The 70,850-nt window shown below is 32.9% G+C and overlaps 6 protein-coding genes across 11 annotated transcripts; 2 read left to right on the top strand and 4 right to left on the bottom strand.

The window, feature by feature from the left end:
* Nucleotides 1-8,736: 8,736 nt before the first annotated feature.
* Nucleotides 8,737-10,859, bottom strand: LOC18105741 (glycine-rich RNA-binding protein 3, mitochondrial). The gene is made up of 5 exons (XM_006374337.3): nucleotides 10,693-10,859; nucleotides 10,075-10,218; nucleotides 9,914-9,982; nucleotides 9,608-9,714; nucleotides 8,737-9,337 (listed from the first exon to the last, which is right to left on the bottom strand). The coding sequence occupies exons 2-5, from the start codon at nucleotides 10,208-10,210 to the stop codon at nucleotides 8,924-8,926; spliced, it is 726 nt and encodes a 241-aa protein (XP_006374399.3). The 5' UTR covers nucleotides 10,211-10,218; nucleotides 10,693-10,859; the 3' UTR covers nucleotides 8,737-8,923.
* Nucleotides 10,860-14,219: 3,360 nt separating this feature from the next.
* On the bottom strand, nucleotides 14,220-17,678 carry LOC18105740 (replication protein A 70 kDa DNA-binding subunit B). The gene is made up of 12 exons (XM_024586277.2): nucleotides 17,433-17,678; nucleotides 17,196-17,342; nucleotides 16,860-17,087; nucleotides 16,574-16,751; nucleotides 16,214-16,484; nucleotides 16,018-16,120; nucleotides 15,814-15,938; nucleotides 15,609-15,687; nucleotides 15,383-15,527; nucleotides 14,964-15,124; nucleotides 14,757-14,877; nucleotides 14,220-14,656 (listed from the first exon to the last, which is right to left on the bottom strand). Exons 1-12 carry the CDS (start codon nucleotides 17,570-17,572, stop codon nucleotides 14,459-14,461), a joined length of 1,896 nt encoding a protein of 631 aa, XP_024442045.2. The 5' UTR covers nucleotides 17,573-17,678; the 3' UTR covers nucleotides 14,220-14,458.
* Nucleotides 17,679-25,947: 8,269 nt separating this feature from the next.
* On the bottom strand, nucleotides 25,948-27,754 carry LOC18105739 (uncharacterized). Of its 2 annotated transcripts, none has more exons than XM_006374334.3 (3): nucleotides 27,632-27,754; nucleotides 26,616-27,486; nucleotides 25,948-26,376 (listed from the first exon to the last, which is right to left on the bottom strand). In XM_006374334.3, the coding sequence occupies exons 2-3, from the start codon at nucleotides 27,470-27,472 to the stop codon at nucleotides 26,160-26,162; spliced, it is 1,074 nt and encodes a 357-aa protein (XP_006374396.1). In that variant the 5' UTR covers nucleotides 27,473-27,486; nucleotides 27,632-27,754; the 3' UTR covers nucleotides 25,948-26,159. The 2 variants fall into 2 exon arrangements, with proteins under 2 accessions (XP_006374396.1, XP_024441741.1); XM_024585973.2 differs by having other exon boundaries at nucleotides 25,948-26,339.
* Nucleotides 27,755-42,546: 14,792 nt separating this feature from the next.
* Nucleotides 42,547-47,664, bottom strand: LOC18105738 (mediator of RNA polymerase II transcription subunit 17). 4 transcript variants are annotated; one of them, XM_052447654.1, is made up of 9 exons: nucleotides 47,479-47,664; nucleotides 47,085-47,328; nucleotides 46,553-46,772; nucleotides 45,821-45,934; nucleotides 45,490-45,575; nucleotides 44,910-45,294; nucleotides 44,368-44,832; nucleotides 43,961-44,281; nucleotides 42,547-43,227 (listed from the first exon to the last, which is right to left on the bottom strand). In XM_052447654.1, exons 2-9 carry the CDS (start codon nucleotides 47,171-47,173, stop codon nucleotides 42,904-42,906), a joined length of 2,004 nt encoding a protein of 667 aa, XP_052303614.1. In that variant the 5' UTR covers nucleotides 47,174-47,328; nucleotides 47,479-47,664; the 3' UTR covers nucleotides 42,547-42,903. The 4 variants fall into 4 exon arrangements, with proteins under 4 accessions (XP_052303614.1, XP_052303615.1, XP_052303613.1 ...); XM_052447655.1 differs by having other exon boundaries at nucleotides 47,085-47,389; nucleotides 47,483-47,664; XM_052447653.1 differs by having other exon boundaries at nucleotides 47,483-47,664.
* A 3,414-nt stretch (nucleotides 47,665-51,078) lies between these two features.
* LOC18105737 (chaperone protein ClpB1) lies at nucleotides 51,079-55,076 on the top strand. Its single transcript, XM_024586645.2, has 7 exons — nucleotides 51,079-51,227; nucleotides 51,457-52,671; nucleotides 52,837-53,018; nucleotides 53,114-53,739; nucleotides 53,827-54,106; nucleotides 54,223-54,420; nucleotides 54,505-55,076. Exons 2-7 carry the CDS (start codon nucleotides 51,519-51,521, stop codon nucleotides 54,808-54,810), a joined length of 2,745 nt encoding a protein of 914 aa, XP_024442413.2. The 5' UTR covers nucleotides 51,079-51,227; nucleotides 51,457-51,518; the 3' UTR covers nucleotides 54,811-55,076.
* LOC18105736 (chaperone protein ClpB1) lies at nucleotides 51,079-61,438 on the top strand. 2 transcript variants are annotated; one of them, XM_052447283.1, is made up of 7 exons: nucleotides 51,079-51,227; nucleotides 57,818-59,032; nucleotides 59,198-59,379; nucleotides 59,475-60,100; nucleotides 60,188-60,467; nucleotides 60,584-60,781; nucleotides 60,866-61,438. In XM_052447283.1, exons 2-7 carry the CDS (start codon nucleotides 57,880-57,882, stop codon nucleotides 61,169-61,171), a joined length of 2,745 nt encoding a protein of 914 aa, XP_052303243.1. In that variant the 5' UTR covers nucleotides 51,079-51,227; nucleotides 57,818-57,879; the 3' UTR covers nucleotides 61,172-61,438. The 2 variants fall into 2 exon arrangements, with proteins under 2 accessions (XP_052303243.1, XP_024442416.2); XM_024586648.2 differs by lacking the exon at nucleotides 51,079-51,227 and adding an exon at nucleotides 57,392-57,579.
* The last annotated feature ends 9,412 nt before the right edge of the window (nucleotides 61,439-70,850 follow it).

Below are 70,850 nucleotides of genomic sequence, written 5' to 3'. Positions count from 1 at the left end.
ATTTTTTAAAAAAAAAACTACACATGATGCTGGGTTTTCTTAAGCACTACAAGCACCTAAAACAAGATTAAGCTTGTATGTACACACGGGGCTTGTAGCTCAGTGGCCTTGGCAGGCTTTGCCCTGCCTAAGTGCCCTGGTTCGAGCTCTCGTGTGTACCCAGCACTTGAGGGTCTAGCTGCTGTGGTCCATCGTGGACTTGTTCCGCCCCCCCTCCCGGGTTCGACCCTCTATGTGCACGTCTGTCACCCCCGCGGTGCCTTACCTGCTCCTGGGCTTGCAGGATGTCCAGTGGGCCGTGGGGAATAGTCGTGGTGCGCGTAAGCTGGCCCGGACACCCCACGTGAATCAAAAAAAAAAAAAAAGATTAAGCTTGTATGTTGCTCATATGATGACCACTGGAAGCTTACATGGTCGTTAACTTCAGGGCCCGTGGGATTAATCGAGGTGCGCGCAAGCTGGCCCAGACACCCACGTTAAATTAAAAAATAAAATATTAAACTCGTATAAACCAACCGATAATGAAGCTCTGTCAAGTAGGTGGCAATACCTACTAAGTGGCAATACCTACTAAGAGATCTTAGTTTCAACAAGTAACAGGATTGCCCATCAAAACAATATAGTACAAGAGTTGAAATAAAGAAAATAGTAAAACAAAAAATTTCAATAAAAAAAGAATAAGTAATGCTTGCACGTGCTAGTCTAAGTATTGGTAATCAAACATTTGTTGTGTAATATTTTCTCCAATAAAACAAATTTTACGATGTCGGCTAGATAATGTAAAAGAAAATAGAGGAATAGTGAGATATATTATAGTGATAAACTAGATCGGTGATCATGTTACACTACGGGTTAAATTATTATTATTTTTTAATGTAAAATAATATTTAAGTGTTGCAAATGTTTTTTTAATAAAAATAAATAAATCATGTAGGGATTAATTCGATATGATTCAATCAACTTGACGGGTCAAAAACAATTCAAACGACCACTAAAAAAATAGTTTGACTAAAAATAAGATAAAAATTTTTAAAAACAAATATTGAGACAAACATATTGAATTGCCCTAGGTCTACTTGGGTTAATTTGCCAAATTCATGACATAGGATATGAGACTATGATAATCTTATATAAAACAAATTAAAATAAATTATGAAACTCAATTCACAATCAACCTAATATCAAATGATGAAATTAAAAAGAAATCAATTAAAAATATTATAAAAAAATTACTTGAATTAATTTGTCAAATCTACGATCTTAGTCATGAGACCAATATAACCCTATAAAAATAAATTATAAAATTATAAAACTTAATTTCTAATTAACTCAATGTTGAAAGATGAAACTGGAAAAATCAATTAAAAAAAGAACACAAAAAATAATCCGAGTCAACCCGAGTTAACATGCTAAACCCATGATTTGGATCATGATATTAGGATAACCTCATAGAAATCAAACCTAAAAATAACCTAGTTCAACTCAGGTTACCCTGTCAAACATGTGACTCGAGTCATGAGATTAAGATAAACCCTTATAGAGTATTCAAGACAAATTATGAAGTTCAATTTTCAATCAACTCAATGTTGAAGGATGAAATTGAGAAAAATCAATTAAAAGGGGATAAAAAATGAATCGAGTCAACTCGAGTTAACCAGCCAAATTCATTGCCTGAGTCAAGGTTGTTAAAAACGCATTTTTGACACGGCACGGAAAATGCAAAATAAACTCAGATCGTAAAAACGGATCGTAAAATCGTAATCGTAAGAATTTTAAAATATATTAAAAAAATAAAAATTCATGCTTCAAATAATCAATAATAACAGAAAATCAACAAAAATAACCTACTATCCATTCTTGATGATTAATTTCAGTAAATGCAAGCTTAATTGGTTGTCTGAACAAGGCTCCCCTGCTAGAGTAGAAAAGGCTCCCAAAAAAACTAAAGCAAAAGAAATTGGCAAGTTCTCAAAATGCTTTCTACTTATACCGCTGCAGCAGGTTAGTGAATGTTCTGCTTAACACATCAAGATAAAACACGATCCATCTAAGCAAGTTCAGTGAAGTTGAAAAAACTAAACAGAGAGAAACATGATTATATACTTACCGAGTTGGAAGATTTACAGGACCACGAAAATGCTTGCCAGCATTAGAGTATCTCCGTTTCTCATCATGAGCTACATCCCTCCCCACACCAAAGTCAAATCCATAACCAATCTCACATCCAGCACCCAATCCAATGCCAAATTGTAAACCAGGAATACCAGGACCAAACCCAACACCTGAATAATTGACCTTTTAAAACCTTAGTAAAACACAATATGATGATAATGATCATCATCATCACATATAAGATAAAAAGCAACACAAGTTGCAGCCATCAAATATAAATATTAAATGCAGTCAAATAGCTCAACTAAGACTCAAAAAAGAAAAAAAAAGGTTGATTGAGGGAATTGAAGTTTACTAAAGTAATTCTTTGTACAATTGATTTCCAACTTTAAAATCAAACAAACACAAGCCGTTTTGAAATCCTTCCAAAAACATCAAAAGAAGAGAACAAAAGCATTACTTTGCAACAAGAAAAATGGCTGACAAGTTTTATCTATTTCAAACATAACCAGCAAAAACCAAGACATCAAAGTCAGCTAGCAATGAAAGAAGGCTAAACACTTTCCTCATTCTAAAACGAGCAAAGAGAAAAACATAATAATCGTACCTTAGAGGAAATAAAGGACTGCAAAGGACTGCAAGGCAAATCATAGATTGCCTTAAGATATAAGACTGTATGTGGCAAGTTGCAGAGGATTACATGGCAACTGATTTCTTAATCTGACTGGCGATTTGGGGAAAGGGACTGGCGATTTGGGGAAGGGAAAAGGGGAAAGGAGAAGGGTGGAGTGTCGGGCGGGGGAATGGGGACTCATGGGGGAAAGGGGAGTGCGGCTGTTTTAATTTTAATGCAAAATCATGAAATCGGTCCGGCTTGAGCGATTTTAACGAGTCAGACCGATTTTACACGAGTTTGACCGATTTTACTGGTTTTCGAGTTTTTAACCCGATTTAACACGTTTTTGTATTTTGACTCGTAAAATCGTACGATTTTACGAGTCAAAACTCGTTTTTAATAACCTTGGCCTGAGTTATAAAATCAAGATAACCCCATAAAAAGTCAATCGAAGCAAATTATAATGCCTAATTTTCAATCAACCTGATGTTAAAGGATGAAATTAAAAAAAATAGATGAAAATGATTAAAAAAAATTAACTTGAGTCGACTCAGGTTACCCTGCCAAACATGTAACTCGGGTCATTAAACTAGAATAACCCCATATAAAATAAGTTGACATAAATTATAAACCACAATTCTAAATTAATCCATTGTTGAATAGTGAAATTGAAAAAAAAAATCTATCTAAATAAAGAACACAATAAAACCACTTAAGTCAACTCAGGTTAACCCACAAAACTCGTGATCCAAGTCGTGAAACCGAGATAACCTAATAAAAAATAAATTAAAATAAATCATGAAGTCTAATTCTTAATCAATCTGATGTTGAATAGTGAAATTAAAAAAAAATGCCCATTAAAAAAAAAGAGGGGAACTGAGTCAATCAGGTTAATATGTTGAACTTGCAACACGAGTCACGAGACTAGATAACCACATAGAAAGCAAATCACAACAAATAAAATAAATCAATCTCTAATAAACCAAATGGTGAACCAAAAGCACAAAGAAAAAACTATTGTAGTAAATAGTATTTTGTGAGGTGGTGTGTAGTAAAAACACCCCCTCTTAATTTTTACTAAATAGATAGTGTTGCGGGGCGACGTCAAATAGCACGCTAAGCCTCCTGAGAGGTATCAGGAAAAGAAATGATTTTGAGTATAATCATAAAATTATGATTATAAAATTCAAGAGTCGCCACCTAGTATTAAGGTTATTAGGAAACCTATGGTCTGCGAGAATCCGGGTAACAGACTGGTTCTGCAAGGGAAAGACGCATCACCCCTAGTGCACCCTACTTAAGGTAAGTTGTATTATTATTTTATTGTTATTCTAAGTCAAGTTTCTTTTTGTTAGTCTCGTCTAAGGTTCAAGGTAAATCTCTCTTCGTGAGGAAGTTTTTACATTATCAGGTTAAATCCTAATTATTCTAAAATCAAAATTTTAGCATCGAATTTATTTTGCATTTTGTATCTTTAATACCTGAGGGTGTACTCTACTATATAATTTTACATCCTGAATATTGAAGTCTACAGGTAAACTCTAACACTTTAAATATAAAGTGAACAAAATGATTGGTGAATGATTTTTTATATTTTAGTCAAACCCTAACGGATAATCATAAACTAGTTACGATATCCATCTTTGCATTTTCAAAACATGAGAAAGAAGTATTTTTGTTATTTTTATAAAAAGTATACTTAGAAACCTTTTAGGATTTGACTGTATGCATGAAAATCAAATATTTTTGTTTTTTTAAAGAGGAAATTAATTCAATTTTTTTTTAATTTTCAAAAAATTTTAAGAAAAGTTTCAGAGAAAACTAGGTATTTTAATACCGGATATGTATCTTACAGTGCAAATATACAACCTAATATTATGCAAAATTATTGGAAAAACATGCGAGAAAATCACAAATATTTTGAAATGAGCCTTGAAAATTTTTTGGAATTTTTTTGTTTTTTATTTAATATTATATAATTCTATATTATTATTAAATTAGGCTAGGCCGAAACATGTTCAGCCCGACCCAGTCAGGTTGGGCCGACATATGGACCAACATACCCTTTTTCTTATGTTTTTTCTTTTTGTGTGTTGGAATAGGTCTAGCCCCGGCTTGCATGGTTGCTGGCCCGGCCCAACAACCATCAGCAACCATCTTAATTAATTTAACCTCTACATGTAAAACAAATTCACGTTTTGTATACAGTGGTTATGGTTGCAGCAAAAAGGAAGGAAGGGATCACCTCATGTCAGGAAGTCTGGATGGTGGGCTGGGAGGCCAACGTGAGGCTAGTGGTGGCGTTGATAAAGGAATTTGTGGTTCATGTTGGCTGTGAGAGGAAGAAGGATAAGTTGGCATGGTGGTTCCTATTGTCGGCGAGGGGATGGATTTAAGGAGGTTATGTGGTAGTTGTTCATGGTGATTTCGGGGTTGTGGTGGCTAAAGAGGCGGTGGAGAGAGAGAAAAAAGAGAGAGAATTGACGGCGAAGAGAATAAAATATTGAGGGGAGGCTAGTTTTTTTTTTCAACTTTGCACTCGATTGTTTTCTCCTTAAGGCTATGAAATTCACCCGAATTTATAAGGTGTGGAAGATGAACATTTTGTCTTTAATGGTGTCAAATTGTGACCCTTGAGTCAACCCTGAAGGATCTCAACCGTTGGCTCAAAATGGTCATCGTGAACTGTTAAAGTTGCTGCAGAAGAGCTGGATGGGTTAGCCACTTTGGGGCAGTGCCACGGTCGTTGTGGCGTCAATCAGCCAACAAGAACTACGCTAGGGTGTAGTCAGATATCATGTCATTGTTTGCGTGCAAGTTTTATCAAATTTAGTGGAGAGATAAAGCATTAGATGCCTTAGAAAGAAGACCACTCGAGCAGCTTTTCTAGCAAAATGAAGAAGATGAATAGTCACTACATGACGCATTGTGTGGTCCTTTTTTTTTTACTGTTTTTCAAAACAGCGTCGTTTTAGGGATTTCAGATTTTAATTTAGGAATCTGGCCAAAGTTCAATTTGTTCCTCCATCTTTTAATTTCTTTCAATTGTATCCCTAATTGACCATAAACTTTTAATTTTATATAATTTTTCCCCTGCCAAACTTCAATGTCAACCCTAAATTTCAACACCTTTTTTCATTTTGATCCTTGATCTTGAATTTATACAATTTGACCCTCAATTGACTATTTAACTTTTAATTTTCTTCAATTTCACCCTTGATTTCAATAAATTGAGTCCCCATTATTCGACGCTTTTTGCAAAATGTTTCTTGGTTGCAAATACTTCAATTCAACTCTTAATTGGCCCCAAAACTTTGATCTTCTTGCAATTATACTCCTAACTTGAATCAATTAACTTGGTAAAAATTAAATTTGGTCTCTCAAATTTTAATTTTCTCAATTAAACTCAAATTGAGCTCCCAAACTTAATTTTTCACCAATTAAACCTTTAATAAAATTAATTTGACATATTTAAAGTATAATTAAGTCCTTACACCTAATTAAATTATTTAATTTGAACCATGATTAAATCAAATTGACCTAATAAAAATCTAATTATGTTCTTAGACTTATTTTTATGCGGATTCATCCAATAATCATGTAATTTGACCTTAAATTTACATTATCTGTCTAGTTTTGGATAAAATAATGTATAATTAAGAATGAATAATGTATAATTAAGCTCCCGATTTCATCCATCCAAAATTGCAGCTTTTTTTTTCTACATGTAAAATCTTCTAAGCTAGCTTTTGTCTACATATTAGTCTTTATTTATTTTTTTATTTTAAAAAAATAAAATTAAAAATTAACCCAGAAATTAATTATAACAGATAGCACGATTGCAAGTGCATTGCTACGTTTCCTGAGGCTCTGATTGGGCGAATATATTTGTGAAACATACGGCAAGAAAAACATATGCATACAAAAGCAAAGATAGAACTCCAGCAAATTGGAGTGAAAAGTAAAGGCAATTTATTTTAATATTTATCAAGAGAAACAAGTAAATGCAATGCGAAACAGCAACAGTGACAGTGATTCAGCTGCAGCAGCAGCAGTGAAGAAACATTACAAATACCAAGCCAATCTAGACCTAAAAGCTCTACGCTAACAAAAGAGGCGAGTGTCGAAGGGTGCTGGAAAGTTAAAGGAGATACATCGGCTGCGATTGGCAGGAAGTTTCTCCTTGAAATTGCAGATAGCAATCAGAAGCCCAGCTCCCCCCGAAATGCATTTGAAGTTGAAGAGCTACGATGGTTGAATTTTGGTTAAAAGTTGTACAGAAAAGTAGAGAAGAGTAGGAAGCAGTCGATAAACTGAAGAAAATCAACTCTCACCAGTGGGGATCTAACAGTAAAAAAAAAAAAAAACTAGAGACAATGGGCATCGATATAAAAGTAGGGTGGCTTTGAGTTACGCGTTGGGAAAGCATGCGGTTAAAAGAAAACAGCCTGCTGTAAAAATGAGAAACCCATAAAAGTGGTAAGAAAAGTGCCAGACACCAAAAGTCTGAAAAATTACAGAGAAGGCAACAAGGCAATGCCGAAGGCAGCAATGCCGAAGCCTGACACATCAATTCCAAGGAGAGAAAAACACAACAGAAGTATAGATCAAAGCAAGGGGGGGATTGTCTAAGGCAAATGAAGGCAAGCAACAATAAAGGCTAGTGAAATAAGAGTGATAATTTGCATGTATTGTCATTTAAATGGAATTTTAAGCATCAAGTGCCACCAAAAAGCACAGCAAGACAGCTAAGGTGGACTGAAATTCAAAAACTATGCTTGCGCGATTAAAAGGCTGTTGTTGTTTTAAGCACTACAACATTCATATCAAACACCAAGGAACCAAATAAGAAAAGCTAGCAGCCCTGCACAAACCAAGAAATATCCGTGGGAAAGCAGCTTGGTTCAAAGGGCCATTGGCTTGGTTAATGGAAGAAGGTAGGATCAAACATGAAACATGCATAAAAGAAAGCAAAACATAGCTGAAGAAAACCAGCTCCATCTGAAGAAATACGATCTGAAAATGATATAGCAAGCCTCAGGAAAAAACTTTAAAAAAATATAAGAAGAAGCAGCGCGAACCAATCAAATTTAGGAACGACAAAGCGAAAGCAACAACATGCAAGGGCTGAACAGCCCAGCCAGGTTGATACAGACAACATAAGCCCTTAAACCCTCTCAAAATTATTTTAGCTTTTACAAAACTGAGATTTTATATGTAATTATATGTGAAGTAGAATACAAAAAAACAAAAACTATATGGCAATTCACAAACCAAACAATTTTTGTACGGTTAAACAATTAACAAAAACTACCATAGTACCAAACACTACCAGACCTAAAATGTGTTCCATGCTCTCCATAATTTTAGGCTCCATACCACAATTTTAGGCTCCATTTTTTTAGCTCAATATACTATGATTTATATTTTCTTCTAATCACATTAATATATATATATATATGTATGTATGTATGTATATGTATATGTATATGTATATATATTATCAGCACATATAATAGTTTTATATAAATCCTACTGAAAACTCTTTCTGGAAACATTAATTAAAAAAAACTACATTTGATAACTTTTCTTAAACCGTGTTTAGCATTTTAATAGTTTTTATAGCTATAGTTCAAAAAAAGTAAGTTCGAGAAATCATTTTGAGATGGTTTTTTTAAAATAAATTTAAAAAGTTATATTTGGCTAATACTACTCTAGGATGGATTTTACATACAAAATAAATAAAAATCAAGTTATTTAGTTTTTTCAAAAAAAAAAATTAAAAACGTTATGTACAAGACCTTAGTTTTTTTTTTTTTTTTTGTGGTTATTCTCTATGATTAGAAAAAAAAGCGATATCTTTCAAGCAAAACCTACTCTAATATTAGTTTTACCCATCCCTCTGAAAAACCAGTAGCAAACAGAACCAACTTGAAGCAGACATAATTTTTCAGTCACCACTCACCAATACTGCTTATGAAGTTGCCAAATAATGATGAACAGCCGGAGAGAGAAACTGAAATTATTTTCTAATCAATTCTGTTTCTTAAAGAAAATACTTCAAAGTGATGCTCTTCACATATAACCAAGTCCGAAATAAGTGATATAACAAAGTTCAAAGAAGGGTAGGGAAGAGGAAAAAAAAATTTACTTTAATAAGCAACTTCAACAGCTTCCTCCAGAAACAGCATTATATCATACCCTTTTGGCAAAATCACCAGCATCATCATCTTCCTTGGAGTTTTTGTCCAACGCATCATCTAGGTTCAAACCATCACCACTACTCTCATTGGCACCAAACTGATTGCCGCCACCATAACCCAATCCAGCATTTCCATCATATCCACCATCAACACTGGTGTTGGTATAGCCATCGCTTCTGCCACCACCAGCAGCAGCACCATAATTCCCAGCACCACCGTCATAAGTGCTTTGACCAGCATAATTAGAGCCATATCCTCCACCAGTGCCGTATCCTCCACCGCCGCCGCCGTATCCTCCACCGCCGCCGCCGTATCCTCCACCACCATAGTTGCCATAATTATTGTTAAAGGTACGCTGAGGCCTTTCAGTTGCATAATTCACCCTAACACGGCGACCATGAAGATCCTGTGAGAAGCAAAATTCAAAACAAAATGATATGAACACTAAGATGAGGGGGATAGGTGATACAAGAGAAGAATGTAAGCTCTCTCAACTAAGTTAAATGACAGGGTGAGAGGCATTGAGAATTTGATGATCAGAGAAAAATTACAATGTAAGAGATTCTGCACTTCTCTCAGTTGAAAATTAATTTAGAGGAAATGCTAAACTAGTTCTGCACTTCTCATCTCCACTTCCAGCCACAGAAAAAAGACAAACAATAAAGTAGCAAATTACCTGTCCATCCATGGCCTGGATGGCACTAGAGGCCTCCTCACTGGAGGTGTAAGTAACGAATCCAAATCCTCTAGATCTGCCAGTATCACGATCCATAATGATTCTTGCTGCAACAAAAATAAAACAAATCAGCAATAAACCTAAACTGAAATTTGAAATGCCAGCACACATGTGAGGAAGGAAACCAAGGAAATAAACACACTAGCACAAACTGCACAGACACGGGTACACACACCCACAGGCAGACACCACATAATTTTTTCCTCTAAAACTGGGAAAAGTAATTTGGCAAACCAAATTACATACCTTCAACAACATTGCCATATTTATCAAAGGCCTCTTTCAGACCGTTGTCATCTGTCTGGAAAGAAATACCTGCAATGAGATGTGATAGGTTTCAGCACCAGCCATTAAACAGCAGGTCACCAAAACAAGAAGTGAAAAAAATAATAAAAGAAAAGAAGCACCTCCAATGAAAATTTTTGAGGATGACATGCATCTTAATGCTTGATAGATGGATGGTCTTGATGCAGAGATCTCAGAAGTGATCTGCCTATTAGCAGTCTGCCGTAACATATTTCCCAATTTAGTAAGAAACGCCATCGTACAACCTAAGTGAAACAAAACCTTAGTCAGGAACCAAAATAAACTAACCCCGTGAAATAATGAGAACAGGAGCTTTACATATGTTGTGAATGATTGATTGCCCAGCAAGAAGCGACAAAGCAAAATCAGCCAGAGATTTTTTTAAATAAAAAAAAATCAGTAAAAAATCAGTTGCTTCAGAAGTACTTAATTTGAACCAGAGAAACCTAGGTCCAGTAACAGCAATACGAACAAAACAATTTCAGTCTCGGTCTCTCCTTCAATCCTGATTAAGACCGCAGAGAAAAGGAAAAGACGAAGAAGATCCAATACATCTAAACATGAAAAGATAAAACTCATAAAGTTACAATCGTCTCTTTTCTTTTCTCATTCACACTTAACACAAATCAAATCAAAAGACGAGGTTAACAGCATACTTCAGTCTCAATCAATCAGAAACAAGTCCGATCACAGTAAGAAAACAAATAACTAGGGATTACCTTCTTATGTGTGGCTTCACTCCCTCTGGTTTTTGAAGGATTCGACTAAAACCCTATATTGGGAAGTGGGGTTTATGTAGGTAAATGTTGGAGGGTTATATTAAGTGAGAGAAGAGATCTTCACCGTTGGATTAGAAGCGTGACGGTAAGGCTCCGGATTCAGGCTTTCCACGTGTTCCTCTACGAGTGGGTTGTATTTTCTTATATGTTACAGGCCACTTAGCTTTGACTGAAGATTTCTATTTTTCAGGGTCGGAGATGCAAAATATCGTTACTATGTTAATCGATTATACATGCCCTTTCAAGTTAAAATTGGTCTAACAATCTAGGTGGTGGTACAATAATAAAAATTTAAGATCAAGAGGTTTATTTTTTTTATAGTTTTAGATTCGAGCTCTGTGGTTGCTCATATGATAGCCACTAGAGGCTTACATGGTCGTTAATTTCAGGACCCGTAGGAATTAGTCGAGGTGCACGCAAGCTGGCCCGGACACCCACGTTAAACTAAAAAAAAAAAAAATTGGTGTTCGACCGACTATGTTAATCGATTATACATGCCCTTTCAAGTTAAAATTGGTGTTCGACCGAAGGTGCTTCATGCTGCTGCATTATTATTATTTTTTAAAAAATATTAATTTGAAAAGTATTAAAATAATATTTTTTTTATTTTTTAAATTTATTTTTGACATCAATACGTCAAATAATTCAAAAACACCAAAAAAATCATTTGAAATTTTTTTTTCAAATTTTAATGAAAAACATGTTGAAACTCATTCTCAAACACCCCAAATATAACTTACAATCTTGTGTTTATCCAAGTAATAATTAATTAAAAAACTAAAACTCGTGGACTAAATATTGTTGAGCCGACATTGTTTACACACTTACAAAACATTGTGGATATAGATATACTTTGCATTTTTCAATAATTCATTTTGGTCCTCGAAGTTTTATTTTAGGTTTAATCCTAATTGAAGATCAATTACTTTTGATTTCTTAGGCAATAGTGTAATTAAAATGAGAGGGATCGTAATGAAAAAAAGCATCAAACATGGATGATATGCCAAAAAATATTTTAAAAATACACTTAGATCCTCGAATTTTAAAAATAATATAAATTAGACAATTTAGGTTCCTTTAGAATTCAAGAAAATTAGTTTTGGTACAAAAGTTTATTTATAGTATTTTTCAGTCTGGTTAGAGAAAGGAGAGAGGGGTTACTGGATTTCAACAATAAGAGAAAAGATCGTCGTTCAAACCATTTTCGACTACCAAAATGGATTTTTTGTTTCCACAGGTCCCATGAGACGAGAAGGGCTTGATGGTGATTGTTTAAAACCTCAATATTTTCTAAAAAAAAGGTATAAGCCAAGGAAGATAAATCTAACATGATTTGATTTCATGTTTTTGGATCCTTTTTTGGGTATTTTGAGTTGAAGTATTGGTTCATGGATATTCCAAGAGTGTTGGAGAGATGTTTTTGGAATGAAATGACTTAAAATTAGGTTTTTTGGACACAAAAAAACACTGCCTTAATTTTCCAACCACTATTGGATGACCTAAATTTGAGCTCACAAATAACACGTCATCTGTTTTGGCAAGCGACGTGCCACCTGTGTATTTTTATTTCTAGTGGTTTAAAAAATAGTTGTTTGACTAAAGTTGATCATCCTCGTTTTGATAATGTTTTTGGTTTTAGAAAAGCTTTATTTCTCTAGTCAGATTAGATTTTCATGTCTCACTTATCTCTATTTGTATTTTATTTTTTATTTTTTAAAAATAAATTGGAAAAGTATATAAATGGAAAAAAATATAAGTTAAAAAAATAAAAATTTAACATATTGTTTTTGTCTGTACCTAAATGGAGTTATTCTTTAGTTCTTCGAAATTTCTCTAAGTTTATATTATGTTGGCCTTGATCCAAGCATGTTGTAGCCATGGCATGGTATTTGGCTTCTTGCTACATTCAATTGTTTATTTGATTTCCATGAATTAAAAGAGTTTTCAAAAGGATACAATATCATATGATGAGTAGGACAACTTGTTCATTCTGATAATAGGCTTCAAATGTTGCTCACCATCTCTAAGGAGTGAGCTTCAAATGTTGCTCGATGGGGAATTTATCAAGTTATGCTCCCATAAGTCATACATCTTATAGAATATAAAGTGCATGCTTTTTTTTAGATTTAGAGATACAATGTTTTAGCATGAGACTTCAATTCCCAGAAAATATTTCAAATTACCAAAATCTTTGATACGGAATTGTTTAAGAAAGTAATCCTTGAAAAGTTCCATGTCTCTCACGAGCATATCATCAATGTGTACATGTAATGTAGTAAAAAAACAAAAAAACTTGGCTTGAACTTTGGTTGAAAGAGAATAATCTTTTTTGGTTGCTGAAAACTGGCCTTTTGGATAGCTTGACGAATTGAGAAAACTAATTACGTGAGGTTTGTTATAATCCATACAAAGATTTATTGAGCTAACATCGTCGTAAAGTCACGAAGGAGGATCCATAGACACCTTTTCATCTATGTCGTCATGAAAAAAGGCATTTTGTACACACGAGAGGCAATAGAGAGCAGTAATCTGGGCTGTGGGGGAGAAGATCTCTTGATTGTCGGTGCCCTTAACTTGAGTATTTCTCTTGGTAACAAGGCAAGCTTTGCAGCGCTCTATAGTGCCATTAGCATCGTTCTTGGTTTTGGAAACCCATTTGCAGCATTCTATGGGCTTGTGGTTATGATGCAAATGGGTTTCTGCTTGAATATATAGTGTGATCTTGGTCTTTCTGCTTGTTATTTATCTCCATCCTGCCACAAAAACAAGAAGGCAAAGCATTATAAGATGCGAGTTCATGCCGCAACCCTTTGAGGCTTGTATGATAGTTGGAAACCGTTGTTAAGCCTTGCGCTTGGGAAGCAATCGCCTTTTGGATTTGGAAAAGCCATGGGGCATTGTCTTGTGAGAATCGGTCATTAAAATCTTTTATCATCCTAGATCTAGAGTTTTCTCAGCGGTTTTGATCCCTCGATGGAAGGATCTTTGTTTATGTTCATCAGTTGGATTTTTTGAAGATTTTTTCAAAGATCCATGACGAGGAAGTACAAATCTTCATATCCAAGTAGAATCCATCCATAGAGGTGGAGTTACCAAATCTTGTTGCTGGAAAAAAAAAACATGTTGGCATATGATGATGTCTTTGTTTTGATCTTTCAATCGAGAAAAGCCTGAAAAACTAGGTGGAGGCCCGATGAAATACAAGGGACGAGATTCTATTTGGAGAATCAGCATGCATTGGTTGATATATCAAGTGTTGTTTTTTCCATGCAAATAGACTTGATATACATGTGTGTTGTGCATTTGTTCCGGCTGTGCTCTCAAAAGAGATTTTTTTCTGCCATGGAATCCAACAAATTCGCTAGATGTTTGCTCTTTCGATGTTGTTGGATTATGGAGGATAGAGAGAGAGAGAGAAAGAAATTGACGAGAGAAGGGGAAGATAGGGGAAACGTAAAATAAAAGAGTTGCAGAGGAAAGGAGTTATCGCATCACTGTGATACAAAAAATGAAAAATCAGTTGAGAGAGAGTGAGTTGAACCGATCACCTAGATGCATATATTACAGGCATTAGTTTTAGGAACTAGCAACACGTCTAACTAAATATACCCTCTTTCCCATACAGAAATAAATCTTAAAGAGTTGCATAATATTGCCCAAAACACCACTTCTGTGAACAAATCAAACCAAGCCACATCCATCCATCCTATTGAGAACCTTTCATCTTTGAAATCTCTTCAAGCAAAAATCTGGACTCAGCAGCAAAATCAACTGGAGCAACAGCCCTAACTGTCATCCTTTGCCTCTTCTCGTTATTGTACTCGTTCTGGGAGACACTGATTCTCAAAAGATGAGGATTCCAAGTGGCTTCTTTCAATCTTTGTTGGTAGGTGTTCTCTTCTATCTGAAAATGTCAGCAAATGAAAGGAGTTGGGCACTAATTCTCATTTCTTTCCTATTTTAACAGTCAATTACATAATGTTTTGTTCTACTTTGGCAGTTACCTGTGATTTGAGTAGGTCAAGTTCATCAGCAGAGCAACCAATGATCTTTTCAGCTTCTTCATTGAATGCAGAAACCCAACCTTCACCACTCCCATCAGAAACTTTTACCACCATAATGTACCTGAAAGACGAAACAGAATAGATGTGAAACAACAAGTTAACTTTCATTTTAGGCACAACTATTTTTCCCTTGTCCCTGCCCCTCACCTTAAGCTGCACTCTGCATCATTCTTCTGGCATCCTTCACACCAATATCCACCCCCCAGAGCATCAGTCACTTTCTTATTGCATGTCTTGCAAGCCCGATACCACATTGTCTGGTCAGGTTTGATGAAGCTTATATATGCTCTAATGCTGAAAAATGCAGGCTGCACAAGAGACAATTGATTAATCATATCAACCAATTGAAATCATCTAAAAGTAGCTATGCAATGAATCAAACACAAATGCTCCCTATACAACATGTCGTGAAAGAAAGGTAACAGAAATTTCAACCCTATTGCACTAGTTCTTAGCTAACAGAATTGGCAGTCCTTTCTATATCAAATGCTTCTCCAACATATATACTCAGGAGCTGATCTTACTACATACCATAGTATTTTACATAACGCTAATGATTTATATACCTTGTCCTCCCCCAAGGATGGGTTGCTTGTTATATGAGATAGAGATACTCGATCAGAGTACATGGACCTTGCCCCACTCTTGGTCGAAGGGCTCAAACCAGAGCCAACAGAGGCCATTGAAGTCTCTTTACCTTCAGAATCATACCTACCAAAAAGTAGAGCTTTATAATCAGTAATGAAAACAAAACTATCAAAACCAATCACTTGCTTGAAGAGAAAAGCTTACCAGTTTCTCAGCTTCTCTGATTCAGCAATAACTGGGTTGACTTGCACTATGCTCTTGCCCAGGGTGGACAAAGATATACCTGAAATTACATGTAAAGGAACACTTCACAAAATGATTTTTTTCTCATACAACAAAGAAGCCACAACCCAGGAATGTATAAAATCCAAGAAATGTTTTTGGAAGACATGAGTTGACATTAGATTACCTTGAAAATCTCCAACTTTAAGGGATTTGATCGCAACTACAGGAGATTTATCAGCAATATCGTGCAATTCCTGTCCCACACTTGTTGCAAGCTCATTCCACAATGACACCACAACTGTCTTCTTCCTGAATTCCAAACATCCAGAGCTTCAATACAACAGAAGTAGCAAATGATAAAACCAACTGCACAAAATTTTACACTTACGTCTCATCAGCTACAACAATATCACGCTTTGGAACAGTCTCATTGTTGCTCTTCCTCCGGATACTCGTTGTCGGTGAAACACTTTGAACAATTCCAATAACATCTGAAAATTGTTTGACAGACATAAATAAAAACAAAAATGACGAGTAAACACAAGATGTTCATCTACAATTGATTTCTAGGAGACGGTTCTCACCAACAAGATCTTTTGAATTGACATAGGGACCCAACTGATCAATTGGGACAAACTTGAATTTAGTTTCGGGAATACAAGCTGCTTCATCGCTAGCCTCTTCCACTTCAGAGTTTTCATTCAAGGTCATCTCATAATCATTTTGCACTGTCTTAAACTGCTTGTTAGCAACCCTGAGCGTCCCTTTCGATATGTAGTAAACCTTCCCCAGCTCAAACCTATCATAGAATTTCTTTGCAGCCTCATTGAACATTGTTGCTTGTATTTGAGTGCCCTGCACACCATCATATGTAAATTCAGTTCATTAATAATAGTAAAAAAGAAGGCGCATTAAACAAACAATTCGAAGAGTTGAAAACTCACATCTCCATCTGTTAATTCCACATTGAAAACACACCCTTCTCCTCTCGCGTTCCTATAGGTACGCATATTTCCTTTGCTTGTAACCCTGACTTTTATGGTCCAGTTGCCTTGGTAAGGATTTAATGAAACAAGAGGGTGAACTCTCCGTGTCATGGCCATTCGCGCAGCCGGGGCCATACTGACAATTTTAACGAAGGTGTCACACAATGCGAAACCAAACATTCCAGTTCACATAAAAGATTTATAAAGCAAAACCTACATGGACAATAAAAAAAAGAGTACTCACTTTCCGTGCTGTTCGTGTACAATTTGAGCAGCAGATTTAGCAACAATCTCTTGCTTTGGCTTCAAAATAAGCCCCTTCGCTTCCTTGATATTTTCACTCTTTACTTCATTTTCTAGCTTTGGCTTCTTCAACGGCATACCCATGTCTGATTCTTCCTGTTCGACCACTTCCTTGATCTCCTTCTCAAGCGCAGGTGAAACAACCTCACACTTTGTTATGATCAAAAACCTGATTATTATTGTTGTTATCCAAAATAAAAAAGAACCCGCATCAAACTAACACTCAGAGAAAAATAAAACTAAAAAGAACAGAAAAAGAAAGGAGAAGTGGGCTTACTTCTCAGATTTACTGGGGATCTCATTGACTGTATAATCAAGAACTCGGATGAGACAAAGATTTTGAATATTCCCAGAGAGGATCTCAGATGACAAACGTGAACTGAAGATCGCTTTGATCTTCATCTTTCCATCACTAGCATCAAACCTGCAAAACCATAGACATATCAAATATATGTAGAAAGAAAAAACAAGAAGAAGAGGAAAGGAAATACAAAAAAAAAAGATAGATAGATACCCATAAGATTTGCCTTTAGGCTCAAGATTCGTGACTTGAAGGATGATTTCAGGAAGATGAGTAAATGAATCTGGTTTAGGAATTGAAAGCATTTTTGATATTCCATCTGGGCTCACTGATTTTTCTATCGCTGCATTCATCTCTCTCTGTCTTGAAATAAAATAAAAGATTTTTTGTTTTGAGAGAATAGGGTTGGTGGAGATGGGGTTGGAGCTCTTGCTTTGTATTCTGTGAGCAAGGCAAGGAGGGAGATTTTATTTTGTAAGCAGGAGAGGGAGGGAGATATTGGCGCCAGGTTCAAAACTTGAAGGTTTTTTTAGCGCCTTGAAACTTATGAGCTCTTTTTAGTTTTTACTTGGAAGGCGGGAGTTCTTTTTACGTTTTAACATCTGGATCGCGCCAAGAAGAGAGAAACCTCAATTTAGTTCTATATTTATATATTCAATCTCGTTTAAGTTTTCAATTTTAATTACATTTTGTAATTATAATTTTTTTAATGATTTTTTTTTATTTTTTATGTTAATTAATATACTAATCTCATCAATTTTTTTTTTTTTTTTCGATTTCAATCTTCAGCAATTAATATATTAGAAGTGGGGTTTTATAAAAAAAATTTAATTTATTTTTTATGGAGTTATTATGATTTCATTATTAAGATTGAAGGTTTAACATGTGAATTCAGATTAAATCAGTTTGTTTTTTCTAAAAAATTTTAATTTTATCTTTTAACATTGAGTTGGTTAAAAATTGAGTTTCATGATTTTTTTAATTTGCTTTATATGAGGTTATATTGGTCTCGTGACTTGGGTCCCGAGTTTGAAGGTTGATTGTATTCATATTTTTTTCTTTTTAATTGAATATTTTTTTAACTGGACTATATAATTTTTTTTGTTTGCTTTCTATAAGTTTATATTGATATCATGACTTGACTCACAAGTTTAGCAGGTTAACTCGAGTTGATTTGGTTAATTTTTTTTATCATTTCTTTAATTGAATATTTTTTTCAATCTCACCCTTCAACAACTCAATCAATTTTTTTTTGTTTTTTTTAATCTCATCCATTGATATTAGGATGTTTGAGAATGTGCTTCGTAATTTTTTCAATTTGTTTCATGTGAAGTTATCCCGATCTCATGAATTTAGTTTTATTTTTTTCTCGATTTCAACATTCAATATTGGATTGTTGAAAATGAAGCTTTGTAATTTTTATATTTGATTTTTATGAAGTTATTTTGGTCTTTATATCTAAATCGAGGGTTTAACAGATTTGTTCAGGCTTACTTGTTTTATTGTCATTTTTTAATTGATTTTTTTATCTCATCTTTCAATATTGAGTTGGTGGAAAATTAAAATTTATATATTTTTTAATTTACTTTTTACAGGGTTATCCTAATCTAATGACATGGATTGCAAGTTTAGTAGGTTAATCCGAGTAGTTTTTTTCTTATTTTTTTTAATTTTATCATTCAACATTAATTTGATTAGGAATTGAACTTCATAATTTATTTTTATTTGTTTTTTATAAGATTATCAAGGTCTCATGTCCATGATCCAAGTCACAAACTTGACAAGTTAACTTGAATTGATTAAATGTGTTGTTGTTTTAATATTTGAAAAAACTATCATCTAATACATTTTCATATCAATGCATTTTCATACCAAGGCGGGAGTTCTTTTTGCGTTTTAACATCTGGATCGCGCCAAGAAGAGAGCAGCCTCAATTTAGTTCTATATTTATATATTCAATCTCGTTTAAGTTTTCAATTTTAATTACATCTCAGATTTTTCAAAAAAACAAAAAAGTTTCAACCAAGTTTAGTTTTTTTTTTAAGTTCGGTTTTTATTTTTTTTTAATTTTATCTTTTAATTATAATTTCTTTTAATGATTTTTTTTTATTTTTTATGTTGATTAATATACTAATCTCATTAGTTTAATTTTTTCTTTTTCGATTTCAATTTTCAGCATTTAATATAATAAAAGTGGGGTTTTATAATTTTTTATAATTTTTTTATTGATTTATTATGATTTCATAATTCAGGTTGAAGGTTTAACATGTGAATTCAGATTGAATCAGTTTATTTTTTCTAAAATTTTTTTATGTTAAAGTATTCAAAAAATAATAGAGAAAGAAGAAAATGTTCATTGACAAGATTTTATTAACAAAAAAGAGCCAATTTTCATGTTAAAGTGTTCGTCTTGACCAAAGGATTGATATTGAAGTGCTTTTGGTATTTCATGTTATCGAAAAAAGTAGATTAGGGTTGAAAGAAATTTTATTTTTTTAATTTAAAGTTTTTTTTATGGTTTTAAATGATTTGGTTTTTTTTAATTAAAGAATTAATTTATCAAGGTTATAAGAGTTGTTTTGAGGGGAAAATGGTTTAAATTTTGATTTTTTATCCTAAAAACCCCATATTATATTTTTGATCCCTTCTCCTGCGACCGAAAACTAAGTAAACACTAGGTGCTATGCCCGCGCGATGCCGCGAGTTTATAGCATGCTTGTGTATTGTCGTGGGTTTGTGAAAAAAATAAAAAAAAATTATATGAAGAAAAACTGTTGCAATCCACAATATTTTCAAGAAAAAAACTATAAAATTAAATTCTTAACCAGCTTAATATTTTAAAAAATAAAATCAACAAAGAAAATTTTGGAAACAATCATAAAAAAACGAAAGGAAAAAAAAACCATACAGGAAAACACTGTAGCAATCTATAATGTTTCATGAGGAAACATACAGTTGTAATTCTCAACCAGCTCAATATTAAAAATAATAAAATCGATAAAGATAATTTAAAAAAAATCATAAAAAAATCATGTGGGGAAACACTGTAGCAATCCATAATGTTTTAAAGAAAAAAACTACGAAACTAAATTCTCAACCAGCTCAATATGAAAAAAATAAAATCAACAAAGATAATTCTGGAAAAAAAATCATAAAAAAAGAAAAAAAAGCATGTGGGGAAACACTGTAGCAATCCACAGTGTTTTAAAGAAAAAAACTACAAAGCTAAATTGTCAACCAGCTCCATATTAAAAAAATAAAATCAACAAAAACAATTCTAAAAAAAACACAAAAAAAAGAAAAAAAAAGACAATTTTGGAAAAAAAAAGAGCAAAAAAAAAATGAAAAGAAATGAAAAGAAAAATACGCGAGGAAAGTTAAAGCTAAATTCTCAACCAGCTCAATATTAAAAAAAAAATTCGACAAAGATAATTTTGAAAAAATAAAACATGTAGGGAAACACTGTAGCAAAACAAAAACCATGTGAGGAATCATTGTAACAATTCACAGTGTTTTAAAGAAAAAATCTACGAAGAAAAATTCTCAACCAGCTTAATATAAAAAAAATAAAATCGATAAAGATTATTTTGGAAAAAAAATCATAAAAAAAACCATGTAAGGAAATATTGTAGTAATTCATAATGTTTTAAAGGAAAAAATTACATTACTAAATTCTCAACCAGTTCAATATTAAAAAAAAGTTATAATTTAAAAAAAATACAAAAAAAATAAAAAAAGTAGACAATATTGGGGAAAAAAAGAAAAACAAACATGGAAAACTCAAAAAAATACGGGGGGAAAAATGAAAACAAATGTGGGGGAAAGCAAAAAAAAAAGAAAAAAAAACAAACATAAATGAGAAAACGGAAAAAAAAAACCAAAACAGGAAAAAAAAAAACACACGTGGGGAAGCTACAGTACTTTCCCCACGCGTTTTAGAGTATTTGTTAATATAAGCATTGTTTATTAAAAAAAAAAACAATTAAGTAGAGATGTTTTGTTTGCTAATTTAAAAAATAAAATAAAAATATCTTATGTGCGCAAGTATGGTATGGTAGGCCCATGTGCCTGGGTTTATTTGTATGGATCAGACAAGCTAGGCCATCCAAACCAGCACTCCTAATCTGGTTTTTTTTTTTTTTTTTTTATGTAATTTGAATTATATTACATATATTATTTTATTAGATTAATCAATAATGTATTTTATATATTATATTATTAAGCACCATACAATTTTTACTTTGTTCTTGAAAAAATTTAAAACAATGTTTTTTATAATACTAACAAGCATTTTTTTGTACAACCCATCGCTAACATTTTGTTTTTAAATTTTATTTAGTTTCTTTCATGTGAGTGTCTATTTTTGTTGTCATGTACTTAAATAAAAAATAGCTTCGGAAGATAAAGTTATTAAACCTATTTAGATTCATAACCTAGATCACATATTTAACTAGTTAATCTAGGTAGATCTAAGATGTCTTCATCTCAATATTTTTTAAAAAAATTATGTTGTTTTTAGATTTTTAAGTCATACTGGGCTTTTACCGATCTTCTGAATTGTTTTTAGACTTGCCTAGTAGACTAGGTTATGTCGGGTTAACCCACACATAATTTAATATTATATATAGGCCAGGCAAGAAGCTGAGTCGAGAGGATTCAAGATAGCCAATTATCTAGTATAATACTATTATTATTACATACCGAGTATAAAATCCAAATTTATGTACGTTATTAGCACCTTATATATATAAAAGTAAAAGAAAAATGTAGTTTACGGTCGCTTTATGTAAAATACAAAATACAAAATTGAAACTTGTAATTAATTTAACAAAAACAAAAGTTTTTTTGTTTACTACCTCACGAAATTTTTGGTGATGTAGCCATTGTAATTGCAAATAATTATAACTAGTCGTGGACCCGCACTACATTATGAGGTCAAATTTTATTTTGTATACAAAAATAATGTTCAAGTGTTGTAAACACATGTTAAAGCAGAAAGAAAAATTCGCGATTCAGATTATAGACCCAACTGGATCAGATAAGTTGGTTTTATCTCAATTAGATGATAAAAAATTGACAACGATAGTATATGAACCAAATTAAAAAAAATTACTATTATTTAACAAATGGACCAAAAAATAAAACAATAAAAAAAATTAGGATCAAATTGAAATAAATAACTTATTATAAATTAAGATTGAATGATGAAATTAAAAACAAATCAAAATTTTACATAGAGACAAGAACAAAAATTAAAAATTAAAATAATAAGGATCAAATTTTACATTTCAATAAACCAGAGAACAACTTTGAGATTTTGCATGGCTAATGCAATTTTTGAGGGGAGGAGAGAGAAAAGTGGGAGGAGAAGAAAAAAAGCCATCAATGTTACACCGCCACCCAAATTCTACCACACACCATCCCTAAATGAAGAGGATGTCGCAATGCTTCCAATGATATGGTAGAGGATGATGTTTGGTTGACAGGAGATGCCACATGTGTCGCTCTCATGCTGGATCATGTGTTGCACGCACCAATTATTTTTGCTTTTTTAATAATATTTTATATTTATTAAAATATCAAAATGACCTTCAGCTAACCTAATAATAACAAAACAAATTAGTGTGAAAACACAAAAAAAACTCTTGAATACCAGTTTATAATTTTTTGCTTTCAATTGTATTTTGGTCATTTTATTATGTTTTTAAAATGCAAGAATATTTATTTGTCCCTGATCAATTTGGTAATGACTAATAGATTTTATGATAGATCTTAATACCCCCAATAGCCAGTTTAATGTTTTTTAATTGGAAGGATAAAACCATTATTACACTGTTCAGTTAATAGTAACCATGAGTTTACATAAACTGTGTTTTTTCCAAGGGATTTTTGCTTTTGTTAATTGGGCTGGCATAAAATGAGAGATAAGGAGACAAATAGAAGAGGGAAAATAACATTTGGGTTCACGTACACTCTTATCCAAGTTCAATTGATAATATTATTCTAATTTTTGTTAGAATCAAATGTTATTTTTTATCCTTTTATCTTTTTTTTAATTGTGATTATCGATAATTACAATAGTTGTATCATAAAGATTATTGTGAAAAGGGTGTCTTTTTATTTGGTAGAAAATGACAGATTTATTTTCCCTAGAAAAAAAAGAGGGATTTTTAGACTATAACTAGCTAATTAACTCGCACTTCGTCGCAAGTCGAATAATTTTTTTTAACACAAAAAAAAAAAGAATGTGCAATATTGTTAACTTGTTTTTTTACATTGAGAAAAAAAAATTGTAAATAAAAAACTGATGCATACATATTATAAAATAGAACGAGAATCATATGCATTTACAAAACCAAAAAGAGTTGTTAACAAATTAATTTTTAATGTAGTAGATAAATATGACAATGTTACGAGTGTGTCTCGTTGTATCATGATTTTCTTAATTGAAAAATGTAAAAAAACATTGTTAAAGTTGAATAAAATAAATTTTAAAATGTATGAACCAATAAACTGAGAAAGAGCTGCTAATGCTAATCAAATGCTAAAATAAAAAGATAATCATTCCCCTAAAAGTAAAAGATAGATAAATATGATATTTAATCCCAACCTTTTTCTTTACAAGTTGTCCGGAATCAATTCTTCATTGTAATTGAATTTAATTATAATGGTAAATTTGAATTCAATTGATAAATAAGTTGAATTCACATGTTTGGAAGAGATATTCTATAACTGAATTCAATTCATTTTGTTTTCTATATTATCCTCTTCATCTTCATTTTATTCCAATTCTCCACCACTACCATCACAACAAATAACCCAAAAAATCAAATCCAAATATCTTTCCCTAAGATCTTATTTTCTTAAGACTACGCAAGCTACAAAATTGAGGACAAACAATATGACCTATGATGGGATGAGAAGACAATAGAAGTGTGTTTCAATGATGGTGTGATTGAGGTTTTAATGGTGGAGAATATTCATTATTGACAAGAGGGAGAAGAGTGATAAAAAAGATGGTAGATGAATATTTTTTAAAAAACTAGTTTTAACATTAATCTCTTTTTTAGTGTAGTAAATCAAAGGGGTTGACATATGATTTACTTTTATATTATTTTTAGAGATTGAATTCCATTTGAAATTCAATTATTGACACTCAAAATTGTTACAAACATGAAATTCTATTAAAATATCTGAATTGAATTCAATTAAGAGTGTTGTAATTATGTCGTCAATTTACATGTTTTTTTTTAATTTTTTTAATCTTAAAGGTTACTTTTTCCTTCTGATAACAAATAATTTTGATTTTTATAAACACATCATTAAAATAAAGTTTATTTATATAAAAAATAAAAGGAAAAAACTATAGATAAATTAGAATAATCTCTTTGAAATATTAAACACATAAAAAATAATTAAAAAAAATACTATTTAAAAAAAAATGAATAAAAAATTAAAAAAGTCAGAGAGAGTTTTAATTTAACTATAGATAAAAAAAAATACAAACAAAAAAAATGCATATAAAAAAAGTAGGGTATCAATTAAAGATAGAATAATAATAATAATAAAAAAGTTAGGTGTTGTTGGTTCTAATGCTCAGCCTATTTTAAAAAGACCACTCATGCGAGGGCTCTTATACTTTTTTTTTTTATTTGCAAATATGCTACTTGTCCCAATTGTTTTTGAAAAATATAAAGGCAGACTATTAGAGAGGTGGTCAGAAAACTAGGTAGGGTATTTTTTAACTCAAAAATACATTTCAACCATTTTTCACACCAAACACCTAAAAAATGATGCAAATAAACTAATAAAACAATGAAAAAAACCCTAATTTTTTTTTTAAAAGACACAAATTCAAACCAAAATCAGAATGCTCTCTCAAGCTTGATCTGACAATATTAAGGGGAAAAAACACCTCAATGGAACCCCAATCAAATGGAATCAATTGACATCAATAAGAATATTTTTTGTGGTAGAAATTGATGTCAATTGAGACTTTATCTCTACCATCAAAATTAAACGAGCCTTTCTCTTCTTTCTCAAACTAGAAATTGAAAAATAAAAAATAAAGTTTTATACAAAAACTGAAGTTTAGGAAACCCAAAGGACCAAAAATGTATCAATTGGAAAGTAGGAGGGTCAAGGTGACCTTTTTGCACTGATTTTGAAATTACCACCAATCTAATTTGTTTTCTTCATTTTGGTTTTTTATCTTTGAATCTAGCCATTCCTTAACAAATCAATTTAAATTGCCCATCAATTTGGTCCTACAAGGGCAAAAAAGAAAAAAAGAAAGAAATTTAAGGGAAAAATGTTTTCTATAGTAATGGTATACTACTTCTTGTATTTTATCTCGAATCCAAAGCAAAAGTAAATGCCTACTCCTATCAGACAAGAATTCAAGCCTTCGTGTTTAGTCGGGCTCAATTTCCTTGGAAAGGAAAAAAAGAGGCACTCTTTGATCAACATGTCTGAACAACTACAAGCCACATGTGAAGTCATGAACCTCAGTCATAATAGTGTGTGTGTTGTGTTGTGTAATAAATACAAAAGCTTTGGCTGTAGAGTTATCAGCGACGTGATTGATTTTGCATCCATAGTATCTATCTCTTGATTATCATGAGATTTGATAGAACAGTCTCTTGCCGGTCTTATTTCGAACCAATCTCCCAGAACTCCCTGCCGTATTTTATGATTAATATGCATGGCAGTTAAAAACAACAAGAGGAGCAAACAAATTGAAGGCCTTTTCATCGAAATCCCAACATAAGATCTTTAAGGTAACATCTCCAACCAAAGGAAAACTGAAACTGCAAAGGTAAAAACAAGAATAAGATTTCTTCCAATGCATCCTGTAATGATTGATGCCAACAGCTAAACAGGATCTACCATTCTGCAACATCATTTCTCAAACCTAAGGCAACTGAAAACCACTGCCCATCAGGAACAGAATGAGCAACACGGAATACAGGAGAACCATCTGCCCCGAGCCTCGTTTATATTCGCTTTCGGCACCGTCACTGGCTCTGACAGCGGTTGTGACTCTAGCCGTGCCCGAGGCGATTGAGCTGATCTAGGAGTCGGCGGCTGCGACCGGTGCCGTGATGATGGATAGTGCTTCTGAGACAGTGAATAACTCTTATCATCTCCTGTCAATCTTCACATAAACACAATAATTAATCCCGTCATTTCTTATATAATATTCTACCCTATTCATATATAATTCTGATGTACCCTTTTAATTAACTCCCTACATATTCATGAATGCAAATATTTTGGCTACAATCTCCTCAAAGACAAGACTTGAAGCTTCAAAAGATGAGCAAAACATTCATGCATAATGCGCAGATTTCTTGGTGATTGTTTTATTCTAAAACTCATAATAATAGGGCTTACATTGGAAATGCAAAAGATTGGATGCTTTCTCCACTTGCATCTGAACGATGAGAAAGCCTAGCTGAATGAAGTGATCCTTTGGCAAGAGACCGCTCTTTATTGTCATCTCCTCCATCCTCTTTTACCACCCCCCTCATTGTTTCAGGAGCTTTTGATTCAGTTACACCAAGGTACTCGTCGACATTTTCATTCTTTGGTCCAACGTCCGTTGATTTATTGATTGGATGCTGATTACTTGAGAAATCAACCAACGGGTTAGGCAAGGTAGAATCACTTGGAAACCCTATCTCTCCAGATTTCCCCACCGAGTTTTGGTCGTCTGTTGTGAAGCTCATATTCCCTGTATAAATACTGAACAATGACCCATTGGAAGCAACACTCCATTCCATTTGAGCATTAGATTGAGTTCTAGCAAATACAGAAGATGGAATCCTATAAGAAGCAGAGGAGTTTGATTCAGCAGGTCGCTCCATCACCTGCGTTGGAGGGAACTGTGCTGTGGAACCATTGTCTGAGCTCAATATTGTAGGAGCATGATTGGGTTGTTGTTCTTGCCAGGGCATGTAGCTTATCGGAATGCCGTTGTCATGGTCATATCGAGTGTTTTTGCCATGCTTAGGAACCCCAACATCATCTGTATAGGACTTGCTGATTTCATCTGTATCCAACTCAAAACGGTCTCCAGATGAAGAAGAACACGAGGAGGACGGGGAGTTTAACATTCTGCTATTGGTAAAATGATCATCTTCTCCGAGAGTAGTTGCAGGGCACGTCCTCAAACCATTACTAGTTTCACTCCCATGTTCAGATTTGTTATCTGGAAACATCTGTCTTGCTTCAGGTTCTGACGGTCCCATCACAGGAGATCATACTGTAAAACAGAAAAGAGGATGAGTATTTCCACCTAATGGATTTATTAAGTAAGATGTAAATCATGCCTTAATGTTAGGTGGTGGCAGATTAGAGAGAGCAAAAAAAAGGTGCTAAACAATCACGAGAATTTACAAAGTACTTACACAGGAAAGAAAGCAAATGCACAGCCAAAAGGTGCTAGAGAGGCTGGCAACCCAAAGAAAAGAAAAGAAAAGAAACCCCAGGAAGCAAAATGAGCAGAGAGACCCACAAAGCAAAAAAAAAACAGAGAGAGAGAGAGAGAGAGAGAGAGAGAGAGAGAGAGAGAGAGAGAGAAGCGAGTGGACGGAAGGAGAGCAAAGATCGAGAGAGACAAAAACGAGGGGAAAGGATTTTTTGGTGTTGCATGGTTTTAGGCACTTCTATCTCCTTCTTCTTCTTCTTTTTTTGAACAAAGTAACCGACTCTTTTTATTCGCGCCATATATATTCCAAGACTAATAATCATCCATCCTTTTTTCGTAAGGTACTCTGACATGAGAATTGGCTATTAACATTAAAGTAACCTGTGATTTCGCCATCTAAATCCAAAAAACCATTCTTCAATTTTTTTTTTTCTAGCAATGAGAAATGTGTCGATTTGATGAAGCTTGTGAAAACGCAAAAAATTAACTTTTCAGCATAATAGAATTGTAGTTAATATCATAATTTTAGGATCCGTAAGATTAGTTGAAGTGCATATAAATTGATCCGAACACCTATATTAATAAAAAAAATAAACATGACCACACACAACGTGTGGTGACGTGGCTTGAACTTGGATTACAATACTTTGAACACATATATTTTTAATAGACTATAGATAATTCTAGATTTTTAAATAATCACATCATTAATGTCCTCCATACATATACCTATGTAACTACAAAGACACTTTAAATATATACTTTGAAATTAATCTTAACACTTCCTTTTAGTTTTAAAAATCTCATAACTCGTAAAATTTGGATTGTGTTGGAAGATCATATTGTTGCACTTTTTTCATCTTTTATTGATGACAAAAAATAAAAACAAAAACTCAATATCTTGTTTTATTTTTTTGGACAACCACATTGTTGCTATTATTTTTTGATCTTCCATCTTCATCTTAAGAAGATTTTTCTTGCAACTGTCTTAGTCATTCTTTTAGCTAAACATCTCTTTTTAAAATTTAGTTTTTTAAGTGACCATTATATTTTGGATCACTCTTTATTATGATGTTGTTGTTTTTTCCTTGTCGTGGTTGATTTGCCATTTTTCATTTTCTTTTTTAAGAAGAGCTACCATTTCTCTTTTTCATATGTGATCTTCTTTGTACCACACCTCATCTTGTGCAAGGACTTGTTAGCTTTCATTTAGCCTTTATTGGCCTTTTCTATCACTCTCTTGATGCAAAGTTATAATTCTCTTGTTGGGCTCTATTATCTTATACCTCTATTTTTTTTATTCTTTGGATGCTACTTGGTCATCCACTTAATCTTGGAACTTCTCCCTTACTAAACACACATGCTCAAATATCTTAAACACTCAATTAAATCAAACCCATTTTAGAAAAAAATTAAATATATAAAGGTATGAAGGGAACATATCTCATTCATTTCATATTTACTCTCATAAGAGATAAAGTCCCATTAACTTAGACTTAGATTACAACACTATCATGACACATACATTTATAATAGTTAATAGATAATTCTAGATATTTAGATAATCACATCATTAATATCCTATGTACATGTAACTAGAATAACTAAAAGGATATTTTCAATGTAAAATTCAAAATTAATTTTAAAACTCTATTAAAAGCTAAGGTTGGAACTCAAACAACATGGCTCTCTCAATCAATTTTTGAGGTTTTTAACTTAGCTGGGACTAGAGTTCTAAAAACGTGATAAGGGAGCAGCTAATAAGGATCATGCTGGTCTTACTTCTAGTATAACCAAATTGTCCTCCGAGTTGGCGAGTGAATTTACCATTAAAGTTTTATAGGAGCTTTCCTTTCTTTTTGGGGAGTGACATGACATTTACGGGTGATGAGTTTGTATTGGGTTTGAAATTGGGATTTGGTTTTGGTATATTTTAACATGTTAAACATGTTTTTACATAGATACAAATTTCCTACTTTTTTTAATGTATATTTTGTTTGCACTAAAAATAAATATTCATGTGTCAACAAGATAATAATAGTAATTGTTCATATTTAAATAGGAAAAAGAAAGACTGAAATTGATAATGTATAATAATTGATCAAGTTTGAAGAGTCCTAATTTACTAAGAAAACTAGAAAGTAGTCCTAATTTTAATCCAATAAAAAACAATAACTTTTGATAAAATTTTAGTTCAATCCAATGATCAAATTGATTAGTACTTAAAAATGCATTTTTATTAAGGCTTTATATCATCATATTGCACTTAAAGTATCATTAAATTACATAACTTAAGCATGTTTTATAATAACAAGTCTGATAATATAAGATATCTTTAATTTATGGTAAATACTCATTTTAAATGCAGACATATCTCACAATTTAAAGGATTAATTGATGCATTTAACTAGACAAATAGAGGGTTAAGCTTATAGAAGAGATGCTGGTTCTATTCAAACTAGAACACCATTCGATTATTGGGTCATAACTAGAGTTGTAGACCTTGTATTTAGGTCTAACTTATCTTGATGGAAAGCTAAGACATAGGCCTAAAACATTCATGAAGAGTCCAAGATTCAAAGCTGTCATTTTCAAGTTCAAATATTAGCAACAAAAGAGAAGTCTGAATTTGTTCTGCAGCCCAGACACTATTCGGTGTTCAACCCATATCTCGAGTTCTAGAAGTCCAAATGACCTCATTCTTTTTTTTTGTTGGAAAGTAAAGACAAATGCCCACAACTTTTAGGAAGACTATCTATTCAAATTCTGATGTTAGCAATGATGTTTTGTCCAACCAACAAGCCGATAGCTAACCACCAAGTCAAGAGTTAGCCGTCAACTCAATTATTAGTTATCAAATCAATAGTTCTGAATTTTAGCCTATAAAAGGAGGCATTTGTCATACATTTAGGCATCTTGGTTTTCAGATCAAGATCTTGCTCTTGCTTTCTTTATTTGTATTTTTGTAATGTTCAAGTTTTATTTATGTTAGATTTTCATTGATCTTTTGTTTATACTTTTCATTTCCTTTACTATACTTAGTTAACTTATATCATAACTATGTTCTTATTTTGTTTATTTATGTTTGTCTTCTTCATTATGTTTAGCTAAGTTTATTTTGTTAAGGTGAAAAGGTTACACTAATGGTGTTAGAATAAGTATAGTATAAACTCAACATGGACTTTAATATTTATATTCAAAAAAGTTTGCTATTAACATGTTTTATAATTGTTATCTTACTCATTCTTAATACATTGCTTGTTAAATGGTTAATCTAGATTTATGTTGTACAACTCTTGGTACAACAAATACTTGATTCTTTCATAGCCTACTATATGGATAACTGACACCTGTGCTATGAAAGGAACTTAATTTGTTGTTGACATAAGTTAGCACCATGAATACTTCACAACATTTATAAGTATTGGCGTTAACAAGATAATTACTATGATCATGTTAATAATTTATAATGAGCCGTTAATAATTTATTATGAGCCATTAATGATAAATCATCCGATTGGAACCTTCTTTGTGTGTGGCTTCCAGTTGAGTAATAAAAAGAGTTTATACTATACCTAATTGAAATACCATTAGTGGACCCTCTAACCTTGACAATTGTTTTATCTTTATTTAAATCCTTACATCATTATCACATCTCAAAGTTCTCTTCAACTCCTTGTCTTTTATTATTTATGATTTTATATAGTTAACCTCCATATGGATCGATCCCGGTCTTGCCGAGTTATTTATTCCAGTTGAGTAATAAAAAGAGTTTATACTATACCTATTTGAAATAACATTAGTGGACCCTCTAACCTTGATAACTGTTTTATCTTTGTTTAAATCCTTACATCATTATCACATCTCAAAGTTCTCTTCAACTTCTTGTCTTTTATTATTTGTGATTTTATATAGTTAACCTCCATATAGATCGATCCCGGTCTTGCCGAGTTATTTATTCCAGTTGAGTAATAAAAAGATTTTATACTATACCTATTTGAAATACCATTAGTGGATCCTCTAACCTTGACAACTGTTTTATCTTTGTTTAAATCCTTACATCATTATCACATCTCAAAGTTCTTTTCAACTCCTTGTCTTTTATTATTTGTGATTTTATATAGTTAACCTTCATATAAATCGATCCCGGTCTTGCCGAGTTATTTATTACTTTGACACTCCTGCACTTGGAATAAGACATCAATTATTTGATCGTGTCATAAATCAAGATTTATATTTGTTAGAATATAATTGTGCACTAGAAGAAATAAGTCTCTAACTATCGAAACTAATTATCCCATTAAGTAGATGGATCAAGCCCCTCTTATGTATGATTAAATAATTAAGTTCTGATCATCACTTGTTGAAGATGTAGCATTCTAGAAATATATCTTGTTCTAAATACTCTGAATAAGCCCATTGAATACATCTTTGATCTTCTTTACCCTTGATTTTGTAATCAGCCTAATTAGGACTTGCAATTGATATTTTGATGTAGTCTTAATTGTAGCATCCCTTCTCTCCTTAAAAGGATTCATCTATAACTCATCATCTACATCAAATAAAGAGAGATCACAAACATTAAAAGTAAACACTAACATCATACTCACCTGGTAAATCCATTTTATAAGAATTATCATTAATTGTTTCAAGGATTTAGAATGATCCATCTCCTCTCAACATCAACTTAGATCTTATTTGTTGAGGAAATCTTTTTTTTTTTTTTCATATATACACTCAAACCCAATCATCTGGTTAAAAAACAACCTTGTATATATATATTCTCCACCTCACATTCTTGTGGAGAACCTTTATTACTTGTATTTTTCTATTGCCATCGAAACTAACCATTTTATTAATAGGTAAAGGAAATAGATTCAAACAAGTTAAAGGATTAAAGCCATAGACAATTTCAAAAGGAGAATAATTAGTAGTAGAATGCACACTTTTATTTTAAGAAAATTCAATAAATAATAGACAATTTTCCTAATTTTTCAACCTCTTTTGAATGATATTTCTTAATAATATAGTTAAAGTCTTATCAACTACTTTAGTTTGATCATTTGTTTATGGATGACAAGTAGTAGAAAATAATAATTTTGTTTGTAATTTCTATCACAAAGCCTTCCAAAAGTAGCTAAGAAATTTAACATCATGTTCTAATACCATGCTCCTAGATGCCCTATGGAGCCAAACTATCTCTCTGAAGAATAAATCTGCTATGTTAGTTGGATCATTAGTTTTATAACAAGATATGAAATATATCATCTTAGAAAACATATCCACAACAATAAAAATATAATCCCTATCCCTTTTTGACCCAGACAAACCTAGCATAAAATTCATAGATATATCAACCCAAGGTTTCTTATGCACTAACAAAGGAATATATAAATCATGAGGTAAAACTTTAGACTTAGCTTGTCTATATGCTATGAGTCTATCATAAATTTTTTGCGTATCTCTTTTCATCTTAGACCAATAAAAATGATCATGTAAAACATCTAAAGTTTTAGCAACCCTAAAATATCTCATTATTCCACCTCATACGCTTAACTAACTAGCAAATCACGCACAGAACAATTAGGCATACACAATCTATTTTCTTTAAATAAATATCCATAACACCTATAAAACTTATCAAAGGTAGAATGTTCAAATGCAATATATACTTGGCCGAAATCAACATCCTTAATATATAAATCTTTTGCATACTTAAATCCTAATAATTCTGTGTTTATAGTTGAAAGAAGTACATACCTTCATGATAGTGTATCAACACAACTCAAAGATAACCTACATCTAGTTTTCATCAAATATAATAATATAATCAACAAATAATTAACACAAAATTTTATGTAGCTTATTTCATTAAATGAATAAAGGACATTGATATTTAGAATGAAATCATCTTTATGATTTCATCATAATTAATATAAATTTTGATATTGATTAACAAAATTACAACAAATGGCAAGATATTAATGTGCATAATTTTAAAACATGATTATAGATCCAAAATGCAATATTACCCAAATTATAATACATATCATTTTAACTATAGGAATCTACTGGTTGGCTTTGGAATGGGAGGAACCTGGCAATTACAACATTTTATAATGTTAGATTATAATACAATAGTCTTATGAATAAAACACACACACACACACACACGTGTGTGTGTGTGTGTGTTTCATTAAATTAACATTACAAAATAATATTAACTCCACCATTTACAATAGACATATAAATCATATGTATATTTCAACTATGAACAAATTTAATGTCCTCACAATTAGATGTATTGTTACCACTAGCCCTTCTCGGTTAGCTAGTAATAATAGAATATTCTCGGTCATCTAAACACATATGCCACTAACCATTCTTTGGTTAGTTAGTCTAATAAAAGTTTCTTGGTCATTTAAACACAGATGCCACTAGTGCATCTTCGGTTAGCTAGTCCAATAAATTATCCCAGTCATTTGAACACAAATTCCACTAGCTTCTCTTTGGTTGGCTAGTCTTACAAATTATCTTGGTCATCTAAACACAAATATCATTAGCCCTTCTTCGGATAGCTAGTCTAATAAATTCATTCATTTCTATCTATATCTATCTCACAATTAATAATTGAACAATATGCATTTAAAGAAATTATGACTTTTATAATTTTATAATTTTCTTATGATTAGTGAAGATAAAGAACACCTACTTGCTTCCTCTATCAATCTAGCTCCTCATGCCAAGGGTCTTGTCACTAGTGTCTCTCCTGGTAAAAAAGAGTTACCATCATCAATCCATTTATCAATTTTTTTTGAAACTATCTCTTCAATTAATATTTCCATCCATTATAAATTTCACAATTTTCTAAACCAACTATTTAATCAACACATACCTTCATTATTGTATCGATGTCATGTAACCTTAGAAAAAATCTTTACAACTATATTAAATTGTTTCTCTTTCCATAATATAAGAAAAGCTAAATGGTATGGTGTTTTTTATATTCAAAATCACTGTTCATCATCTCACATATCATTGTGGATTAGAGCAGTGATTTTTTTTGGTGAAAATTTCAATTTGATCATCAAACGTTTTTTTTACACAATTGTGCCCTTATTAGCCTAAATTAGCACCCAAATGTATTTTTTTAAAGAGAGGATTGAATAGAAAGATAGAGGATTGAAGTAAAAAATACAAGTAAAATAGATGGTGCCTTTTTAATTTTATTTGAAAAGTACATTTGAATCCCTCATCTATTTTAGTTATCAGGTGACCGGTCTCCCTAATTGTAGAAAAATAAGTTTTAGTGCTAAACTTCATTTTTATAATTTTTCAATCCTTATTGGGTGAGTGGAGAGAGAGGGAATCGCTAGATTCTGACCTAGAGAGAGAAAGGTGTTATTTCTATGATTCCAACCGCCAAAACGATAGATTTTTATTTCAAATAGTTGCATATAATTAAGGGAGTTTAAATTAAGTGTTTTTTTTTACCTTAAAGTGACGAAAAAAACATATATGAGCTCAAGAAAAAAATTAGGTTTCAGATTGATTTTGGGTTTTGAAGCGGATTTTCGCATTTTTAAAGGTTAAAAGTTGGTTTAATAAGATTATTAAAGTGTTTTCTAGATATTTTAGGTTGAAAATAAGTTGAAGGGTTAAAAATGAGTTTTAGAAGAAAAAAACCAACCACCATAATCTAGGGATTCTAGACGATGCATCGCCTGTTTTTTTTTCAAATAACATTAAGGCCCGCGCACGGACTCTTTATTCATGGGCCAAGCACCTGGCCTAGCCTTGTTCTCTCTCTCTCTCTCTCTCTCTCTAATATAGTTTTGATTTTTTAAAATTTAAAGCTTTTTTATATTTTTTAAAATAATTTTTAAGTTTGTATTTTACATCTTTGAGATTTTTTTTTGCTTATTTATCCTTTTTTAAATAGTAATTATTTTTTTAATTATACTGGATATGTTTAATTTTTGAAGATATTAGTATGATTCATTTGTTATTTGTTTTATTTATATATATTAAATTTATTTTTAAAAATAAAAACTATTTATTTCTTATAATATTTTTAATATGTGCAACCTTGCATAATATATTTTTTCTTTTTTATTTTACTTAATAAATCTTATGTGTATGTCAATTTCTATTTCAAATTGATTTTAATAAACAAATTCGTTAAACACAACCAAGTAAATTATCCATATTGTGATATTAAATATCTTGATTTACTTTTGTCTCTTATTTTTTTCAATTTTGTTTTTGTTTAAGAAAAAAATTATGAAGCCAAACTGGGTTTGTCGGGTTGTCTTTTTTCTCTCTCTTTTTTTTATATTGAACTTGACTTTTTTTTCCATTTATTTTTTCTCATATTGTAAAAAAAATAGTTTCAAAGAAAAGCCATTTATTAAACTTTATAAAGTCCATGGACATGTTCACAAGTTTGGTTGGTTGACCTAGTTCTTAGATCTGGCGAGTTTAACTTTTTTAAAAAAATTATTTTAATCAACATCTCAGTATTGAGTTGGTGTTTGATTTTATGATCATCTATTTTTGTTATCATATAGTTAAATAAAAAATAGTTTTGAAAAAAAAAACAAATTATAATCCCACTAGAGTCTATAACTCGGTTCATAGGTTTGATGTGCTAGCCTAAGTTGCCCGGTTCATAAGTTTGAGCCTTTATTAGACAATTAGATTTGTTGATTGCATGTTTTAATTGTTATTGGACTTCAATGCAAATTTATTTTTCCCAAAAGTATTGTTTTCTCTTATTATTCTTTCTTGTTACTGTTCCGACTAGATCTGGCTGGAATTCACCACCAGTTTAAGAAAAAAATGGTTTTAGATGGCTGCAATAACCACCAGTAATGCCTGGCTGTGGTACGCCTATAGCTAGTCGCCGCTAGCAGAAGGCCACAAACAGTGCCAGACGCTGCCAGCAGGTGTAGCGGTTTAATTGTTATTGGAGTTAAATGTAAATTTATTTTTCTCAAAAGTATTTTTTTCTCTCTTATTATTCTTTGTAGTTACTGTTCCGACTAGATCTGGCTGGAATTCACCACCAATTTAAGAAGGCCACAAACAGTGTCAGACGCTGCCAGCAGGTGTAGTGGTTTAATTGTTATTGGAGTTAAATGTAAATTTATTTTTTCTAAAAGTATTTTTTTCTCTCTTATTATTCTTTCTAGTTACTGTTCCGACTAGATCTGGCTGGAATTCACCACCAATTTAAGAAGGCCATAAACAGTGTCAGACGCTGCCAGCAGGTGTAGCGGTTTAATTGTTATTGGAGTTAAATGTAAACTTATTTTTCCCAAAATTATTTTTTTTCTCTTATTATTCTTTCTAGTTACTGTTCCGACTAGATATGGCTGGAATTCACCACCAATTTAAGAAAAAATGGTTTTAGTTGGTTGCAGCAACCACCAGTGATGCTTGGTTGTGCTACGTCCATAGCTAGTCGCCGCTAGCAGAAGGCCACAAACAGTGCCAGACACTGCCGCTAGGTGTAGCAGTAGTACTGCTACCGCTGCTGATGGCTGCCATCGACATGGGCAGACCACACCGGCAACAGTAGCTGCTGCAGCAAGAAAAAGATGACAAGGAAGAATTATGATTCTACCCTACTGCTTATACTAGGATTTTTTGGGGGTAGAATTACATATCTATCCCAGTAACTTATATGTAATTACTTTTAGTTATATTTGGGGCTAAATTTATGATTTTAGCCTTTCATATATAAAATAATGATTTTATATTAAAATTGAAACTAGAAATTAAATTAATTATAGAATTAATTTTTCTAATAAGATTAGAAATGAATTAAATTGTTTAATTCATTTTTTTTAGTTTTATAATATCCTAATGGGATTAGGATTTATTTAATTATATGGTTTAATTAAATTTTAGAAAAATAGTTTTTCTAATTTAATGAGAGTTTTTGAAGCAAAAATAAAATTGTTTGGGAAAATACCTAATTGGATTTGATTGAATATTTCTAAGTGTTAGAAATATTATTTTAAATTGCATATAAAGCCAATAATTAGAATAACATGCACTATATATTTTTAATTATGCATATTAAAATGTTTTATGCATGATGGGTGATTATGAACATTAAAGACCAATGTGATTGTACTTTTATTAATGGTTGAATGATTGTAATTTTTATTAAATAGTGTCTGCATGTCCTACTATATCTCTATTTTTTCTTCTAGGTTGTAATTATTTTCTCATCTAATTCTCTTTGAATGTAACTTGAGATTTCTTGAATAATTATGTAAATGATATGTAATTTAGAAATGTAGAAATTTAGATATGAAATTATTAAGTAATCCAAGATAAAGAAAGAAATGACGATGGAGGCTACAACCAAGGTGCTTGTAATGGACTTATGAATACTTGTTACAGCTACCTAGGATTTGACCATCTAATTCCCTTCAATGGCTTGAGGGAATCAACTTAGATATGTCCATAATCATCCAATTAGAATGGCGTGCTAGGAATGTATGTTTATATATAAATTATTATGTATAAAATGTATATCTGTTATGCCATGTAATGTTTGAGACCTAATTAATTGATAATAAATCCCTCATTAATATATTAAGTACATGTTGAGAACATGAATAATTTCCTTCCATTTTTATATGTATAAAATCAAAGTTTTATTCATGGATAACTTGTTGAGTTACTCAAGGTTACCGTTAATCGAATATATTTAATACTTAAAATTAGGTATGTTGGTAGATAAAAATTAGTAATAATATATCCATACGAAGTATACTTAATGCTAACAAATTAACTGGATCAAATTTCTTGAATTGACATCGAAATGTGAGAATTGTTTTCAAGCAAGAAAAAAGGTTATATGTTCTAGAAAACCCAATTCTAAATGCTCTTATTAAGGATGTTGAAAAAGAAGTTAGGAATGAACATCAACGTCATGTTAATGATGATGAATAAGTTGCATGTGTGATGTTAACTAGTATATTACCTAAACTTCAAAGGCAACATGAGTACATGGATGCCCATATTATGATTATACATCTCAAAGAATTGTTTAATGAGACCTATAAGACTGATAGGTATGAGATATCTAAGGAATTGTTCCACTGCAAGAAGATAGAGAGTTCTTCAGTGAACAACCATGTTTTGAAAATGATTGGCTATATTGAGAAATTGAGCTAATTGGGTTTTGTTAGTGACCATTAGTCATGTGTTGACATGGTCTTGTAGTCATTACCTTAAAGCTTTTCGCAAGTCTTTATGAACTATCACATGAATAAGTTGGATAATACATTGCCATAATTATTTAATATGACTATTAAAGAGGCCCTTAAGAAGGAAAAAAGACCCAATTCTTCTAGTTCACTCTTCTAGAATGTCTAAGAAGAAGGATAAAAAGAAAAAGAGTGTTGCCTCTAAAGCAAACAAGCCTACTTGAGGCATCAAGAAAAAAGGGCACTTGTCATCATTATGACATGGAACTATATTGAAGGAGGAATTACAAGGAATATCTTGCAATCATGAAGGCAAAGAAGCTTAATGAAACTTCTACTTCAAGTATGTTTATAAATGAATGATCTTACTACTTTGCATTGTAGTTCTTGGGTATTGGTTATCGAATGTGGTTTTCACATTTACAATTGCATATAGAAACTAAAGAAAAGTGGAAGATTAGTTGAAGGTAAAGTGGACCTACAACTCAATAATGAAGCAAACGTTGATGTATTAGCTGTAGGAACTAGTTATTTTGTTTTACTGAATGGGCTGGTACTAGAACTTTATAATTTTTATTTTGTTCTAGTATTTTTAAGACATTATTTCCTTTTTATTTAGTATTAAATGTACTTAAATTTATTATTCAGGAAAATTATTGTTTTTTTTATAATAATGTTGTTTTTATGGATCTAGTAATTATACGAATGATTTGTATATATGATTAGTACTTAAAAGTGCATTTTTATCAAGGTTTTATATCATCATTTTGCATTTAAAGTATTAATAACTCCTTAACTAAAGCATGTTTTATAATAACAAGTCTGATACCATAAGATACCTTTAATTTATGGTAAATGTTCATCTTAAATGCAGGTCTATCACATAAATAAAACTATTGATTGATGAGTTTAAGAACTGAAATTGAAAGGACAAAGAGAGGGCCAAACTTAGAAAAGGGATGTTGGTTCAGTCCAAACTGGAACACTGTTCGGTTATTGGGTCATATCTGGAGCTGTAGATCTTGGATTTAGGTCTGCTCTATATGGATGGAAATCTAAGACATAGGCCTAAAACTTTTATGAGGAGTCCAAGATTTAAAAAGACCGTTTTCAAGTCCAAATTATAACAACAACGGAGAAGTCCGAATCTGTCCTGCAGCCTAGACACTGTTCAGTGTTCAGCCCATATCTCGAGTTCTAGAAGTCCAAATGACCTCAATTTTTTTTGTTAGAAAACTAAGACAATTTCCTAAAATTTGTTCAAATTCTGACCTTATCAATGATGTTTTGTTCAGATAAGAAGATAAGGATTGTCACCAAGTCAAGATGTGGCCACCCACTCCACAATTAGTCATCAAATCAATAGTTCCAAATTTTAGCCTATAAAAGAAGGCATTTGCCATGCATTTAGGCATCTTGGTTTTCAGATCAAGATCATGCTCTTGCTTCCTCTCTTTATATTTTGTAATGCTTAAGTTTTGTTTATATTAATATCTTATTTATGCTTTTCATTTCCTTTTATTTACTTAGTTAACTTATATCTTATTTATATTCTTATCTTGTTTATTTATGTTTCTCTCTTTCATTATGTTTAGCTAAGTTTATTGTGTCAAGGTGAAAAGGTTACACTAATGGTGTAAGAATAAGTATAGTATAAACTCAACATGGACCTTAATATTTGATACTAACATGTTTTGTATTTGTTATCTTGTTCACTTTTAATACTTTGCTTGTTAAATGGTTAATCTAGATTTATGTTGTATAACCCTTGGTATAACAAATACTTGGCACTTTCATAGCCCAAACTATATGGTATAACTGACACCTGTGCTATGAAAGGAACTTGATTTGCTGTTAACATAAGTTATAATCATGAATACCTGACAACATTTACAAGTATTAGCATTATTCAAATAAGATAACTAATGTAATCATGTTAACAATTTATAATTCGATTGGAACCTTCTTTGTGTGTGGTTTCCAGTTGAGTAATAAGAGTTTATACTATACTTGTTTGAAATACCATTAGTGGATCCTCTAACCTTGACAATTGTTTTTATCATTGTTTAATCCTTATATCAATATCACATCTCAAAGCTCTCTTTATTATTATTGTTGTTGTTGTTGTTGTTGTTTATAATTTATACATTTAACCTCCCTATGGTTCCACCCCGGTCTTGCCGGGTTATTTATTAATTCGACACTCCTGCACTTGAGAGAAGACATCAATCTTTTGATCGTGTCAATATACTATAATTTAATATGTTCAAGTTCCATATAAACTACAATAAAATTGAAATACAGATTGGAATAAGTATTAAGAAATTTCGATTTGATCAACGTAGCTAATATTTAACCAAATATTTCAAGGATTATCTACAAAAAAAAAATAAGATTATTTAAGCAAAGGCAAGTATCATCTTCATATAATCAAGCAAAGTATGGATGTTCTTGGATTTCAAATTTTAAATATGTTTATTCCAAGCAGCACCACCCTAGAAAGAAGAAAAGTTAAAAAAAAGAAAAAAAAGGAGAAGAAACTGAAAACAAGAAAGTACATAAAGCAAAAGGTAAGTAAATAAAAGCTCTAAATTACTTGGAAAAGATAAATTGAATTGAATAAATGAAATAAAATTGTATAGGTGTAGCTAACCATCTTTTCCAAGTAAAGTACTGGATGTACTCCTAAAACTCAACCCAACATGATGGGTTGACCCGTAATCCTAGTTAACCTGTCTAACCTGAGCCTTGAGACTTGTCACGGATTAAATTTAAAAACTATGACTAGATAATTTATTTATATTGGTACAATGTTTGAATTTCATCAATCAACACATATAATTCTAATCATATAAGAAAACCTTTATCCTAAAGAGGCATATTGAGTTGTTTCTAGTTGTAGTTAGAACAAAAAACATATAACTTAATTAATCAACAAATATCTAATTGATTAACAAATTTACATGAAACCTTGAACTTTATAAAGAAACACGGGGGAACAATTATTTGGTTTTTTTCTTTTCAATAAAATCTTATCTAGACGTTAAATAAAACAATAACCTCCCTCAATGTTGAACATAACAATTTTATTTTTTTAAAAAAATACAAAAATGTCATGTTGAATTATAACTTTGTAAAACATGTTTATTGAAAAAAAAAAGGGCCAGTTTTTTATATTTAGCTTTCAAATTTGAGATCATTCAGTATAATAAAAATAAAGGAGGGTATAAATAAAGATGAAGCGGTAATCAAAAGTAATAGTAGCAATAATAATAATAATAAAATATTTGGAAAAAGCTTGTTGAATTTCTCTGCTCCTTTTCCGTCTGTCAAAAATCATTCCATCCACTCCCGAAGCATTGGCAGCTGAGTTTGCAAACCATGTTACCTTGTGTGCTATTACAATCGCACACAATGTGTTATCCAACCATGTACCATTTCTCTTTCGGCCAAAAGAATTAAAAAAAAAAAAAAAACCCCAAGATTCAGCAGATGCTGATTAGCCATTCAATTCGCTCCAAGGAACTCTTTATCAAGAGATTGCCAGAATTCAGCTTCAATGCTCAGAGAGCTCTCCACATGGATCTTCTTCTCCGTTGCAGTAATACTTGTGGGATTTCTCATGCTTGTTTGGAAAAATAGATAAATAAATACACAACACAAGAAAGAACTGGTAAGCTAAAATCTTTCCAGAAACTTGTAAGCTCAAATTATACAGGGCAAAGACAGGTTGATATGATTATTCTACGAAATCTAGCAACAAACGTGAATTGGACTTCGTGGCTGCTTGCAGGGAATCATGGAAGGTTATATTTTCACTCCGTCAGACCATGGAGATGACCACCTCTACCATTCAGATTTATCTATGTCACCAAAAACAATAATACTTACCACTATGAAGTATGAACTTCAAAATGACCAGTTCATGGTTATGCGTCCAAAATTAGATTCCGCAGCAAAATTATGCACAATAGTGTGGTCTCTAAAGTCTCTTCAATTAACCAGTCAAGAAAGACGTGCTTTCTCAATGGCTCCCACCACCACACAAACTAACTAAATCCATCAGTGTTGAGTATAGCACATCCAACGGTAAATATCCCAAGAACTTCCTGTATTCGGATGCACCGTCCGCAATGTTCATATGAAGTTTCTTCTCCTCTGCAAAACCGTCTTCCATTGTCAACCACCAGGAGATGCATCCTTGAGTATCTTCTGGGTCCACGTGTGCCACGAGGTTAAGAATTTCACCCTGCTCCAACTCAAAGGACAAACACAAAAAGTCACGGTTTGCTTTTATTCCCACTGCAAGTGCTTCCTCATGAAGCCAGCGAATAACCTGGCTTGCAACCTATCACAAACCCAGGACAAGAAATTAACAAATTGAGAATAAGTAAATCTGTGTATGTGTATCTTCATTGCCAGTCATTCTTCAGGAACAGAAAAAAACATAAAGAGTGAAGGACAACAGTACATGATGTATCAATTGCAAACGGAATCCCTGGTTGTCAAAACAATGCTACATCTTCTAATGTCCATTTGCCTAGGGTTCTTCTATACAAATGCTTCTTCAAGTAACTGAGATGTATGAATTGGACCACATTTATTTTGATACAAGACAAGAAACAGGAAACCACAGAAATTTAAAATAAAAAAAAAATAATAGAACAACAAAAATGCCAAACATGATCTAACAGCAAAAATCATACAAAGATGACCTGATGTGTTCTTTTATAGGGAGAATTAATTGAGACCCGGACTCCTCTATGGTAATTTTTTATTCCAAGGTTGGAAATATGGCATTACAAGCTTAATAACCACCTTTTAAGAAATGTACTAAAGTTATCAATAAAGTCTACTAATTGCCACCAGTGTTTCATTCCAGCTTCTTAGTATCAGAAAAGCTGTAAAGAACTTCCACATCAACTGCTTTTTTCTTATTATTCTAGAGTCTGAATCTTCTTTTACCTGGGGAAGCTCAGATCAATATAAATGCAGGGCAGAGTCTAGTTTGACTCCTACATTTATTCCTAACATCATAAAAGCAGGAGACACAATCAGAAATATTGGATGTGGTAACAAACCTGCTGCAGGATTATCACAGGAAGATCATCCAAGTTGCAGTCATATTTGTTGGTAGAACATTTATCATCAGAACTGTCTTTAAATAGTCCGACAACATTAGGAGCTCCTTCTGCTTCAATGTTAATGCAATCATCATGTACCACAACCTTCGTCCAAAACTCTGATTTAACAACATTCTTCATGTTTTGGATGTCCGGCGTCCGGGTTTGAGAGCTTGCATGGAGAATGGATGGAGGAATCTTCATAAAGATTGTCCATGCAGATGACCGAGAATGCCAAGTGGGGTGAGATATCAAATGAAGATATGGCACTCTGCAAACCTATAGAAACCAAGGAGAAGTTCAACAATGCATCACTGCCAAAAAACTTTGGATTAATCCATGTCTAACAAGTAATCTGGACATACCACGTTTTCCAACTCCATAAGAACTTTGTTCGAAATTATTCTATGAGAGAGAGACAAACAGAAATGACTGAGAAGACCAGATCCATCGTTTGCTGGTTGACCAGGCATGCGAGTACCAGTGAAAGAAGGTCTACCCTTTGCCTCTACAAATACATACTCATGAAATATCTGTTTGAGATATATTTCATAAGTAATGCAGTTAGGAAATCTAGGCTTTTTAGTAAGACTGTTGTGCTTTTCTTCAGCTAACTTCACTCCGTCAAACGAGTCTAAAGGTACAACTGCAGATTCTAAGTTCTCCGGGCCTTCACTATCAATTGCTTGATCACCCTGATCAGATGGCACAATGGATATAAATATAGAAATGCCAGGACCTATGCACAATTGTAGATAATTTTCTTGTATTCCAGTAACATTGAGTCCAGATGATTGGTTAACTGCACCACGGTTCACCATATCAAACACCTGGAACCATAAGAACTGAAGGTTTATAAAATTGAAATGGATAAGCAACATCAGAAAGATAAAAAGAGAGAAGCTACCTGTTCATCAAAAATGGTTCGATGAACCTTACGAAGCAGTAAGTGTGTATCCTTCACACATTCGTTATCACTTAAAGATTCTTTCTCAGGATTTTTAGATGGATTCTTGAGTGAGCCATGGGTTTTAATCTTATTGGATTTCTTTGGAACATTAGAATGCCCACTGAGAAAACCAAAAACAAGAGAATGACAGGATTTTGAAGGTAAATTTATGGCTAGCATGCCGTCTGAGTCATGATCGATGCGAATTGTGGACAGAGAAGATGGCTGGAATACTGCAACTGAATCATATAATGAATTATCAAAAAGATCAATCATGAAGCCTTCATTTCCAGGAGCAATTGCTGCCACGCGCTGCCGTTTGACTTTCCAGTTCTGCTGTAATCTATCCGATATCAGAAGAAAGAGACAGAAAGATCTAATAAGCTCACATGGTACTCCTCAAACACAGCCTCAGAATATAGTGTTTGCATGGAGAGAAGCAAAAGGAACTTCTTATACATCCACCATTTCTTTCCAGTACAATAATTATAACCGGGTGATGAATTCAAACATTTAGAGATTAACAAAGCAAACGCACCTGATTAAAGCACCATAAAATCTTGCTTCCCTGGCAACTTGCTGTTCCAAAGCTTTGGCGGACTGCTTAAAATATTTACCAAGATTCTTTCAAAGAAATAAATGGAACAAGTCAACAACTAAAAGATGTAATCAGAATGTCAGGAAATAAAAGACAGCTTTAAAGAAATCATTCAAAACAACAAGTCATCATTGTTAGCAGCTCTAGAGACAAAACACTAGGCCCGATTTGTAAATCACATGGAATTGGAAGGAGAAGGTGCAATAAAGCTACTGCGTACCATCTTCCTTCCATACTGCCCCAAAAGGAAAAGAAAAGAGGAAAAACATACCCGGTAGCACTGTAGCTTGGTTGCTGTTGATACAGCAAGGTCAGCCAGAATCTCATTGGGTAATGGCTTTGGCCTGGTCATCCCAGCTACTGTTACAGCATCATTAGCTTCAACCTATACATTATTTAAAATAAAAAAAAACACAGAGCAAACTAATTCATACACGCATGTAAGGCATCATCATGCTTTTCCAAAAAGCTTGAGAAGAGAGTATGTCAAACAAAAACAAACCAATACCAAGCAATGAAGATAATCAAAACTCTTTATGCTTTTATAAGTAAAGTGCAACATATTCAAAAACTTTCATGCTACATGACAGGTTGATAACAAGCAGCACATTTTCAACTCTTCTGAAAAATAGCATCCACACGTACTCCAAATAAAAGTTTCAGTAGAGTTGTTAACATTTTTTATCCTAACTCCTAGTAAAAAAAAAGTACAATTTGTGTCCAATCAATTTCTTAGCTTTCCCAGACTTCCTGAACAACCCAAATTCTACTTGCACAAAATGCCAATCCAAAAGGCTTATATTTAGTCACAGAAATATACAAGTCACGTTAATCTGAGTTAATGGTTCATAATGCAGTCAGAAATATCTTCCTTGAAGTGCATATTCATCAAAAGAGAATGGCTAATAAACAGCAATTCAGGAACTTTGTACAAAAATCACAAAGTAAATAGAAAGAGGATACAGGAACAATGAGTTGCAGATGAAATGATGATGACTCTCACCGTATTGATAAGATCAATAATGACAGAGAGTTCTTGATGAGCTAAGTGCAAGTTCTCCACCATGTTTTGCCAAGGCCATGGTGTTGTTGTAGATGAGCTCTCTCTGGAGCTCTTCTTCTGCTTTTTCTTCTGTTTCTTCTCCTTGTCTTCTTTCTCCACCGCCCAAGCAAAATCTATTCGTCGAATTAGCGCCACTTGCTTCTCATCATATCCAATATCACTGTAACCCCCGGAAAAAAACAATCGAAGAAACATTAATGATCACTAAACCATAAAATCTATTTCTCACTAGTTCTCTATATCTTCCTGGAACCTAATTGACTACGGAGTAAATGAAGAGAACAACAGAGTTAACCTTAACATAGAGGATTTCGAACTCCATGTTTGTTAATTGACGCTCAAGTTTAACAGCTCTTACTATGGTCAATGGAGTTAATCGGACCTAACTACTTTTCATTTACATACACAATCACAATACAGATAGCTAAGAAAACACAACTGGTAGGTATGAAGGCGATAAGAAATAGCATACGTAGGAAAACGTTCGAAGCCATTTTCTTCGATGGATTCCAAGCGCTTGACAGGTAGCTTATCGAGGGACATTTCCAACTTTCCATCCATTTTTCTCTCATGCAAGATTTTTCAGCAAAAAAATTACTATTGCCGGGAACACTAACAAGTGGCGCAACAGTAAAGGTGGTTGGAAATGAGTCTGCGTAAGAATATTTCTATCACACCTTCACAGAGACCAACCTTCCTTCCACTGGTGGAGGGAGCTACACAAGAGAGAGAGAGAGAGAGAGTTTAAGTGAATACGAGTAGCCATAGACATTTTGGCTGAGAAGAGAAGAAAACATATAATATGTATTATTATAACGGAAATCATAAAAAGAAATTGAAAAAATGGAAGGGATGAACGAACACACCAACCTCTATCAATCTTTATTAGATTTCCAAGAAACAGTCGAAATTAATCTCAATTCGGACACAAAGTTTCCGATTCACTTTGGAGCCATCTCCATCTCCATCTTTTCTCTTCTTCTTCTTCTGATTATTTAGGGCTTTGAATCGAAAGAGAGAGAGATGTTAGAAAGTTTTGGAGCCCGAAGCCGCCGTGGCTTTTGTACTCCAAAACGAAAGCGTTTTTACTTTGGTTGACAACATGGTGTCTGTGAATAAGATGACAACATCCGATGAAGCCAAAAGAAGTTTAATGTGAACCATCGTATTATTTACGTGCAATTATGATGTATTAGGGAGGTTGTGACTATTTTTTAAAATGTTTTATTGTTTTATAAAAATATTAAAATAATATTATTTTATTTTTAAAAAATTATTTTTAATATCATATTAAAATGATCGAGTAATACTAAAATAATATTAATTTGAAATAAAAAAATTAAAAAAATTTTAAATTTTTTTAAACATATTTTTAAAATACTAAAACAAACATAAATTTTATAAGTAATTCCATTTATTTAGAAATATTAGTTCCAATTGATTTTAGAAGAGTAAATTAATATTTAATCCATGAAATAATTAGTTAACCGTTCTTTTTAAGAATCTAACATTAAGTTCCTATATAATCATATCTGATTGTAATTTAACTTGATATTTTTGTTGGTTTTTCATTACAAATAATCTTTTTCTTAAAATATCCTTATCTGATATCATGGCATGCACTATGGAGCGTTATGAAGCTATCTCCTGAAATTAAAAATAAAATTTTAGATTTAATTATAAAATTATAATTTAATTTATTATTTAATATTATAATTATTATAAAAATAAAAAATAAATGGTTTGCGAGAATCTGGGTATAAAAATTAAGTATGCAAGAAAAATACATATCATTCCAGTATATTACATCTAAGATAAGTTGGAATGTTAATCAATTATTTTTCTAGATTATATTTTTATTTGTTGATTTTATCTAAATTTTTTTTAATGAAATTTATTATTTATTATTTTAATTTAATATATATTATAAATTTGTTTAAGATAGTGAAATGTTAGAAAAGGAGCGTGGGGCAAAATCTCTAGGGTGTTTGGGAGTGTGGTTATGGTTTCTTTTCAAAATGCTTTTCACTCAGAAAATGATGCCAATAATATTTTTTTTATTTTTTAAAAATTATTTTTGAGATCAGCACATCAAAATAATTTGCAAACATCAAAAACATATTACTTCAAAGCAAAAAAAAAAATTTCAAATTTTTTCGGAAGCGATTTTAAAAAGCACTCCCAAATTTGAAAGAGTATTTTGTTCTAAGTGAATCGAGGAGATTCTATTCTGACTTTTTTTCTACTCACCAATTTAATTATTTATTCATACTTTTATTATTATCTATAATATAAATTGCGTGAATTTTTTTTATTATTGTAGATCATCCTCCTCTTTACCTTCTCATAATTATCTGTTGATTGTAATATTGTTTTTAATTTTAATATATTTTTTATATATATAAATGGACCTTTTTGAGCACTTAATAGCATGTTTTTTTTTTTTGAGAAAATATTGAATCAAAAGACATAAGACTGAAGTGAAAAACTCGAGTAATATAGATAGTTTTTTAAAATTTATTTGAAAAATACATTTTAGACCCCTAACTTTTTTAATCCATTAGTTGATCGGTTACTTTAATTTAAAAAAAATTAATTTTGATACTAAATTTTATTTTTATCATTTTTCAGTTCTTTTTATGTACGAGGAGAAAGAGAGTTTTACTGGATTCTAGTTTAGAGAGAAACAATTATCGTTGCAATAATTCTAATCACTAAAATAATTGATTTTTGTACCAAACAACTCTATATGATGAGAGGAGTTTTAATTAGATGTCTTTGGACCTTGAAAGTACATGAAAAAGATGTTTTGAGCTCAAGAATATTTTTTTGGGTTGATTTTGGGTTTTAAAGCGGTTTGTTTTGTTTTTTTTTTTATTTTTAGAATTTATTTGAAAAATACATTTTAGACCCCTATTTTTATAATCCATTAGTTGATCGGTTACTTTAATTTTAAGAAAATTAATTTTGATACCAAATTTTATTTTCATCATTTTTCAGTTCTTTTTATGTACGAGGAGAAAGGGAGTTTTACTGGATTCTAGTTTAGAGAGAAAAAATTATCGTTACGATGATTCTAATCACTAAAATAGTTAATTTTTGTACCAAACAACTCTATATGATGAGAGGAGTTTTAATTAGACGTCTTTGGACCTTGAAAGTACATGAAAAAAGTGATCTGAGCTCAAGAATATTTTTTAGGGTTGATATTGGGTTTTAAAGAGGTTTGTTTTGTTTTTTGAGGTTATGAATTTGTTTAACAAGGTTTATAGAGTGTTTTAGGTTAAACATATGTTGAAAATGAGGAAATTCTATTTTTCCAACCACCACAATAATCAAAATTTAAAGATTTCATATGAAGCGTCATCTATTTTTTGTCAAAAATTGGAGCTGACAATGCATCATCCTTATTAATTTTAGAAAAAAAAAAGTCAAGGATTACATGAGAGAGAACTTTTTTCATGGGCCAGGTGCTAGGTCTGGCTTACCAGGCCTATAGTGCCTGGCCTCATTCTTTTTATTTTTTTTTATAAATTACAACTTTTTATATGTATATTTAAAAATAATGCTCTAGTTTATATTTTGATTAATACCTCTTCTATGTGATTTTTTAGATTTATTTATACTTTTTAAAATAAAGATTATTTTTTTATTATATTGAGCGTGTTTAATTTTTTATGAGGTTAGTGTGATTCGTCTATAATTTTTTTATATATATTTTATATAGATTAAATTTATATTTAAAATTAAAAACATATATTTTTTTGCAATATTTTTAATATGTACAACCTTGCATAATTCTTTTATTCAATAAATTTTATGTGTGTGTTGATTTCTATTACAGATTAATTTTCATAAATAAATTCACTAAACATAATCGAGTAAATGACCCGTATCAAATGACCTGTATTGTGATATTTTAAGCCCTGTTTGTTTTTGTGTTTAAAAAGTACTTTTGAAAAAAAATAATTTTTTTATTTTTTTTCTCAACTTTAAATTAGTTTTTGATGTTTTTATATCATTTTGATGCACTGATATCAAAAATAAATTTTAAAAAATAAAAAAAATATTATTTTAATACATTTATGAGTGAAAAACATTTTGAAAAGTAACTGCAACCATATTCATGGATATGCTGTAAATATATTGGCCAAGATCCCTCTCTTAATTTTTTAAATTTTATTGTTAATTTTTTTTATTTACATAAATTATTAATTTATTTAATTAAATATATTTTTACTTTATATTTTTTTTTAGAAAATAACCTAGCCAGAGGTTTTTTATTTTTTATTTTTTATTTTTAAAAAAGATAAATTTACAACTAGTTATTACTGTAGGGACAAGACGGGAGGGGAGAGGTTGTAAGAGCAAGCGAGCATATGTTTTTCCATATCTTTCTAGTAGTTTCTAGTGCCTCGTATCTACTCGTTTCCAGATGTCTCTCTCGTCTCTTCAAAACACACCTCCATCGCTTCGTTTTTGCTTCACTCCAAGCAGAACAAAAAAGAGAGGATCAAACTCAATTCGGAAACAGATTCAACAATCGAAGATTCAGCTTTAGTTTTAGGGCAAGGAGCTAGCTGAAAGAAAGACATCCGTTTCGTTAGCTGATCAGGTACGCAGAAATTAGAATTACACTTTCCTTCTCCATCAATCTCATTTTCTAGTTTTAGCGCTTTTCTGTTCTGTGCTTTTCGTATTCCGAACGGCGACAGCAACGCTTTTTATTTTTTTTTAATTCTTATTGCAAGTATACCTGCTAGTGGCTAGTAGTTGTACTACAACTATATTGTATATTCTTGGAAAAATCTTACATGGCTGTCATGTTTATCTCTTATGATCAGTTCCAAAACCGTAGTCGTTGGTTTCCTTCGCTTGAAGAAAGGACGTTGAAGTTAAAGAATCAATGGATCCTGGAAAGTTCACACACAAGACCAACGAGGCTCTTGCAACAGCTCACGAATTGACAGTGGGTGCTGGTCATGCCCAGATAACCCCATTACATCTTGCTGTGGCCCTTATTTCAGACCCTAGTGGAATCTTGAGACAAGCGGTTGCCAATGCCGGTGATGGTGAGAACACTGCTCAGGCAGCAGAAAGAGTTTTCAATCAAGTCCTCAAGAAACTCCCATCTCAGTCTCCACCTCCTGAAGAAGTTCCGCCCAGCACCAGTCTTATTAAGGTGATAAGGCGTTCTCAAGCGTTACAAAAATCACGCGGGGACTCCTATTTAGCTGTTGATCAGATGATCTTAGGCCTTCTCGAGGACTCCCAAATAAGAGATTTGTTGAAAGAAGTCGGAGTTTCCGCTTCCACAGTGAAATCGGAGGTAGAGAAACTCCGAGGAAAGGAAGGGAAGAAGGTGGAGAATGCTTCCGGGGATACTAATTTTCAGGCATTGAAGACTTATGGGAGAGATCTTGTGGAAGGTGCGGGAAAGCTTGATCCTGTTATTGGAAGAGATGAGGAGATCAGGAGGGTTGTCAGGATTCTGTCACGGAGAACGAAGAACAACCCTGTCCTTATTGGAGAGCCAGGAGTTGGCAAAACCGCAGTTGCTGAAGGTTTGGCCCAAAGGATTGTGAGAGGGGATGTTCCAAGTAATCTTGCTGATGTCAGGCTCATTGCCTTGGATATGGGTGCCCTTGTTGCCGGCGCAAAATATAGAGGGGAATTTGAGGAGAGGTTAAAGGCCGTGTTGAAAGAAGTGGAGGAAGCTGAGGGGAAGGTGATTCTGTTCATTGATGAAATTCATCTTGTTCTAGGCGCGGGTCGAACAGAGGGGTCCATGGACGCTGCTAACCTTTTTAAGCCAATGCTTGCAAGAGGTCAGCTCAGGTGCATCGGTGCCACAACCCTGGAAGAGTACAGGAAGTATGTGGAGAAAGATGCTGCGTTTGAGAGGAGGTTCCAACAAGTCTATGTGGCGGAGCCTAGTGTTCCAGACACAATAAGCATTCTTCGAGGATTGAAAGAGAAGTATGAGGGTCATCATGGTGTTCGAATTCAGGACAGAGCCCTTGTGGTTGCAGCTCAATTATCAAGTCGATACATTACAGGTACGTTTTAACAGTTCAATTCTACTTTCAGGTTTTAACATGCACCAGTAATTTTGGAATTGGTGATTTTATTGAAGGGTAGTATATTTTCATGCATAATTGATTGATATATTGGGATCATTTGGCGGGATAATAAATGCTGGTCTTTTCGGTTGATGTGTTCAGGTCGTCATCTGCCTGATAAGGCAATTGATTTAGTCGATGAAGCTTGTGCAAATGTGAGAGTCCAACTTGATAGCCAGCCTGAAGAAATTGATAGCCTTGAAAGGAAGAGAATGCAACTAGAAGTTGAACTTCATGCTCTTGAGAAGGAGAAGGATAAAGCTAGCAAAGCTCGACTGGCTGAAGTAAGAATCGCACCTTAAAAGAAGATCTGGAAATCAATTATGTGCTGCTTTATATCTCTCTCATGGTAAATCTGACAATATTGACACTGTTTCAGGTCGTAAAAGAACTTGACGACTTGAGAGACAAGCTTCAGCCCTTGTTGATGAAATACAAAAAGGAGAAAGAAAGGATTGATGAGATCAGGCGGCTCAAGCAGAAGAGAGAGGAGATACATTTCTCCATACAAGAGGCTGAAAGAAGATATGATTTAGCCAGAGTTGCTGATTTGCGCTATGGGGCGCTGGAGGAAGTGGAAGCTGCCATAGCACGTCTTGAAGGATCAACCACTGACGAGAACTTGATGCTGACAGAAACTGTTGGACCAGAACACATTGCAGAAGTAGTGAGTCGGTGGACTGGCATTCCTGTCACAAGGCTTGGCCAGAATGAGAAGGAGAGGCTAATCGGGCTTGCAGACAGGTTGCATCATAGAGTGGTAGGACAGGACCAAGCGGTCAATGCTGTTGCAGAGGCTGTGCTGAGGTCTAGGGCTGGTTTAGGCAGGCCTCAACAGCCGACTGGCTCATTCCTATTCTTGGGTCCAACTGGTGTTGGCAAGACTGAGCTTGCCAAGACTCTTGCTGAACAGCTCTTTGATAATGAAAACCAACTAGTGAGGATCGATATGTCAGAGTACATGGAGCAACACTCAGTATCTCGACTTATTGGTGCTCCTCCTGGGTAAGTACTTACTTTTCATCTATTTCTTTTTCTCTATTCTATAAGGTTGCATGAATAAAAGATCTCACCCGTGTGTTTGTATTTCAGGTATGTGGGACATGAGGAAGGTGGGCAGCTGACAGAGGCCGTGAGGCGGAGGCCTTATAGCGTTGTGCTGTTTGATGAAGTGGAGAAAGCTCACATTTCTGTCTTTAATACTCTTCTTCAAGTTCTTGATGATGGAAGGTTAACAGATGGTCAAGGCCGCACTGTAGATTTCAGAAACACAGTGATTATCATGACTTCCAACCTTGGAGCGGAGCACCTTCTGTCTGGACTGCTGGGCAAGTGTTCCATGCAAGTTGCTCGAGACAGAGTGATGCAAGAGGTAAGCTTAATGCTCTATAAATTCGGTCATGCAGTCTTGATGGGTTTTGTTATACGCTTGTTGCTTGAAGGAAGTTGAGATAATAACTTGCTGTCAATTGTTGATTTTTCTGACAGGTGAGAAAGCAGTTCAGGCCTGAGTTACTAAATCGGCTTGATGAGATAGTGGTTTTTGATCCACTCTCTCACGACCAACTGAGAAAGGTTGCAAGGTTACAAATGAAGGACGTTGCTAGCCGGCTTGCTGAGAGGGGTATTGCTTTGGCAGTTACCGATGCTGCCCTGGATTATATTTTGGCAGAAAGCTATGATCCCGTGAGTGTTCTGACACCATATTCTGTCACTTGTTATGTACTCTGTTTTGATGAAGGAACTCACGTCGTCTATCTCTTGTTTTAGGTCTATGGTGCACGACCCATAAGGAGATGGCTGGAGAGGAAGGTGGTTACAGAGCTATCGAGAATGCTCGTGAGAGAAGAGATTGATGAGAACTCTACTGTGTACATAGATGCAGGCCCAGATGGACAGGACTTGGTTTATCGTGTGGAGAAGAATGGTGGGCTCGTTAATGCAACCACTGGGCAGAAGACTGATGTTTTGATTCAAATTCCAAAAGCCCCAAGGGATGATGCTGCCCAGAAAGTGAAAAAGATGAAAATTCAAGAGATTGTCGACAACGACGACGACGACGAGATGATTGAGTGAATTGCTAGTGGTTTCTGAAGTCGGCTCTATTTTTTCCCCTACCTTCCCATGTTTCAAGTCTCTTAAATAACTTGTTTGCTTGAACATGGAGTTCAAGTTATAGTGTATAATCAAGAGTGCTACCTCCATGTCTTGATTTTCTGAAGCCTCTGCTTCAGAATTTAAACGTCACTTTTGGTACTTGGGAATTTGGTGTGTTGATATTTTTTCAAGATAAATGTATTTTTAAGTAAGTATTTACCAGGGCTTTGTGCTTTGTTTGTCTTGATTTTCTGTACTCTCTTTCTACCTTTTTTCTTTTATCCCAACACTTATAATGGCAAGAGTGATTAGTCAAACCACCTAGAAGCTTTTTTCTTATCGTGAAGCTTGAATAAAATCAAGATAATCGAATTTATTAGAGCTATAATTGAATTTAATTCAATATTTTTTTTTCTTTCTTTTCATTTTACCACTAAAAATGATTTGTTGAGATTAATAAATGATCCCCTCTCTTATTAGAATATATTATTAATTACATCTTGAGCACACAATAATTTCTAGCTCCCTTCTCGTCATTTGTTTGTTAATTTTAGAAAAAAAGCTCTTATTTATAGTTTTATGAGGTGATATTGTTGTTTTGTATATGATGAGAGCTATTTACATGTGATTAGAAAGTTCTCACTTTAATGGATGTCTTTCTTGTGGAGTTTTTTTTTTAATAATATTTGTATAGTTTAAGAGTCAGAGCATTTAAAGTGTTTAATTGATCATAAATCAAGTTTTTACTATGCTTACACTATGTTTTTTTTTATAAGATTTTTTCAGTATGATAATTTCTTGATTGTAGATTAGCTTTAATATTCTTTATGAGTTGTATTTGAAAGGCTGATTAAAAGATCAAGATATCAACATTATAATTATCAAACTAGATGGTCCATACCGCATTGAGAGAGAGCCATCATTTTCATTCTTTTGGATTGATTATTCTTTTCCCCTTTGTGTTGGCATGCATGTTTAAGAGTTGATCTCACTTATCTTTTTTTAGTTTTTTAATTTAAAAATGGCTCCATTATTTTTAAAATTTTAATTGAAAAGTACATTTTAGATCCCTAATTTTTTTAATCCATTAGTTGATCGGTTGCTTTAATTTTAAAAAAATTAATTTTGATACCAAATTTTATTTTCATCATTTTTCAATTCTTTTTATGTATGAGAAGAGAGAGAGAGTTTTACTGGATTCTGATTTAGAGAGAAAAAATTATCGTTGCAATGATTCTAATAACCAAAATAGTTGATTTTTGTACCAAACAGCTCTATATGATGAGAGGAGTTTTAATTAGATGTCTTTGGATCTTGAAAGTGCATAAAAAAGGTGATCTGAGCTCAAGAAGATTTTTTTGGGTTTTAAAGCGGTTTGTTTTGTTTTTTGAGGTTATGAATTTGTTTAACAAGGTTTATAGAGTGTTTTTTTTTTTTTTTGTGTTTTAGGTTAAAAATATGTTGAAAATGAGTTTTTAGAAGAAAACAACCAATAATCATATTTTTCCAGCCACCACAATAACCAAATTTTAAAGATTTCATATGAAGCGTCATCTATTTTTTGCCAAAGGATGGAGCCGACAATGCGTCATCCTCCCCATTAATTTTAGATAAAAAAAAGTCAAGGATCACGTGCGAGAGAACTTTCTTCATGGGCCAGGTGCTAGGCCTGACTTACTAGGCCTATAGTGCCTGGCGTCATTCTTTTTTTTTTATAAATTACAACTTTTTATATGTATATTTAAAAATAATGTTCTAATTTATATTTTGATTAATACCTCTTTTATGTGATTTTTTTGGATTTATTTATACTTTTTAAAATAAAAATTATTTTTTTATAATATTGAGCGTGTTTAATTTTTTATGAGGTTAATGTGATTCGTCTATAATTTTTTTATATATTTTATATAGATTAAATTTATATTTAAAATTAAAAACATATATATATTTTTTAATATTTTTAATATGTACAACATTGCATAATTATTTTATTCAATAAATTTTATGCGTATGTTGATTTCTATTACAGATTAATTTTCATAACAAAATTCACTACACACAATCGAGTGAATAACCTGTATTGCGAAGCTCTATTTGTTTTTGCGTTTCAAAAGCACTTTTAAAAAAAAATAATTTTTTTTCAATTTTTTCTTTGCTTCAAATTAATATGTTTTTACTGTTTTTCGATCATTTTGATGCATTGATATAAAAAATAAATTTTAAAAAATAAAAAATATTATTTTAATATATTTCTGAGTGAAAAGTACTTTAAAAAGCAACCGCATGACCAACATCCATCTCTTAATTTTTTTTTTATTTTTTTTATTGTTAACTTTTTTTATTTACATAAATTTTTTATTTATTTAATTAAATACATTTTTACTTTATATTTTTAATTTTTTTAGAAAATAACCTAGCCAGAGGTTTTTTTTTTTTTAAAAGATAAATTTACGACTAGTTATTACTGTAGGGACAAGACGGGAGGGGAGTGGTATGAGAGCAAGCGAGCATATGTTTTTCCATATCTTTCTAGTAGTTTCTAGTGCCTCGTATCTACTCGTTTCCAGATGTCCCTCTCGTCTCTTCAAAACACACCTCCATCCCTTCGTTTTTGCTTCACTCCAAGCAGAAAAAAAAAAGAGAGGATCAAACTCAATTCGGAAACAGATTCAACAATCGAAGATTCAGCTTTAGTTTTAGGGCAAGGAGCTAGCTGAAAGAAAGACATCCGTTTCGTTAGCTGATCAGGTGCGCAGAAATTAGAATTACACTTTCCTTCTCCATCAATCTCATTTTCTAGTTTTAGCGCTTTTCTGTTCTGTGCTTTTCGTATTCCGAACGGCGACAGCAACGGTTTTTTTTTTTTTTTTTTTTTTTAAATTCTTATTGCAAGTATACCTGCTAGTGGCTAGTAGTTGTACTACAACTATATTGTATATTCTTGGAAAAATCTTACATGGCTGTCATGTTTATCTCTTATGATCAGTTCCAAAACCGTTGTCGTTGGTTTCCTTCGCTTGAAGAAAGGACGTTGAAGTTAAAGAATCAATGGATCCTGGAAAGTTCACACACAAGACCAATGAGGCTCTTGCAACAGCTCACGAATTGGCAGTGGGTGCTGGTCATGCCCAGATAACCCCATTACATCTTGCTGTGGCCCTTATTTCAGACCCTAGTGGAATCTTGAGACAAGCGGTTGCCAATGCCGGTGATGGTGAGAACACTGCTCAGGCAGCAGAAAGAGTTTTCAATCAAGTCCTCAAGAAACTCCCATCTCAGTCTCCACCTCCTGATGAAGTTCCGCCCAGCACCAGTCTTATTAAGGTGATAAGGCGTTCTCAAGCGTTACAAAAATCACGCGGGGACTCCTATTTAGCTGTTGATCAGATGATCTTAGGCCTTCTCGAGGACTCCCAAATAAGAGATTTGTTGAAAGAAGTCGGAGTTTCCGCTTCCACAGTGAAATCGGAGGTAGAGAAACTCCGAGGAAAGGAAGGGAAGAAGGTGGAGAATGCTTCCGGGGATACTAATTTTCAGGCATTGAAGACTTATGGGAGAGATCTTGTGGAAGGTGCGGGAAAGCTTGATCCTGTTATTGGAAGAGATGAGGAGATCAGGAGGGTTGTCAGGATTCTGTCACGGAGAACGAAGAACAACCCTGTCCTTATTGGAGAGCCAGGAGTTGGCAAAACCGCAGTTGCTGAAGGTTTGGCCCAAAGGATTGTGAGAGGGGATGTTCCAAGTAATCTTGCTGATGTCAGGCTCATTGCCTTGGATATGGGTGCCCTTGTTGCCGGCGCAAAATATAGAGGGGAATTTGAGGAGAGGTTAAAGGCCGTGTTGAAAGAAGTGGAGGAAGCTGAGGGGAAGGTGATTCTGTTCATTGATGAAATTCATCTTGTTCTAGGCGCGGGTCGAACAGAGGGGTCCATGGACGCTGCTAACCTTTTTAAGCCAATGCTTGCAAGAGGTCAGCTCAGGTGCATCGGTGCCACAACCCTGGAAGAGTACAGGAAGTATGTGGAGAAAGATGCTGCGTTTGAGAGGAGGTTCCAACAAGTCTATGTGGCGGAGCCTAGTGTTCCAGACACAATAAGCATTCTTCGAGGATTGAAAGAGAAGTATGAGGGTCATCATGGTGTTCGAATTCAGGACAGAGCCCTTGTGGTTGCAGCTCAATTATCAAGTCGATACATTACAGGTACGTTTTAACAGTTCAATTCTACTTTCAGGTTTTAACATGCACCAGTAATTTTGGAATTGGTGATTTTATTGAAGGGTAGTATATTTTCATGCATAATTGATTGATATATTGGGATCATTTGGCGGGATAATAAATGCTGGTCTTTTCGGTTGATGTGTTCAGGTCGTCATCTGCCTGATAAGGCAATTGATTTAGTCGATGAAGCTTGTGCAAATGTGAGAGTCCAACTTGATAGCCAGCCTGAAGAAATTGATAGCCTTGAAAGGAAGAGAATGCAACTAGAAGTTGAACTTCATGCTCTTGAGAAGGAGAAGGATAAAGCTAGCAAAGCTCGACTGGCTGAAGTAAGAATCGCACCTTAAAAGAAGATCTGGAAATCAATTATGTGCTGCTTTATATCTCTCTCATGGTAAATCTGACAATATTGACACTGTTTCAGGTCGTAAAAGAACTTGACGACTTGAGAGACAAGCTTCAGCCCTTGTTGATGAAATACAAAAAGGAGAAAGAAAGGATTGATGAGATCAGGCGGCTCAAGCAGAAGAGAGAGGAGATACATTTCTCCATACAAGAGGCTGAAAGAAGATATGATTTAGCCAGAGTTGCTGATTTGCGCTATGGGGCGCTGGAGGAAGTGGAAGCTGCCATAGCACGTCTTGAAGGATCAACCACTGACGAGAACCTGATGCTGACAGAAACTGTTGGACCAGAACACATTGCAGAAGTAGTGAGTCGGTGGACTGGCATTCCTGTCACAAGGCTTGGCCAGAATGAGAAGGAGAGGCTAATCGGGCTTGCAGACAGGCTGCATCATAGAGTGGTAGGACAGGACCAAGCGGTCAATGCTGTTGCAGAGGCTGTGCTGAGGTCTAGGGCTGGTTTAGGCAGGCCTCAACAGCCGACTGGCTCATTCCTATTCTTGGGTCCAACTGGTGTTGGCAAGACTGAGCTTGCCAAGACTCTTGCTGAACAGCTCTTTGATAATGAAAACCAACTAGTGAGGATCGATATGTCAGAGTACATGGAGCCACACTCAGTATCTCGACTTATTGGTGCTCCTCCTGGGTAAGTACTTACTTTTCATCTATTTCTTTTTCTCTATTCTATAAGGTTGCATGAATAAAAGATCTCACCCGTGTGTTTGTATTTCAGGTATGTGGGACATGAGGAAGGTGGGCAGCTGACAGAGGCCGTGAGGCGGAGGCCTTATAGCGTTGTGCTGTTTGATGAAGTGGAGAAAGCTCACATTTCTGTCTTTAATACTCTTCTTCAAGTTCTTGATGATGGAAGGTTAACAGATGGTCAAGGCCGCACTGTAGATTTCAGAAACACAGTGATTATCATGACTTCCAACCTTGGAGCGGAGCACCTTCTGTCTGGACTGCTGGGCAAGTGTTCCATGCAAGTTGCTCGAGACAGAGTGATGCAAGAGGTAAGCTTAATGCTCTATAAATTCGGTCATGCAGTCTTGATGGGTTTTGTTATACGCTTGTTGCTTGAAGGAAGTTGAGATAATAACTTGCTGTCAATTGTTGATTTTTCTGACAGGTGAGAAAGCAGTTCAGGCCTGAGTTACTAAATCGGCTTGATGAGATAGTGGTTTTTGATCCACTCTCTCACGACCAACTGAGAAAGGTTGCAAGGTTACAAATGAAGGACGTTGCTAGCCGGCTTGCTGAGAGGGGTATTGCTTTGGCAGTTACCGATGCTGCCCTGGATTATATTTTGGCAGAAAGCTATGATCCCGTGAGTGTTCTGACACCATATTCTGTCACTTGTTATGTACTCTGTTTTGATGAAGGAACTCACGTCGTCTATCTCTTGTTTTAGGTCTATGGTGCACGACCCATAAGGAGATGGCTGGAGAGGAAGGTGGTTACAGAGCTATCGAGAATGCTCGTGAGAGAAGAGATTGATGAGAACTCTACTGTGTACATAGATGCAGGCCCAGATGGACAGGACTTGGTTTATCGTGTGGAGAAGAATGGTGGGCTCGTTAATGCAACCACTGGGCAGAAGACTGATGTTTTGATTCAAATTCCAAAAGCCCCAAGGGATGATGCTGCCCAGAAAGTGAAAAAGATGAAAATTCAAGAGATTGTCGACAACGACGACGACGACGAGATGATTGAGTGAATTGCTAGTGGTTTCTGAAGTCGGCTCTATTTTTTCCCCTACCTTCCCATGTTTCAAGTCTCTTAAATAACTTGTTTGCTTGAACATGGAGTTCAAGTTATAGTGTATAATCAAGAGTGCTACCTCCATGTCTTGATTTTCTGAAGCCTCTGCTTCAGAATTTAAACGTCACTTTTGGTACTTGGGAATTTGGTGTGTTGATATTTTTTTCAAGATAAATGTATTTTTAAGTAAGTATTTACCAGGGCTTTGTGCTTTGTTTGTCTTGATTTTCTGTACTCTCTTTCCACTTTTTTTCGTTTATCCCAACACTTACAATGGCAAGAGTGATTAGTCAAACCATCTAGGTGGTGATCCAATGATAAAAGTTTGGGACCAAGAGGTTTGCTTCGTTTGTGATCTCAGGTTCGAGCCCTGTGGTTGCTCATATGATGGCCACTGCAGGCTTACATGGTCATTAACTTCAGGGTCCGTGAGATTAGTTGAGATGCGCGCAAACTGACCCAGACACCCACGTTAAACTAAAAAAAAAAGAAAGTGGCAAACCACCTAGAAGCTTTTTTCTTATCGTGAAGCTTGAATAAAATCAAGATAATTGAATTTATTAGAGCTATAATTGAATTTAATTCAATATTTTTTTTTATTTTTTAAAAAATATTTTTGATATTAGCGCATTAAAATGATCTAAAAACAAAAAAAATATTAATTTTTGATATTAGCGCATTAAAACGAAAAAACAAACAGGGCTAAAATTGAGTAATAGTTTATCACTTAATGAGACCAAGCTATGTAAATTATAAGATATTATTAATTACATATTGAGAGCACAACAATTTCTAGCTCCCTTCTCGTCATTTGTTTTTTAATTTTAGAAAAAAAAACTTTTTTTTATGGTTTTATGAGGTGATATTGTTGTTTTATATATAATAAGATCTAATAAAGTTCTCACTTTAATTAATATCTTTCTCGGGGAGTTTTTGTTTTTAGTATTTGTATAGTTTAAGAAGTCAGAGCATTTAAAGTGTTCAATTGATCATAAATCATGTTTTTACTATGCTTACAATATGTTTTTTTTTTAAGTTTTTTTTTTCTTTTCAGTATGATAATTTCTTGATTGCGGATTAGCTTTAATATTCTTCATGAGTTGTATTTGAAAGGCTGATTAAAAGATCAAGATGTCAACATTATCATTATCAAACCAGATGGTCCATATCGGACTGAGACAGAGCCGTTATTTTTATCTTTTTGGATTGATTATTCTTTTCCTCTTTGTGTTGGCATGCATGTTTAAGAGTTGATCTCACTTGTCTTTTCTTAGTTTTTTAATTTAAAAATGGCTCTATTATTTTTTCTTAAACCCAAGATACAGAAGAAAAAGCTATTCTTTCAATTATCCACCACTAGACAGCCACTTAGAGAACAACTATGACATCATTTAGAATAGATCATCTTGATTAACCTTGTTGTCGAAACACGAGATAGCCTCTAAAATCACTTTAAAACAACTAGTTTTTGTCCTACTAGTAACTCCATTTTGATCCCATTTTTTTATTTTTTTAAATATATAAAAATGCAAGAATATGAAAAATCTCTAAGAAAAATGTGTTCTCAACTCAATTTGGTCAACTCATTGCTATTTTGTGATTTTTAACCTTTTTGTTTATCATTTTAAAAATTCAAAGAAAAATACATTCTTGACGCATTTTGACTTCTATGGCATTTCACTATTTTTAACGTTTTTGTTTATCATTTTCAAGTTAATGAGTTTGCAAAAGTTGGGATATTATAAAGATAAAAAAAAACAACAATTTTCTTTCTCATGTCTATGACAAAAACGATAAACTCTTCCTTTCATTCCCTCACGTTATTTTGTCTCTCGACCAAACAAGCTATAAAAAAACACACATTGGCTTCCAAGTTTTTGCCTACAAAAGGAGTAAAAAAGATACCTTTTAGCCTCATTTTTTGCTACCAACATCACATAAAATTCCAAGACTAAACCCTTGTACTTGTTGTTTTTTGTGCTTGTAAATTGAGTACAAACATGTAAAAAAAAACATCATTACATCTTTTTTTTCTCGCACATCATGCTAAGAAATGTGACCTTACAGTCTATGTTTTATTGAAAAAACAATCCATAAAATCATAGCCCTTTCATCTTATTTTACAACTACAAGATCAAGCCAAAACAACACCATTTTGTTCTTCATTTAAGCTGGAAAAAAACCCCCACTAAAGGCCCCATTTCATGCTACAAATTTTGTTCATTTTGCCATACCAAATGTACTATCTTTACACTATGTTTACTACTGCAAAACACACTCCTCACACCTTTGATTGAAGACAAAATAACAAAAAATACACTACACAAAACATCTAAAAACCCCAACCATCACAATTGTTTTACAGATGCAACAACACATCCATTTTATCCTATTTTATAGCTATCAAACCAAGCAATAAAAAACCCTGCTTGTAACCAGATGCGACAAAATCCCAAAAAACTCCTTTCAAAGCCATGAACCACTATGCAAAGATGTGACAAAAAAGCTTGGCTCATATTGTTGTATAAAGAGAGATGGACATACGAGAATCTTATTGAGGAATCAAAGACCAACATTAAGTATTGAAGAAGTCTCTAGGTATTTCCTTGAGGACTATAAAATAAGAGTAAATAGTGGGAAAAGAAGGAGAAGAAGAAGAAAAAAAGCAAGCTAAAACAGTTAGAAAAGAGAGGGGAGAGGCTAATATATATATATATATATATAAACAATAAGTAAAAAAAAAATGAAAAGAAAAGGAAAAATAGAATATACATGAAATAAGGGTAGATAGATATCAATTAAAAGAGAGGGGATTAAAAAAAAAAAGAAAAAAACGAGAAGACATCAGTATATGTTCTTCTCGTTACAGAAGTTATGGAGATTCAACATAAGAAAGCTTGTAGGGGCTGCTGTCAAGAAGACCTGCAAAAAAAGTAAGGAAACAAGAATAGATATACATTACAATAATAGAAACATTCTTGCCAGGTTTTAGAGTAGCAATTTTTCATCCTCATGACAGAAACAACAACAATACTTTTACAACAGCGACAACAACTTCATCCAGGTATGAGTTCACATCCTATTTGAGATAAATATCTTTGTTTATATCTCTTTTGAATGCTACATGTTTGAATATTAGAAGTTAAGAATAACAAAGAATGAAACTTTTCTTTGGAGTATATGGTGTCAAACATGTGGTCTAAACATGAAGGTAGAGTTCTTTTTTTTTTTTTTAATAAGTTCAACCCTCGAGTGTGAGAAATCTTTTAGATTTTGTGTCATCATATGATTTTTGATGTGCTTTGGATCTTGGTCTTGTTTTATAAGAAGAGTAATAGCTTTTGAGGTCACAACTCATGCCTAGTTCGATCGTATATGACAAGAGTGTCACTTTTCTTTTAGCTCATGTACATAATTCATATAACAAGTAAATAGTATGTGGATTTTAATTTAATTTTGTATTTCTATATTAAGCTAATCGCATGTTTAATGAACTTAAACCCTCTGTTGATTTGTTATTGTCCTATCTTCCTTACATTTATATATGCATATTAGAAATGAAAAATAAATCAATGATTTTTTGTTATGTTGATGAAGTTTTGATTTTTTTTTTTTAAAAATTGGTTAGGTCTACATGTCTTCTAGTTTTACAGATCAACGCGGATGTAATATTTGATTTTTAAACTCAAGTGAGATCAGAAATGCGTCGACGAGTTTTCTTCAAGATTTCATCAAATTTTGTTTATGCTTTTAAAAATGTTAGGTTGATGAGTCTCCTAGTTTTAGGGATCAACGTGGACCTCACACTTAGTTTCTAAACTTAAATGAGCTAAAAAAATACATTGATGAGTTTTCATCAAGTTTTGTTTATAAAGATTTTTAACAGTTAGGTCAACGAGTCTCCTAATTTTAGAGATCTACATAGGCCTAACCCTTGGTTTTTGAACTTAAAATGAGCTCAAAATTATGTCAACAAGTTTTCATCAAGATTTTTCCAAGTTTTATTTAAGCTTTTTAAATGGTTAGGTCATTAAGTTTGCTAGTTTTAGGGTCCAACCTGGACCTAACACATGATTTAAACTTAAAATGCATTCAAAATTGCGTTGAAGAATTTTTGATGAGTTTTTGTTAAGTTATCATCAAGTTTCATTTAAGCCTTTTTCAAATGGTTAAGTCGACGAGTCTTCTAATTTAGGAGACCTGTGTAGGTTTAGTGAGATGTATTTCTTTACTAAAAATATAAAAATTAAATAAAACAATTGTCAAGTTTCGAGATTCTTGATTTATGGTCTGATGCTAACTCAAACAAATATCAATCAATAATAAATTAATCACAAATAAGCTTAGACATAATTTGGACAATAGATGGCATACATAAAACAAATTTATGAGAAAAAAACATAGTGAAGATAACCTTTCTCTAGAAATGATGTTGTAAGGATGATGTTTATCTTCTCTTAAGCATTATTAACTTTATACTTAAATATTTAGAACCAGTGCATATTTTAGGATTCTAAACTTTCTTAAAACATAGGTGGAGACTCCATGTTCCATATTTCCCTTTAAATTTAAAGGTCTAAATTATGTCGGGTAGAGACAATATGACAACTCTATTAAGGACCATAGGGTTAAGCCTATGCCTGTGTTTTTTTTTTTTCACTTCCTTTATTGTCATTTATTTTATTTATGTTGTCCAATGTTTTTTAAATATGTTGGATTGAATGTGCATATATATTATTTTTTAAGTTTTCATGCAATACAAAAACCAATAAAAGCTATGGACGTGAGCTTGTATTTTTTAAGATTAGTTAGGGAGACTTAAGTGGTGAGTATGACTTATATCCACTGATACTCACTTGGACTTTTACTAAGATTGGAACTCACTTTATACATGAAAAAAACATAAGGTTAAGAGGTTAGGTTACTCTATTAGTAATTCAGATAATCTAGAAACCTAAAAAATCTTTAGTGATAGACCAATTGAGCCAAAACTTTTATGAGATAGATTCTATCCATTAGGGTTGACATTTGATAAGGCACAAATCATATCAAGACATCTCATCTTTATAGTGTTTATGTTAATGTTGCTATTTCTCTACCGATCCTTACATGAAGTATGAGATGTTGAGACATGTTATAACACCCCTATTATTATAGATTCAACTTTCAAACTAATTTCTTTCTAGATCAAATGATTATTGTAAATTTGTTTTCTTCTTCATAACCATTTCTAGTTTATTCTCATCTTTGAATATTGTCTCTTATTTTTACCAGAATTTCGGCAGAGTTTTCCTATAAATCAAAATAATCTCAATCTTTATATTCTTGAAAATAAGCAAACAATGACAATATATTAACTTGATCCAATCATCTTGGATCTCAATTTGACATCAACACCCATATTTTTCACCTTTCATCATCTCCATCCAACAATTCCAATTATACATCTTTTTAAATTCATTTCATATCACCATTAAATATAGCTAACAATTAATAAGCAAAACCATGAATTTAAGTTACTAACTTAATACTTGAGATAAATTTAAGTGCATCTCCAAATGTAAATATTAAGATAAAATTCATGAAATTTAAAAGACTTGTACATACTATCTCAAAATATACTACTTAACATGCTTTTTCTTACAATCATTACCTAGAACTATTAATAGATAACCTACGAGGCCTTACTACTTCTGTATGGACTGAGAAGAACCTGAAAATATAATATTTACATCATAGAAAGAATATTCAAAATGTTGGCCGAAACACACAACAAGAGTGATATGCTTTTTCTTTCAAATCATCATTAATAAATCATCATGCATTAATTTAACACAATTAAACATACATATTTTGAAAATCCACAATTCTCTCAATTTCCACCATTGTTGTCAGTTCTTAGTATCTTTTTTATTTGAAGTTTTATTTCAATTCTTATCATAATTTTGCATCTATTGCTATCTATTCTAACCCAATTGATCTAAATAACATTCAATTTGCATTTCCCTCAAATTTCCTCAAGTACTCTAACTCAAAATTCAAGAATTTTAGCATCAATTTTATTTGTCTTCATTTAAGCTTGTATATTTAGGTTTAAAACTCCTTACCGACAATAAAATGAACTTTGAATGCTAACTAGTAAAACATGTTTCCACTCCTCTTCCTTCTCCCTCTAATTTATCATGCCTCTCTCTCTAGGACTTTGTTTCTCTCACTTGAGTTTCTCTTGATTCTTGTGGTTGATAGGTTGAACCACTCATCTCTCTATTATTTTAGCCTTGAACCTTGAATTCTCTCAAGTTTTTGGTGTAAAAATTGCAAGGAAGCAAGAAACTCTTTTTTTCTCTTTTTAGTAGAATCGGTTGTTTAAGGAGAGGAAGGAGTTGAAATTTCAATTTTATCCATTTATTTATGAAAATGTCACTAATAAGTCTATATTCTATTTTTTTGTCTGACTGTTGACATTATTGTATGACCTTCATGAATTTTTATTGCCCTAAAATTCTAACATATGATAAAATATTGTGTCAGGCAACTCCTCGTAAAATTTTATCTCGATCTGACTCTCGGATTATGAGTTATGCTTAATAGTATAAAACTAGTCGGTAGGTGATTTTACACTAAAGATCTGAATTTTCTTGTGCCATACTTGCATGGATCGAATAAGTTAAACTACTAAATCCTTGAGACCATTTCATTATTCTAAAATATAGTTATTTTACCTTTTCATCATTTAGTTCATTTACAGTCTTATTATCGTTTCACGGTAATGTTACTGATTTTCAATCGAGATTTACACCAATATTTTTTTTTAAACCTGGGGGTTTACATTCTCCCCTCCCAATAAAAATTTCATCCCTGAAATTTTGTTTCAAACTTGAGTTTAAGAATAGTTTTGGGTTATCTTTTTCTCATTTCATATTCCATCTTCCAAATTTCTTTTTTTAGAGTTTCTTTATAATACTTTGACTATTGAAATTTTCTTGTTTCCAAGTTCCTTTTCGCCATGATCCAAAATCCTTATTGGTTTCATTTATAAAGTCAAGTCTTCTTTTATTTCTAAAGGATCTTATGGTAGAACTCTGGCATGATCTACCTTAGTCTTTGTAGGAAGGATACATGGAACACATCATGTATCTTTACCAAATTTCAGGGGAGTGCTAGCTTGTAGGCAATTGGTTTTATCCTTGTTTTGATCTCAAAAGGCCCAATATACCTTAGAGTCAGCTTTCTTTTCAATCCAAACTGCATAATGTTCTTCCAAGGCACAACCTTGAGGAATACTTGATCCCTCACCTCAAATTCGAGGGGTTTCCTCATGTTATTTGCATAACTTCTTTCTCTTTTCTAAGCTGTCTTTATTCTTTCCTTTATAATCTTCACCTTTTCAGTGGTAATCTGTACCAATTCTGGATTAATCAATCTCTTATCCCCTACTTCTTCTCAACATACAAGAGTACAACACCTCCTTTCATACAAGGCTTCATAGGGAGCCATTCCCATAATAGCTTGATAGTTGTTATTGTAGGTAAAATCTACTAGTGGTAGGTGATCTTCCCAATTACCATCAAAATCCAACACATATGACCTTAATAGATCTTCAAAGGTCTGAATTGTTCTTTCTGATTGCCCATCTATTCGAGGATGTAAAGTTGTACTCAGATTTAATTTTGTTCTGAGAGAACACTAAATACTTGGCCATAGACGGGATGTAAACTTGGGGTCTCGGTTAGATACTATGGATACTGGTACCCCATGTAATCTGACTACTTTGTTCACATATAATCTTGTCAGTTTAACAATTAATATTTCATCTTCATAGGAAGGAATAAGACAGACTTAGTCAGCTGATCCACTATAACCCATATAACATCATTTCCCTTCTTTATTCTAGGTAGTCCAAAAATAAAATCCATGGTAATGTCCTTTAATTTCCACTTAAGTACCAAGAATGGTTGTAACAGCCCTGTCGACTTTTGATGCTCCATTTTCATATGTTAACACACCCTATATTTAGCCATATAATCATTGATCAACTCTTGTAATTGAATCTTTACCTTTGCCAACTCTATAAGTGCCATTCTATAAGATGTTTAATCTATAGGCATAGTTTCCAGGTAATACTTTAATGGTGTACTAATTATAAATCTTTTTTTTTAATCTTATTAGGTTGCATATTTAGTTTACTTTCAAGTTTTCTTTCTATAAATGAATGAGTAGCACCGGGATTAATCAAAGTATAAACTTATTGAGAATCTAACATTGGTGTACATGTTATAACATCCAGAGCAGCTCTGACCTCTTGAGTCATATGAAAAACTCTCCCTTGAGTCTTCTCACCCAATCCTTGGGGTCTACCTCTGTTATCACTTGCTCTAGAATGAGCATGTCTACATGGTTTGTTTATGGTCACAGACTGATGTTAACTTTGAGAGGGAAGTTTTTGACCCTAAGTCTACTCTATAGTTCTGTAAGGATATTCTATTTTTCGGTGTCCTGTCTCTCCATTGTTAAAACATGCAGCATTCAGATATAAGCAGCCCCTTTACCTATGCCTATCCTGTTTGCAGATGTAACATCTACCTATAGTAGCCAAATAATCTCGGGGATGCCTTTTCTCACACTACAAACATAGCAGATATGTACTAGTCCCCAATCCCTCATTAGACCTTCCTGACATACTAGTTTTAAGATGTGTTTGTCCTCTTTGAGTACCTTATAGGGACTGTCTTGATGTGCCTTCTGGTCTAGAATGTCTTTTTTTTTCTTAATCTGCTTAGACTAATCTCTTTTACCCTTTTTCAGGAGAACAAGTCTTCCAGAAGAATACACATGTTCATTTCTTTTTCCCAACCTTGTCAATCCTTGCTCAATATTTACTTGTTCTCCCTCATTCATCATGATCTCGAGGGATTGTGTAGCCTTAATAAGTGCTCTCATAATTTGAAACTGTAAGGTAATCAATCCTATATTTAAATCTTGTCAAAAACCATCATGTAATCTTTTTATCTTGTTCTGCCTAGTAGGTAGGTAGACCGAAGCAAACATGGAGAGACCTTAAAATCATATCTCATACTCCAACATAATCATATCTCTTTGCTTCAGTGCTAGAAACTCTTATTCTTTACTCTTCTGGTGTTGTCGGGAGTAGTATATATTCTCAACTCTACTTTGAAGTCTACCCACAACAATATTTCAGCAGTCCTCCTCTCTTGTACTCTATCCTACCATGTCTGGGCACTATCAAAGAGTAGCTGGGTAACATAATCTACCCTAAAACCATTTGGCATAAAATCCTAATTTATGGTATTCTCTACTTTTCTGATCCATCGTTCGACTATCTCTGTATCCTCTTCCCTTAAAAAAGGTTCACAACCCATTTCTCTCATATTCTTTAACTAACGCACCAGAGGAACTATATTGTACACATGGGATGCATCTGTTGTTCTTGCCATTTCTGCCATCACTGTTTAGACAACCTATGTCAGATATGAAGGATCAAGATATGATGCAGGTGTTGATGCATGCACTGCCAGTGGAGGTCCTTTTGTTTGCTCATCTCTACCTAACATTTCAGGTTGTACATTTCTAGCTCTTTATGAAGAGGATTCACCTCCAAGTCCAGTTAACTTTAC

Source organism: Populus trichocarpa, chromosome 15 (assembly GCF_000002775.5).
Source record: "Populus trichocarpa isolate Nisqually-1 chromosome 15, P.trichocarpa_v4.1, whole genome shotgun sequence".
NCBI classification, from domain to species: Eukaryota; Viridiplantae; Streptophyta; class Magnoliopsida; order Malpighiales; family Salicaceae; genus Populus; species Populus trichocarpa.
The sequence above is the reverse complement of the archived record's forward strand: the minus strand, read 5'-3'. Positions and strand labels throughout refer to the sequence as shown.

Coding starts and splice junctions, on each gene's coding strand:
- LOC18105741 (XM_006374337.3), bottom strand. CDS start 10,210: ATGGCGTTTCTTACTAAATTGGGAAATATGTTACGGCAGACTGCTAAT. Junction 9,983..10,074: donor CTCAAAAATTTTCATTGGAG/GTGCTTCTTTTC, acceptor ATCTCATTGCAG/GTATTTCTTTCCAGACAGAT. Junction 9,338..9,607: donor TCCAGGCCATGGATGGACAG/GTAATTTGCTAC, acceptor TGCTTCTCACAG/GATCTTCATGGTCGCCGTGT.
- LOC18105740 (XM_024586277.2), bottom strand. CDS start 17,572: ATGAATGCAGCGATAGAAAAATCAGTGAGCCCAGATGGAATATCAAAA. Junction 16,752..16,859: donor GTACACGAACAGCACGGAAA/GTGAGTACTCTT, acceptor TAAAATTGTCAG/TATGGCCCCGGCTGCGCGAA. Junction 15,528..15,608: donor TCAGAGAAGCTGAGAAACTG/GTAAGCTTTTCT, acceptor ACTTTTTGGTAG/GTATGATTCTGAAGGTAAAG.
- LOC18105736 (XM_052447283.1), top strand. CDS start 57,880: ATGGATCCTGGAAAGTTCACACACAAGACCAATGAGGCTCTTGCAACA. Junction 60,468..60,583: donor GAGACAGAGTGATGCAAGAG/GTAAGCTTAATG, acceptor TTTTTCTGACAG/GTGAGAAAGCAGTTCAGGCC. Junction 60,782..60,865: donor TGGCAGAAAGCTATGATCCC/GTGAGTGTTCTG, acceptor CTCTTGTTTTAG/GTCTATGGTGCACGACCCAT.
- LOC18105738 (XM_052447654.1), bottom strand. CDS start 47,173: ATGGATGGAAAGTTGGAAATGTCCCTCGATAAGCTACCTGTCAAGCGC. Junction 46,773..47,084: donor GGCTTCGAACGTTTTCCTAC/GTATGCTATTTC, acceptor CGGGGGTTACAG/TGATATTGGATATGATGAGA. Junction 45,935..46,552: donor TTATTGATCTTATCAATACG/GTGAGAGTCATC, acceptor AATAATGTATAG/GTTGAAGCTAATGATGCTGT.
- LOC18105739 (XM_006374334.3), bottom strand. CDS start 27,472: ATGGGACCGTCAGAACCTGAAGCAAGACAGATGTTTCCAGATAACAAA. Junction 26,377..26,615: donor CAATCTTTTGCATTTCCAAT/GTAAGCCCTATT, acceptor GTTTATGTGAAG/ATTGACAGGAGATGATAAGA.
- LOC18105737 (XM_024586645.2), top strand. CDS start 51,519: ATGGATCCTGGAAAGTTCACACACAAGACCAACGAGGCTCTTGCAACA. Junction 52,672..52,836: donor ATCAAGTCGATACATTACAG/GTACGTTTTAAC, acceptor TGATGTGTTCAG/GTCGTCATCTGCCTGATAAG. Junction 54,107..54,222: donor GAGACAGAGTGATGCAAGAG/GTAAGCTTAATG, acceptor TTTTTCTGACAG/GTGAGAAAGCAGTTCAGGCC.